This window comes from Eumetopias jubatus, unplaced genomic scaffold (genome assembly GCF_037043125.1).
Source record: "Eumetopias jubatus isolate StellerSeaLion01/CBP00866 unplaced genomic scaffold, mEumJub1_p1.0 scaffold_36, whole genome shotgun sequence".
NCBI classification, from domain to species: Eukaryota; Metazoa; Chordata; class Mammalia; order Carnivora; family Otariidae; genus Eumetopias; species Eumetopias jubatus.
This window is the reverse complement of record NW_028274842.1, coordinates 799,521-871,276: the sequence shown is the minus strand read 5'-3', so window position 1 is coordinate 871,276 and position 71,756 is coordinate 799,521. Positions and strand designations below refer to the sequence as shown.

At 46.1% G+C, this 71,756-nt stretch overlaps 1 protein-coding gene across 1 annotated transcript; it reads left to right on the top strand.

Annotated features, from left to right (window-relative positions):
* The first annotated feature begins 36,917 nt into the window (after window positions 1–36,917).
* Window positions 36,918–59,462, top strand: LOC148161935 (putative phospholipid-transporting ATPase IIB). The gene is made up of 3 exons (XM_088020504.1): window positions 36,918–37,048; window positions 55,821–55,933; window positions 59,094–59,462. The coding sequence occupies exons 1-3, from the start codon at window positions 36,925–36,927 to the stop codon at window positions 59,418–59,420; spliced, it is 564 nt and encodes a 187-aa protein (XP_087876630.1). The 5' UTR covers window positions 36,918–36,924; the 3' UTR covers window positions 59,421–59,462.
* Window positions 59,463–71,756: the final 12,294 nt, after the last annotated feature.

Genomic DNA, 71,756 nt, shown 5'->3' with positions numbered 1-71,756 from the left:
CAGAGCGGGGCAGCATGCGGTTCCAGGACAGGCTCAGGACGCAGGGCAGCTGTAGAGTGTGGGTCAGTTTGCCAGCCCCACAGGAGAAAGCATCTGTGAGTCCTGGTGGGCGGCAGCGCTGTTAATGGGCATGCTTCTCTCTCTCTCCTCTTCCCGCACATCTGTCTTGGAGGCTCCATGCATGCTCACCTCTCCTTCTGGAGCACATTTCCAGCCAGGCAGGGGCACCTCAGAAGCCCAGCTGGCTAGTGCTTTGCCTCTGTGCAGGTGCAGCCTCACCTCCTCCCACCCCCGTCCCAGTCACGGGCCAGGGACGTGGCTCGTGACGGGTTAGGAGCTGCTCCTTCAGCCAGGGGGTTACGAGAGGAGCCGCCTTGATTGCCTCGCCTAATAAAATAGCAACCAGGTAAGAAAGGTCAGGTGCACAGCTTTCGATTCCCACATCACAAGGGAGGAACCTACATCTGCAGCATTGGGTATATTTCCCTGACCAGGGCAGCTGGTGCGGGGACTGGTTTACTCACTTTCTGATTTTCACTCCACCACTCTGGCCATCATAGAATCTCCTTTGAGCTCAGCTGACCCAGCCCTGCCGCCCCCAAGGCCGTGCTTTATGACAAGACAGAGGCAGCTGTGCGGACCAGCCCCTGGCGGTCTGGTCCTGCCTCAGCATTTTGTGAAGGCGGTTTTAGCAGCAACGCTGGTTCCCTAGGCTGCCGACTTGTCCCCAGGTAGTGTCCTTGTGTTTTAGGCTGAGCGCAAGGGGTGGCTGAGATGACAATGCGAGCTTTCCCTGCAGAAAGCAGGCCCAGACTGGAGGCAAAGTCTTCCCACAGGCCTGCAGACACCCGCATGCCACACCAGACCTCTCTCCGTAGCAGGTGAGGGGACCTCTGTAGCCACGGGTGCTGGGTGCCACGTGCGGTCACGCCTTGGAGCCTGCGCTCCTCCGGAAGACTCAGACACAGTTGGCCACTGGGACTGCTTTCTGTGCAACTCTTTTCCTGACCCTGTTAGCCACCTGATATGGAGCCGGGAAGGCTCCTTGCCCCCACCTGCCATGCTCTGGCCGGAGATAATGAGGCCACCCTCGACTCTTTGGTGGTGGGGTGTGAGTGACGATCAGGAAGGCCGGGCACTCTGAGGCTTCCTAGGGCTTGGTCTGACGTCATTCCAAGCAGATGATAATTACAAGCCTCTTCTCTCTCTGTATCCCCCAACAAGACACCATGGAGTTATTTATAAATGCGGGCCCCTGGGTGCACTCCTCACGGGAAGGACTGCAGTGACAGCGACTGAGAGGGTGGTGAACAGCGCACACACGGTGCTAATGAAGGGGAAGTGCAGGGAGCACAGTGTGTGGGGAATTCGAGGCAGGCTGGTCCTGCTTAGGGGGAGGAGCCCAGGCCTGCTCCAGGCCCCGGCCCAGCTGCTGTGGTCTGCAGTTTGGCTCTCAGAGATCTGCTAACATATGATAATACACCAGCAGACGTGGATTGTCTTGTGTGTCAAGGGCGGAGGCACGAGATGAGCTGCTTTTTTCCTCCCAGGGCTGGCAGGAACTGGAAATAATTGAAAGTTGTTAGGGTCCAACATGCTGTCCCAAAAACACTATCATTAATTCCCTAATGACTAACTGTGTCTTTCAGGAGGCAATGAAGGCAGCTGAGGGGACGAGGGCCCCTGGAGAGGATGGGGAAGTGCGAGGCTGGCAGCCTGCAATCTCGGGGGTGGACTGAAGCTGCTCTGCCTGTACCCCCACCCCCCCACTCTGGCCTTGGTAGCGGAGACCCCAGGGTCCTTCCATCCTCTCTGCCCACAGAGTCAAGGTGAGGGAGATAGCCACAGCCGTGTAGTCCGGACGTGATAAATCCTTGCAACCCCGGTCTCCGGGTCCCCGTCCTGCGGGATGCTCTGCCACTGTTTCTTCTTGCTCACTTCCCAGCACCGTGCTCCCTCACCCTGACTGTGAGATCCAGTCAGGGCTTCTGCCTCCTCCGACTTCCTACCCCCAGAGCGGTCCTCCCAGAGCACACGGTTGAGCATGTCCCTCTGCTCCAAGTGACAGCTGCTGTCCACACTGCTGCGGTGGCCCTTGCCTCTGTGACCCCTTTCTTTGGAAGGACTCGTGACCCAGATGCTGTTTGTGTTCTTGCCTCCCCAGAGCTCCCGCCCTTCTGGGTGGGTCCCACCTACACCCTCTCACCCTGAAGTCTGGGGCCCTTTCTTTTTAAAAGGCTGTCTTTGAATACACAAGTGACATGTGAAGACAAATGAGACACAGCTCTTGCCGACCCCCCCATGCTTGTATGGACTGCTGCCTCGTGTCTGAGTGTCGCCCAGCCTCGCCCGTCTCTGAATGCCCAAAGGGGCCTTTGTGTACCGGGGCGAGGATCCTACAAAAAGAAGTGGTCATAATGGTGATCTTTCAGTGGGTGGGCTTCCAGTGGCCCACGAAGGAGTAGGGTTCACAAAGGAGAAGCCTGGGAAATGCCTCCTGCCCCAGGCTAGGGGCAAACGGTACCAATATGGGCGCCCAGCGTCACAGCTGCATCCCCAAGCCCATCCCCCAGTCCCTGCCCTGGCAGCCAGCTGACCCCTCCGGGTGCTAAGGAGGCCCAAGGAGGCCTAAGGAGGCCGAGCGAGGGCGAGTTCCTTCCCGTGGCTCCCCGAGGGGTGCGGGGTAGGGAGTCCGGGACCCCTGTAGGCCTGGCTGCCCCGCGGGTCACTCCTGCGCAGTCGGAGGTCGCCGCGGTGCCTGTGACCTGGCTCGTGCTGTGCGATGCTGCACTGGAAGAAATAATCTTTGCTAAAAACAGGCCCCAAATGCACAGATGAGACACAAGGGTTCAGCTGCACGGAAGTGACCGTAATACAAATAAAGCAGAACGAAGGCCAGGAGGTAGGCAAGAAAGGATAATAAAGTAAAAACAGGAGAGGCATTGTGTCCCCTGAGGAGAGCCTAGTAGCTCTTCAGGCGGTCTTGGTCACCTTCCTGGGTCACCTGCGGGCAGGTGTGTTGAGCCACGCACCTGCGAACGTCGAGGCAGAAGCGCAGCCGCGTCCGGGGCGTCGGGACCCGCAGACTGGCACATGGATTCCAAGGCCGGCAGGAAGGCCGGGCACCTGCTGAGGGGCGGGGACAGGTGCTGGGCAGGCTCGCCCGGGGCGGGGCGACTTGGCAAGGCCGGCGGCCCGAGAGGGGCGGGGTCTCAGGACCAGGCCCCGCAGGCCGGGAGACTGCCCGCTATGTAGACTGCTACAGGACCCCTGCCCAGCGCCTCCGAGACCTGCGGAGAGAGGAGGGGGAGGGCGCCGGCCGCGGAGGGCCCAGGTCCAGGTCCACTGGGCCGGTCCCACGGCCGAGAGCAACCAGGCCACTCCCCGGTTAGTGACCCGTCCCCGCCACAGGCCACGCCCACGGCAAGTTACCGCCCCTTACCTTCCCTCTCCCCTCCCCGCCCTCCCCATCCTCGCCTAGCCCTGGGAAGCGCCCGGCCAACGCCCCACCCCTTTCCCTCCAGGGACCCGCCCTTCCCACCCCCACCTTTGGCCCCGCCTCCGTCTTCACTGTCCCAGCCCAGGCCACGCCCCCGACGCTCCAGGGACCTGCCCTTCCCCCGCCATATCTCCTCCCCTTCCCAGGGCTTGCCTCCGCCACTCCCAGGAACCGCCCCAGGCCACGCCCCCAGTCAGTGACCCGCTCCCCCTTCCCCCGTCCCCTCCCCGTCCCCTCCCCGCCCCACTGTGGCCCTGCTTCGCCTCCACCTACGACGGAGCTCCCCCCCCAGGCCACGTCCCCGGCTACTAGCCCGCCTCTTACCCTGCCCCATTTGTGGCCTCGCCCCAGTTCTAGGACCCGCCCACTTGTGGTTCCCGCCCCTGCCCCCGCCCCAGCCAGTGACCCTTTCGCCCGAGACCCCGCCCCTTTCACTTATGGCCCCGCCCCACCCTGGGCGCTGCCTCAAGTCTGGCACCGCCCCTGCCCAGTGACAGGCTCGCGGCCCCGCCCACGACCAGTGACTCGGAAGCCCAAGACCCCGCCCTAATTTCCGTCACGCCCCCATCACCATTGGTCCTGCTTCACCACCTCCCTCCCACCCCCCGCGACGCTCATTGGTTTCTTTCCGTAGAGCTTCCCGGGTTCCGATTGGCCTCATCCGCCGCCGTTCCTCCTTTCGATTGGCCCGCCGCGCCCGCTTTCGCGAGGCCCAGTCCTTGGGCGGGGGGCGGGGCCAGCGGCGGCGGGCGGCGGGGGATTGGTCAGCGTCTCGGAGGGGGTGGGTCCGCGCCGCGCGCAGCGCCTCGGCTGGAGCGCGAGGAGCAGCTCCCGCCGCCTCAGTCGCCTCAGACTCGGTCGCCTCAGGCTCTGTCGCCGCCTCGATCGCCCCGTCGTCACCCGCTCCCTCACCATCCCGGCCCCACCCCGGGCTCCGGCCCGGGCCAGCCGGCGGGCACGCCCTCCTCCGCGGACAGGTGAGTGGTCGCGGGCGGGGCCGGGGGCGGGGGTCCTGGCCCGGGTCCAGGGGTCGAGCCGGGGTCGCGCGCAGGGACTGGGGTCGCAGCCCGGGGCCTGAGCGAGGCGCCGGCCGGGGGCCGGGGGAGCCCCGCCAACTTTGCCCGCGGGGCTCCGGGGGCTGCGCGGCGCACGTCTGGCGCCGGCCGGGCGGGAGGGCCCGAGGGCCCCGCCGGGGCCCCACCAAGTTGGTGGGCGGCCGCGGGGCGGGCGCGCGGGGCCGGGGCCGGGGGTCCGCGCGTGCGCCCCGCCGCCCCGGGGGCGCCCACGGCCTCGGCCGCGCTCCAACCGCGGGCCGCCCCGCGGCTCCCGAAGTCAGGGGCAGGGACGGCGCTGCTGGCCGCGGGGTCCGGGCGCTGGTGCTGGGCGGCTGACCCCTGGCCCGGACTCCGGGCAGCGTCTCCCGCGCGGCGGCGCGGGGTGGCCGTCAGGCTGGGCGCGGCGGCGAGGGGCGCGGGCGGCGGGACCTCCCGGGGCTCCCCGCGCGCGGGCGGCGGTGCGCGGCCGCGGGGGCGGCGGGGGCACGCGGCGGGGTCTGCGTGTCGCTGCTGCTGCTGCGGGGTCGGGAGCGTAGTGCCGGCTCCTCCCGAATTGGAAAGTCGGCCGAAAGTGCGCTGTCGGGCGGCCCGGGTTTGCGCGTCCTCCTCCTGCCTTTCTGGAGCGCAGCGCGGGCTTCGGAGCCTCCGCGGCTCCGCCGTGAGCTCAGCGCGGCCGGTCGCGGGCGGGGTTGGCGGCGTGCGGCGCTCCGGGAGGGGCCGTCGGGCGGCGCGGCTGGACCCTGGACGGCGACACACGCACCCTGCAGTGCCGGCCGCTCCCGTGGCGCGGGCCCTCGCCGCTCCCGCCGGACCTCGGCTGCGTCCGCGGGGAGTGGGGCCCCTGGTCCGCGCTTTGGCCTTGGCTTAGATGTTGGCCGCAGGTGTGCGTCCCCCCGACGGGAACCGATGCCCGGCCCCGCCGTGCGCAGGACGGCGCCTCGTCTTCAGGCGTCTCAGAGACACCGCTGCGGGGCGGAGAGACTGTGCGCAGCCCAGCGGCCCCCCGGAGGGGCGGCGGACGGGAAGGGGGAAGACCTCGCCCAGCCTCCCATCCCAGCAGCTGGAGAAGTTGCGGCTGGCGTTTTCAGACTCGGAGATCCCCCCGCGGTCCCGGGGTCTTCAGAGGCGCGTGCGCTCCCTGCCGCGCCGATGCTCCAGAGCACTGCTGTTGCGAGCACTGTTATTCTTCACTGGTACATAGATGCTGTTGTCTGTACAGTGCAAGTTCATTGCCGGTGTTTTGGAACTTACATGACTTCATTATATTCTTAGCTGATACTCAGTATTTTAAGGTTTTGAAAAAGCTTTGATGGTAAAAGGAGGAAAGTTGTGTCCCTCTCACTGGAAAGATTGGGCATCCGGTGTAGAATTCAGGGCTTTGTGACTGGTGTTGCTGTAGGTAGTGCTGATTAGTGGTGATACTGGACTTCAGAATATCACTTTTCCAGATACCCTTATTAATACTCAGCATTGGAGAAGATATACAACTTTGTGATTATATTTTTAAGGTAATTAGGTGAAAATTTCAACACATGGGTTCATTTGGCCGGACGTTTAAAAGGAAGTTATCTTTTTCCCTGTTGTTGCAGAGAGGCTGAGAGCAGGCTCTGTCGTGAGGTCCTTGAAACAATGTAGCCATTCAAGGCTGGATGTTGTGTTTCAGTTTGAACAGTTTCATTCCTGGAGGTGTAGCCATCTCCTGGGCTGGTTGCCATGTGTCAGTGGCAAAGTCATTCCTATTTTCACAGAAACCTCAGGGCTTTACTGTAACAGAGATCACTGAAGCAGATCTTGGTAGATGGGAATTGTACATCCCTTTGGTGAAGCCTGGTCCTTGTTGGCCAGAACAAAGAAAAATACCCTCTAATGTATTCGAATCAGTCCCAACTTAAACATTGCAATGAATACTGTAGATTTGGGGGCGGCCTGGCTATGTCTGAGCTCTCAGGCCTGGTAGCTGGGACTGCCGCAAGGTTGTGTGCCCGCTGTCCATGGTGCTGAACACAGGTCCTCTTTTTCAGTTTCTTTGTCTTAAATTTCCTTTCCAGTGTGAGAGGGTTTTTTGGAGTATGTTCACGTGAGGTGATGAGCACTAGGTGTTATACGCAACTGATGAATTGTTGAACACTGTATCTGAAACTAATGATGTACTATGTGTTGACTAATCGCATTCAAATTAAAAAAATAAAATCATTCTCAAAATTTACACATTTAAAGAAAAGTTGAACAGTTGAGCAGGGAAGTTCTATTGAGTCTGAATGGAAGCATTTCTTTTAAAAACTCAAGCCATGTTGTTGTCTCTTTTTTTCAAGTGGATAATTGTGTCGACTCAACATTTCCTTTCCTTCACTTAGTCTCAGCATGTGGGAATTTTCTTGCTGTAGTATGGACATCAAGTAACAAATCATTGAAATTAAATGGGATCCTGTTTCCTTAAACAACCACCCTCTTAAAAATGTGCTCTTTATTGTAATGTATACATATATTTGTACATAGAGGCAATTTGTTTTTCCCTAAACAAGGTCAGTTGTAGCACCCCTCACACTCATGTGGTGCTTTTCAGCCTTCGCAGAAAGGGACTTGAACCCTCTTCGTATGTGGTAGGGCTGTTGGGCAGTTGTCAGTTGTCAGGCATTTCTGCTGTGTTGGAGCAACATCTACTCTCTTTTCTATAATTTTGAGGAAATCTTTGTAAATCATTTTAGATAAATTCTTTATTCTCTTGAGGTTAATTTTTGTCAGTTCCTTTAGAATTGCCCCACAGTTTAGCAATAAGAAATAATGGGTACAGAGATTCTTCCACATGATTGTAAATTGTGCATCAAACTATGCAGTGAATTGTTAAGGTGTTTTTGCTATGAGCATCTGAACTAGTTCTTTGGCCCCATCAGCTGTGCACTTAACTCACATTACTCTGTGAAAGAGTAACCTGTTTTGTTGAGGGAAACCCAGGGCGGCTTCTTTCTGCCTCCTCTAAACTTCAGAAATACTCTCTGAGTGCCCACTCTTTGCCTGGCCCTGTGCTGTGATTTGAAAACCCACAGGGGAAGGAGACGTAGTATTTATCATGGAAGGGCTCTACTTTGGACTGACAAAAGGACATGTAAATTGATGGTTACAGGGGGCCACACTGAGTGCTGCAATTTGGATACACAGAAAGTTGGGTTGGTGTGTTGAAGTGGGGTAATTCATTTAGGCTGGGAATCAGGGAAGGCTTCAGAAGGGAGGTGGCCTTGGGCTGAGACCTGAAGGGTGAATTGTAATTGGGCATGGATGGGTCTAAAATTGATTACAAAAAGACCAGAAGGTTGATGTAACTGGAGAACAGAATGTGTGGTGGTGAAGGTTGGATGGCATTGTGAAAGTGTTGGAACTCAGAGGTGTGGGGGAGAGTTGACTGGAGGTGGCGTGGCAGGCAGAATAATGGTCTCCCAAAGCTCTCCACATTCTAATCACCAGAACCTATGGATATGTTATGTTACATGGCAAGGAGAATTTAAGGTAATAGATGGAATGAAAGTTGCTACTCAGCTGATTTTAAAACAAGGAGATGATTATTCGGGATTTCCCTGGGTGGGCCCAAACTAATCAGAGGGTCCTTAAATATGGAAGAGGGAGGCAGAAGAGCTAGTGTCAGAGTGATGTGAAATGAGGAAGAGGACCCGTCATTGCTGGCTTAGAAGATGGAAGGGGTTACAAGACAAGGAGTGTGGGCAAGCTGTAGAAGCAGGAAAACGTGGGAAAATGGATACTCACCCAGAGCCTCTTGAAGGGAACACAGCCCTGCCTACACCTTGATTCTAGCCCAGTAAGACCTTGTGTCTGACTTCTGACCTCCAGAACTGAAAGATAATTAATTTCTGTTATGTTAAGCCACTAAGTTTGTGGACGTTTGTTAGAGCAGCCATAGGAACCTGACACAAGTTGGAACTGTTCTAGAAAGTTTTAGCTGGCGGAGTTTAAAGAGGAAATTACATGATCAGATATAGGCAGTAGAACACAAAATGATGTAGCTGCTGTTGGGAAGAAGTTGCCCCAGGTGAGCTTGGTTCTGATGCTTACTTTCATCTCCTGGGCAGACTGGCATTTAATACTCTTTCCTGGCCTAACTCCCATCTGAAGTCTTTCTCCTAGCAGTCTGTCTAATCTCTACCCTTGCTTACTGCCGCTTCCTGCTGACCCACCTTTTCTCTGTGCTGGGCACTCAGGTCTACATGTACAAGTGGGATTGTAGGGGTCATAGGGTGGGCCAATTCCAGTCTCAGGCCTGTCGTCAGAGTATTTTCCAAAGGTTTATTTCTTCACAGCCTCTCTAATCCCTTGCATCTTCAGATGTTTTAATTGTTGTTAGTCAACTTGTGTGAAATATCTCACTGTTTAATTTACATTTTCTTGATTACTAGTAAGTGTGAGGATTTTTTATCCATTTAGGGGCCACTTAGGCTTCCTCTTCTATAAATTGTATTTGTGTATTGTTTGTCCATTTGTTACCTGGGTTGTCCTTTTTACTGCTTTTTAGAAGTCCTTTATATATTCTGGATTCTATTTATGCTTATTTTTTTATCCTTTTAAAAATGCTGTTTTGATGAACAGATGTTTAATTTTAATGTAGTCAGATTTATTAATCTTTTCCTTATGGTTTGTGGTTATTGAGTCTTATTTAAGAAATTCTTTGCTACCCCAAGGTCATAGGGTATTCTCATCTTTATAAAAAATTGAATGTTTGCTTTTTATATTCTACTTGGAACTTATTTTTGTGTGAGGTGTGAGGTAGAGATATAATTTTAGAACTTTTCCAAATGCATAACCAATTGTATCAGTACTATTTATTGAATAGCATCCTTACCCCAATGATCTGCAGTGCTTCCTTTGAAACGCAAAATTTTACAAACATGTGGATCTGTTTCTGATTTCTCCATGTAAATAATGATAATTTCATTTCTTCCTTCCTAGCCTTTAAGTCTTTTATTTATCTCTTGTCTTATTTCCATTGTTTGGACACTAGACAAAGTTGCGTAGAATGATAGGGCTATGCTAATACTGTTTTACACTTTAAAGGCAATACTTTTAGAGCCTTAAATATGAAGTTTGCTCCTGTTTTTTGGTAGATTCCTTTTATTAGGTTAAGGATGGTCTCCTCTGCTAATAGTTTGATAAAAGATTTTAAAAACACCATTAATAGATTTTGAAAGTTAACAAATGATTTTCTTTACCTACTTAGATGATTTTATGTTTTTTTCTTTTTTAAATTGTGACTGATGGGGCGTCTGGGTGGCTCAGTCAGTTAAACGTCTGCCTTTGGCTTAGGTCATGATCCCGGGGTCCTGGGATCACCCCGCATGGGGCTCCCTACTCAGCGGGGAGCCTGCTTCTCCCTCTCCCTCTGCCTGCTGCTCCCCCTGCTGGTGCTCTCTCTCTCTCTCTCTCTCTCTCTCTCTCTCTCTCTCTCTGTCAAATAAATAAATAAAATCTTTAAATAAAATAAAAGAAAAAGAAAAAAATAAATTGTGACTGAGATGAAATATTTTAATCTTTTACTTTTAAGCCATCATTGATTTCTTGGGATAAACATTACCTTGTCATGACAGACTATTTTAAAAAATTATTATTGGATCCAATATAGTAATATTTCATTTACAGTTTTGGCATATATTTTCGTAAGAAGTATTGACCAATATTAATCTTTTCTTGTGTTGCCCTTATTCAGATTTGGTATCATGGTGATGCTTCATCTTCCCTGTAATAGTTTCTGAAAGGGAAGGATTTTTGTTCCTTGGAAGTTTGGCAAAATTGATTCTTAAATATTCTGGATCTGGATCCTTTTAGAACATGGAGAGTCTTACACCAGCAGTTACCGCTTTAGAAGGGTTGCAGTACCGTTCTTCTCACATTTTGTTGGCCAGGAGGAGTCTTTTCGGCCATACTTAGTTTCAAATGGAGCAGGGAGGTTGAGTCTTCCATGTCCCAGAAGCTCAGGACAAATATTAGTAACATTTACCAAACTCTGGAGGTTAATTGATGTCAGTACTGCACAGTTAGCCAAAACTCAAACCGCGTTCCTCTCTAGGTCTTGTTTGAAGTTTTACAAGTGTGCAAGGTCTGCAGGTATGTTGGTCATCAGGGGACTGACTAGAATGTGAAACTACCAATATGTTGGTTTATATTTGTTGTGAACAAACCATCCTACTTACTCTCTCCAGAAGCCCGCCTTGGAAATTCTGTCTCTCTAGCTCTCCTTAGTCTAGCCTCCCTTTCTTATTCTTTCCAGGGATCTAAGTCTTAACTATCCTTCAGGGCTGGCACAGTTCCCACCTCCCTGCTTAGATTCTCTGTGTTAACTCTGACTCATGATGAACTCTCCCTTCACTTCTTACAGTACCATTCTGCTCCAGCTGTGGAGAGAGAGCAGGGTTCAGTTTTGTTTATGGGTAGTCAGTTGATGAGAAGAGCCTTCAGATGCAAGCACATGTTTCCCTCCTTTGCCTGGGCTCTGCCCTGGGAGACTAGATATAGTGGACAGACTGTATGACTGTATGACGATGGCCTCACCATGATCCCCATGATTCATGCCTTTGTATAATCTTTTCCTATTGAAGTAGGACTTGCTTCTAACCAATAGAATATGGAAAAGTAATGGAATGTCACTTCCTTGATTATTTTACATTATATAAAATTCCATTTTGCTAGAAACTCATTTAGAGATTCTGTTTGGTGGCAGCTATGCTGGGGAAGCCCACATGGCAAGAACTTCAGGTGGCCTCTAGAAGTTGAGGGTGGCCTTTAGGGATAGCCAGTAAGAAGCAGGGGAGCTCAGTCCTACAGCAAAGGAAACAACCTCTACCAATAACCCAAGTGAGCTTGGAAGGGAATTCTTCCCCCCACTTGAGCCTTCTAATGAGAACATAGCCTGGTCAACACCATGATTGCAGCCTTGTGAGACCCTGGGCGGGGAACCTAGGTGAACCTGCTCAGACTCTTAACTCACAGAAACTGCGAGGTAATAAATGTAAATTTTAAGTTGCTCAGTTTGTTATACTGCTGTAGAAAACTAATGTATCAGTTCTTTATTGACCTCCCCTTTACCCTTACTAGAAGTAGATTTGGATTGATGAAGGGTACTTGAATCTAGTTGAGATAAGCAATTTTTAAAAATTATTTTTTGAAACTTTTTTCTATTTTTGAAAGTGATACAAATGTTTTGTGTAGAAAAATTGAAGCAAGCAGGAAGTATAAAGGACAAAACAAACATTCGTAATCTTACTACACGACAATAGCCATTGTGTCTTTCTACCTTTATGTGTGGTATGATATGAATATCCTAAGTTGGGATTCATTCCATAGTGTTTTATGAACAGCTTTCTTTCTTTGTACTAGATAGTGAGAATTTCTTGTGTCATATCATAGTCTTATAAAACATGATTTTAAATGGCTGCATACTATTCCAGTGGATGTCCCAGTTGATTGAATATAGTTGGACATTTATGCTGCTTTAAAATATTTGTCATCATAAATAATGCTTTGATCAATAATCAATAACCTATACCAAAATCATTGTTTGTATCACTGATAATTTATGAAGGAGAAGTTTCTAAAGGCAGAATTATTAGGTCAGAACTTGTAGATGTTTTTAAACCTTTTGATACTTAACCATCCAGCTTCCAATGTTTCTTTTTTTTTTAAGATTTTATTTATTTATTCTATTTTAGAGAGAGAGCGCCAGCGGGGCGGAGAGAAGGGGGAGAGGGAGAGAATCTCAAGCAGACTCACGGAGCCCAATGCAGGACTCAGTCTGACAACCCTGAGATCACGACCTGAGCCAAAACCAAGAGTCGGACACTTAACTGACTGAGCCACCCAGGTGCCCCCCAGCTTCCAATGTTTCTAAGAAATGATATAAAGCTCAAACATCTGTTTGTGTAACTCACCAGGTTGGGATAGGACAGAACTATTGATTTTTGAGCATTTTAGGTTCCTGTTTTCTTAACCCTATTTGCAAAGTGCTTTTAAATTATTCATTAAAGTGCAGTATGGATTCTGTTTATAGACACATTCGTGTATGAGATTGCTCCCTTAGTGCCTGGGCAAAAAGCCTACGAATTTCTCTTATCACATCCCTACCTTTGTAGATCCGTTTCTACTCCTATCCATCCTTTCTTTGTTCTCAACCAGAGACACTGAGACACATTAGGTCTTGTAGCCTTGTGATTACTCAAATTAAATGGCTTTTCTGAGCTACCTCTTGCTCTTTTCTTCTTGCCATTTATGAACTAGTTGGCTTCATAAGTATGAGAGATCAGCAGAAAATTATTAATTTAAAAATATTGAAAATATTTTTCCTGATTCATAAATGAGTATTTATTTAGAAAATTTGCAAAATAAAGATTAGTATCAAAAGCAAAATAAAAGTATTTCATTCTGTCACTCACAGATGACCACTGTATAAACATAACGTGTTCATATTAGCTTATTCTTAGAATATATTGATTAAATTTCAGTGACTAATGTTTTGCCTGAGATTCATGCATTCATGTCTCCGAGTGAAATTGGCCCGTAATTTTCCTTTTCCGTAGCTGTTTTCTCTCCAATTTGAGATGACTACTTGGTTTATTAATTTGCAGCTTTTTCCCCCTACTAATATGTGTATTTAAGGTGATACATTTCCTTATAAAATAATGATTCAGTTGTATCATACGGACTTTGATTTGAGGTATTTTCCTTATTGTTTAGTATATACTATACACCAAATTGTGCCCCTCTCAAATACATATGTTGAGCCCTGGCCTCCAATATGATGGTATTGGAGATGGAGCTTTTGGGAGATAATTAAGTTTAGTTGAGGTCATGAGTGTGATGGGATTAGTACTTTATTAGAAGAGACCAGAGAACTTGCTCGTTTTCTCTTTCTTGCCATGTGAGGGTACAGCAGGAAGACAACTATCCACAAGCCAGGAAGAGGCCCCTGACCAGAGCTCTCCCATGCTGGCATTCTGTCTGATCTCAGACTTCCCAGCCCCCAGAACTGTGAGAAATAAATGTCCATTGTTTAAGCCCCTCAGTCTATAGTGTTTTGGTACAGCAGCCCAAGGAGACGAAGGCAGTTATATTTTCTAATTTCCAGTATGATTTTTTAAATTTATAGGTCGTTTAGAAGAATATTTAAAATTTTCCAAACATACGCGTATTTTCTTATTCTTTTCCAGCACAATTTCATTGCCCCCAAATCTTGCTCTTTATGATTTTAATTCTTTGAAATTTGCTGATGTGCCTCATGGCCCAGAATATGGACTATAAGTTTTCTCACACATTCCTGTGTGCTTGAAAAGAATTAGGTTCAATGTTCTCTACATTCCATTCAGCTAACTTATAACATACTATTCACATTTTCTGTTTCCTTAGTATTTTTTTTGTCTGGTGGTTATATCCATTACTAAGATAATTACCCAGTTTCATTATGATTATGGATTTGTCTTATTTCTCTTTGAAGTTCTGTCAATTTTTATCTATATACTTTGAGTCCCTGCTATTAGGGGCATGCAAATATAAAATTGTTAGGTCTTCCTGAAGAACTGAGACTTTAATTATTAACAGTGGTTTTCTTTATCTCTAGTAATGAATCTTTGCCTATGGTATCATATGCCAATACGAAAATGGCCATAACAGATTGCTTTAGGCTCATATTTGCATAATATCTTTGTTTTTTTATCATTTTACTTTCAAAACTGTTTTCTTAAGCTTTAAGTATGTATCTTGCAAAATAATCAAACAGTTAGATTGTTTTTCATCCAGTCTGATAATTTTTGTCTTTTAACTAGAACATTCAACTCATTTATGTTGAATATAATTAGTAATCTATTTAAGTCTATACTCTTATTATTTATTTCTCTTGTCCCACATGTTCTGTGTTTATTTTTCTATCTTATTTTAAAACAGTATTATGATTTTTAAAAACCATTCAACTTATACTCTCTTCACTTTTTTGGAGGTTATATTTTATTTTTGTTTCTTTTCGTGGTTACTATGTAAATTAAATAATGTGTTATTAACTTATCCAGATAATGCAGTTATACCTGCCTTCTGGACCGTGCAGAGATTATAGTGTCATAGAGCACTTGAACTCCATTCACCCTCTCCAGATTTATATGTGCTTATTATCATGTGTCTTAATTCTGTAAGCTCTTTTTAAACTCTATGAAATACTAATATTAACAGTGTTGTTATTTAATGTACCATCAGTGTTCATTTACATTTATTCACAACTTTGTCCATTTTTTGCTTTTCATTGTTCTCTGACATTTCTGACCTTCATTCTGGGGTTGCTTCCCTTCTGCCTGAAGAGTGAGCCTTCTTTAGAAATTTCTTTATTGCAGGTCAGCTGGTAGTAGATACGCTCCCTGTTTTTTTCTTTCTAAAACTATTTTGATTTCACTTTTATTTAAAAAATTTTTTTAATTTATTTTTTTGTGGGGGGGATATAATTTGCATGCTATAAAATTCACCCTTTTAAAGTTTCTGATTCGGGTGCCTGGGTGGCTCAGTTGGTTAAACAACTGCCTTCAGCTTGGGTCATGATCCCGGGTTCCTGGGATCAAGTCCCACATCTGGCTCCCCCTGCTCTGCGGGGAGCCTGCTTCTCCCTCTCCCTCTGCTGCTCCTCCTGCTTGTGTGCTCTCCCTCTCTCTCTCTGTCAAATAAATAAATAAAATCTTAAAAAAATATAAAGTTTCTGATTCATTGGATTTTGGTATATTTACAAGGTTGTGCAACCACTAGTGCTACATAATTCCAGAACATTTTCATCACCTTAAAAAGAAACCTCATACCTATTAACAGTAACTCCCCATTCTTCCCTGTCCCAGTCCCTGGCAACCATTAATCTACTTTCTGTCTCTAAGGATTTGCCTATTAGGAACATGTCATATAAATGGAATCATAAATATGTGGCCTTTCATGTCTGGTTTCTTTTACTTAGTATACTATTTTCAAGGTTCATCCATGTTCTATTGTGTATCAGTACTTCATTTTTATGGCTGAATGGTATCACATTGTATGGATATATCCCATTTTAGTTCTCCATTCATCAGTACCGTACAGGTAGACATTTGGGTTGTTTCTACTTTTTTGGCTGTTAGGAATAATGTGCTATGAAAAGTCACGTGTAAGTTTTTGTATACATACATATTTTCAGTTCCTTTGTGTATATACTTAGGAGTGGAATTGCTGGGTCATATAGTAATTGTATGTTTAACTTTTTGAGTAATTGCCAAGCTGTTTTCCAAAGATGTTGCACCTTTTTATATTCTCACCAGCAATGTATGAGGGTCCCAATTTCTTCACACCTTCACTAACACTTGTCATTTTCCAGTTTTTTGATTATAGCCATCCTAGTGGGCGTGAAGTGGTATCTCATTGTGGTATTGATTAGCATTTCCTTAATAACTGATGCTGTTGGTAACCTTTTTGTGTGCTTACTGGCTGTTTGCATGTCTTCTTTGGAGAAATGTCTGTTCAAATCTTTTGACCATTTTTTTATTGGATTGTTTGTCTTATTGTTGAATTGTAAGTTTTGAAATTGGGAAGTGTGAGTCCTCCAACTTTGTTCTTCTGTTGTTTTAGCTGTTCCTGGTTCCTTGCATTTCCATATGATTTTTAGGATTAGCTTGTCAATTTCTGCATGAAAGGCAGCTAGAATTTTTATAGGGATTGCATTGAATGTGTAGAAAAATTTGAGAGTATTGCCATCTTAACAATATAAGTCTTCCAGTCCATAAGTGCCACGGCCCGCGTGCAAGGTCGAACAGGGGTGAGGGTAAGAGAATGAAACATAAAAGTATGGGAACAGGAGGGTTGCCCACGGGGATGCCGCGAGCAGCAACTTTATTCTTACTTACACACTTTATATAAGTTCAGGTTACATAACAGTAGGACATAAACAAGTTCCACAGTTTTCTCCCTGCCCTCTCCTGGCTCCGTCCCAAGTTTTTGGTCCAAGGCCAGGTTCCTCAAGGACATAGTTTCTTCCCATGCCTTCAAAGGGCCTGGTGCGCTATTTTTCAGGGCTTATCAATAACACTGTGGTTTTCTTGGCCTATATACAACTCAAGCTAGCCAGTACAACATGTTTTTGTATGGGGGCAGTCAGGTGGCCATAGTTCAAAGGGATCAGGGAGCCTTTGCTCTACCCGATTAACCCCTTTGTTGCTCATGGCTCCCGACACATAAGTATGGAATTTATTAGCTATAATAGTTTTTTAGTGGATTCCTGAGGAGTTTCTATATATGAGATTATATAATATGCATATATAGATAATTTTACTTCTTCCTTTCTAATCTGGATGCCTTCTATTTCTGTTTCTTTTATAATTGCCTTGGTTATAGTACAGTGTTTCATTGTCCTGCGGAGGGTGAACATCTTAATCTTGTTCCTGATCTTAGGGGGAGAGCTTTCAGTATTTCACCATTCAGTATGTTGTCAGCTGTGGGCTTTTGAGATGTCCCTTGTTAGTTTGGGAGGTTTCCTTCTATTTTTATTCTGTTAAGTGTTTTTGTCATAAAAGAGTGGTATTGTTGTCAGATGCTTTTTCTGCATCTAAGATGATCATACTTTTTTTGTCCTTCATTTTCTTAATTTTGTGCATTATACCAATTGATATTTGTATGTTGAACCAACCTTGCATTTCCTGGATAAATTCCAGTTGGTCATGGTAGATAATCCTTTTTATATATTGCTGGATTCAGTTTGTTAGTATTTTGTTGAGGATTTTTACATTTAAAATTTTTAAAGAAGTTTTTATTTAAATTCTGGTTACCTTACATACAGTATAATATCAGTTTCAGGTGTACTGTGTGGCAATTCAATACTTCCATACCTCACCTGGTAGTCACCACCACAAGTGCACTCCTAATCTCCATCACCCACCCACCTCCCCTCTGGTCACTATCAGTTTGTTCTCTATAGTTAAGAGTCTTGTTTCTTGGTTTGCCTCTCTCTCTCTTTTTTTGTCCCTTTGCTTGTTTTGTTTCTTAAATTCCACATGAGTGAAGTCATATGGTATTTGTTTTTCTCTGACTTATTTTGCTTAGTATTATACTCTTTAGCTCCATCTGTGTCATTGCAAATGGCAAGATTTCATTCTTTTTTATGGCTGAGTAATATTGCATTGTATATATATCACATCTTCTTTATGCATCATCAGTCAGTGGCCACGTGAGCAGTTTCCATAATTTGTCTATTGTAGATAATGCTGCTGTAAACATTGGTGTGCATCTACCCCTTTGAATTAGTATTTTTTTTTTATTCTTTGGGTAAATACCTAGTAGTGCTATTGCTGGATCATAAGGTAGTTCTATTTTTAACTTTTTGAGGAACTTCCATCATACTGTGTTTTCCACAGTGGCTGCACATTTTCATTCTCATCAACAGTGTAACAGGGTTCCCCTTTCGCCACATCTTGCCAACACCTGTTTCTTGTGTTGTTGATTTTATGCATTCTGACAGGTGTGAGGTGATATCTCATTGTAGTTTTGATTTGCATTTCCCTTATGATGAGTGATGTTGATCATTTTTTGATGTGTCTGTTGGCCGTCTGTATGTCTTCTTTACCCAAAGCAGTTTACACATTTAATGCAATCCCTATAAAAATACCAACAGCATTTTTACAGAGCTAGAACAAACAATCCTAAAATTTGTATAGAACCCACAGAAGAACAGACACTTCTCCAAAGAAGACATGCGAATGGCTAACAGACACATGAAAAAATGTTCAACATCATTAGCTGTCAGGGAAATTCAAATCAAAACCACATTGAGATAGAACCTTATACCAGTTAAAATGGCAAAAATTAACAAGGCAGGAAACAACAAATGTTGGAGAGGTTGTGGAGAAAGGGGAACCCTCTTACACTGTTGGTGGGAATGCAAGTTTGTACAGCCACTTTGGAAAACAGTATGGAGGTTCCTCAAAAAGTTAAAAATAGAGCTACCCTATGACCCAGCAATTGTATTACTGGGTATTTACCCCAAAGATACAGAGGTAGTGAAAAGAAGGGACACCTGCACCCCAGTGTTCATAGCAGCAACGTCCACAATAGCCAAACTGTGGAAAGAGCCGAGATGCCCTTCAACAGATGAATGGATAAGGAAGATGTGGTCCATATATACAATGGAATATTACTCAGCCATCAGAAAGGATGAATACCCAACTTGTACATCCACATGGATGGGACTGGAGGAGATTATGCCAAGTGAAATAAGCAGAGAAAGTCAATTATCATATGGTTTCACTTATTTGTGGAACGTAAGGAACAGCATGGAGGACATTGGGAGAAGGAAGGGAAAAATGAAGGGGGGGAATCGGAGGGGGAGACGAACCATGAGAGACTATGGACTCTGAGGAACAAACTGAGGGTTTCAGAGGGGAGGGGGGTGGGGGGATAGGGTAGCCCGGGGATGGGTATTAATGAGGGCACGTATTGCAGTGAGCACTGGGTGTTATATGCAAATAATGAGTCATGGATCACTACATCAAGAAAAAAAAAATAAAGGCCTATGGTGAGTCATCACCACAGATGATTTTAATTCTTTATGGGAAAGCTTGTTAAGGAATTTTACTAGGTGAATTTTTGAAAATTTATTCTTATTATGAGTCTGATAAATACCAAATTAGTTTTTATCAACAAATAAAAAAATAAAATAAAATGTAAAACAAAACAAAACAAAAACCCCAACCACAGAAGACCTTGAATAGCCAAAGCAATCTTGAAAAAGCAAAGCAAAGCTGGAGGCATCACAATTTCATACTTCAACTTATATTACAAAGCTGTACTAATCAAAACAGTATGGGACTGACACAAAAATAGACATGTACATAGATCAGTGGAACAGAATAGAAAACCCAGAAACGAACCCACGATTATATGGTCAATTAATCTTTGACAAAGCAGGAAAGAATATCCAATGGGAAAAAGTTTCTTAAACAAGTGGTGTTGGGAAAACTGGACAACAACAGGCAAAAGAATGAAACTGGACCACTTTCTTGCACTAAACACAAAAATAAATTCAAGATGGGTTAAAGATCTAAACGTGAGACCTGAAACCATAAAAATCCTGGAAAAAAAGCACAAGCAGTAATGTCTCTTACATCAGCTGTAGCAACTTCTTTCTAGGTATGTCTCTTAAGGCAAGGGAAACAAAAGCAAAAATAAACTACTGGGACTACAACAAAATAAAAAGTTTCTGCACAGTGAAGGAATCAATAAAACTGAAAAGCAACCTGTGGAATGGGAGAAGATATTTGCAAATGATATATCTGATAAAGGGTTAGTATCCAAAATATGTGAAGAACTTATAAAACTCAACACCCCAAAATTAAATAATCTAAAAAATGGGCAGAAGACATGAATAGACATTTTTCCAAAGAAGGCATTTGTATTCTTAAGGCATATTGGTCTATGTTTTTTGTTTGTTTTTTTTTTTCTCTTGTGATTTCTGTGGTTTTGATATCAGGGTAATAATGACCTTATAGAATGCATTGAGAAATGTTCTTTTCTATTTTTTGGAAGAGTCTGTGAGGGATTGGTGTTAATTCTTCTTAAATGTTTGGTAGAATTCACTATTGGAACCATCTGGTCCTGCACTTTTCTTTATGGGAAGTTCCCAATTACTAACTCAACGTCTTTACTTGTTTAGGTCTATTCAGATTTTCTGTTTCTTGTTGAGTCAGTTTTGATAGTTTGTGTCTTTTCAGGAATTTGTCCACTTTACCTGGGTTATCTAATTTGATAGCAAATAATTATTCATAATATTTCTCTGTAATCCATTTTTATTTCTGTAAGGTTGGTAGTTTCATTTCTGATTTTTACTAATTTAAGTCTTCTCTTTCTTTTCCTTAATTCAGATAAAGATTTGTCAGTTTCATTGATCTTTTTGAAGAATCATCTTTTGGTTTCATTATTTTTTCTCCATTGCTTTGTATTTTCTATTTCATTTCTTTTTGTTCTAATCTTTGTTTTTTCCTTTCTTCTGTTTGCTTTGGGTTTAGTTTGCTCTAATTCCTTAAGGTGGAAGGTTAAGTTATTGATTTGAGATCTTCCTTTTTAACATAGGTGTTCATGGCTATACATTCCTAATCATTGCTTTTACTGCCTCTCATAAGTTTTGAATATGTTGTTTTAATTTTCAGTCAACTCAATGTATTTCCCATTTCCCTTGTGATTTCTTCTTTGATTCCTTGCTTATTTAGAAGTATGTTCTTTAATTTCCACAAATTCGTGAATTTCTTAAGTTTCTACTATTGGCTTCTAATTTCTTTTCCTTGCTGTCAGACAACATACTTATATAGATTTCAATTCTTTTAAATTTTGATGTGATTAAACATCTGATCTGTCCTAAATGATGTTCCATGTGTAGTTTAAAATAATGTATCTTCTGGTTTTTTAATGGAGTGCCTTATAGCTATCTGTTAGATCTAATTGTTTTATAGTGCTGTTAAAATCTTCTCTTTCCTTGCTAATCTTCTGTCTTGTTGTTCCATCCTGTATTGAACATGGGATATTGAAATCTCCAACCATTATTGTGAATTGTATAATTCTCCTTCAGTTTCTATTAATTTTTTGTTGCATACATTCTGGGGCTCAGTTTTTAGATACATATATGTATATATAATTGTTATACTTCTTGATAAATCAACCCTTTTGTCATTATAAAATGTCCTTTGTCTCTAGTCACAATTTTTGTCTTAAAGACCATTTTGTCTGATGTTAGTATAGTCACCCCATCTCTCTTTTGGTTATTGTTTAGATGGTATACATGTTTTCATCCTTTCACTTTTAACTTGTTTGTGTCTTTGAATTTAAGAGTGTCTCTTGTATACTGCCTATGTATAACTGGATCATGTTTTTGTTTTTGTTTTAAGCAGCATAATAGCCAAAGTATGGGAAACATCTCAAGTGACCATTGACTGATGAATAAATAAAGAAGATGTGATATATATATATATACAATGGAATATTACTCAGCCATAAAAAAGAATGACATTGGGGCACCTGGGTGGCTCAGTCGTTTAAGCTTCTGCCTTTGGCTCAGGTCATGGTCTCAGGGTCCTGGGATAGAGCCCCGCATTGGGCTCCCTGCTCAGTGGGGAGCCTGCTTCTCCCTCTGCCACTCCCCCTGCTTGTGCTCTCTCTCTGTCAAATAAATAAATAAAATCTAAAAAAAAAAGAAATTAAAAAAAAAAGAATGACATCTGGCATTTGCAACAATATGGATGGAGCTAGAGAGTATTATGCTAATGAAATAACTCAGTCAGGAAAGACAAATACTCTATGATTTCACTCATATGTGGAATTTAATAAACAAAACAAATGAGCAAACCAAGAAATGGACTCTTAACTATAGAGAATAAACTGATGGTGACCGGAGGGGAGAGGGGTGGGGGTATGGGAGAAATAGGTGATGGGGATTAAGGAGGGTACTTGTGATGAATTCCGGGTATTGTAAGGAAGTGTTGAATCACTACATTGTACACCTGAAACTAATATTATACTATATGTTGACTAACTGGAATTCAAATAAAAACTTAAAAAAACCCATCAACACAATTTCTGCCTTTAAGTTGGAATGTTTAATCCATTTACATTTAATGCAATTCTGATAGGATTTATTCCTGCCATTTTGCTATTTTTTTCTATATGTCATGTCTCTTTGTTTTCTGTCCTTCATTACTACTTTTTGTATTAAATAGATATTTTTTAGTGTGCAATTTTAATTTGTTATTTATTTTGCTATTTTTTGTTAGTTATTTTCTTTGGGGTTACATGGGGCTTCTTAGTATTAGCAACTTGTAACAGTTTAGTTTGGATTCATACTGATTTAATATCAGTGGTACATCAAAACTTTGCTTCTGTATATCTCCATTCCTCCCCCACTTTGTGCTATATTTGTGTTGTCATACAAAGTATATCTTTATACATTCTGTGCACATCAACACAGATTTATAATTATTGCCCTGTGTAGTTTTCTTTTGTTTAAGATAGGAGAAAACTTACAAATATTATATTTATGCTGTCTTTTCTACTTACTTCTGTATTTACCTTTACTGGTGTTCTTTATTTCTTCACCTGGATTTGAGGTACTGTCTAGGATCCTGTCATGTTAGCCTGGAGTCCATTTAGTATTTCCTGTAGGGCAGATTTTCTAGAAGCTTATTCTGTCAGTTTTTGTTGTCTGAAGATGTCTTAATTTCTCCTTTGCTCTTGAAGGGTAATTTTGCTGGATGTAGAATTCTTGTTTGACAGTCTTTGTCTTTTATAATTTTGAATATGTCATCCCACAACCTTCTAGTTACCACAGTTTCTGATGAGAAATCAGCTATTACTTTTATTGAGGATTTCTTTCAGATGATGAGCTGCTTTTCTTGCTGCTGTCAAGATTCTCTCTTTGTCTCTGTGTTTGAATAGCTTGATTATGATGTGTCTAGGTATGGTCATCTTGGAGTTTATTCTTAGAGTTCATTGAGTTTCTTGATGTGTAATTTTTTTTCCCCCCAAAATCTGGGAAGTTTTTTTTAGCTGTTATCTCTTCAAATATATCTCCTTCTCTCTCTTTTCTCCTTCTGAAATTTATACCCCTTTCTCTCTTTTTTCTCCTTCTGAAACTTTTGTTATACAAATTTAGTATGCTTGATGGTGTCCCACAGGTCTCTGAGGCTCTGTTCTTTTCTCCTTTTTGTAAGGAAGACTTTATTCACTTTATACAATGGGCTGTATTATAGGGGAGAGATATTGGGCTCAATACCTGCTCTGTTCATTTTTCTTCTTACTTTTTACTTTCTGTTCCTTAGACTGGAAAATTTCAGTTGACCTATCTTCAAGTTCTCCAGTTTGTTCTTGACTGCTCAAATATGCTGTTTAATATTTCCAGTGAATTTGTCATTTCAGTTACTATACTTTTTAGTTTGGAATTTTTATTTAGCTCCTTTTTATATCCTGTCTCTTTATTAGTAGTCTCTACTTGATGAGACACCATTGTCATACTTAATCTTTCAGATGTGGTTTCCTTTAATTCTTTGAACATATTTAAAATAGGTTATATATAGTCTTTCTCTTGTAAGTCCAATGTCAGTGCTTCCTTAGGGGCAGTTTCAATTGATTGCTTTTTCCCTGTTTATGGGCCATATTGCCTGTCTCTTTCTCTGTCTCTCTGTCTCTGTCTGTCTCTCTCTGTCTTGTGTGTCTCATAATGACTTGTCAAAAACTAAACATTTTAAATAATACATGTGGCAACTCTGAAAATTTGATTCTCCTTTCTCCCCTGGGATTTTTGGTGCCTCTGCTTGTTGTAGTAGTTTTTGTTGTTTTGTTTAGTGACTTTCCTGAACTAACTCTGCAAAGTCTGTATTCTGTGACATGTATTTCCACTCATTTGTGATCAGCTAAGGATTGGACAGAGATTTCCTTAAATGCCAGGAATCAGTAAGTCTCCTGGACTTTCCCAAGGAGCTCTGTGTGTATATTGGGGTATGCTTCAACATTTAATCAGGCACTTTACAGCTCTGCCTGAGTCTTTTACTTCCCACTTGTACAGAGCCTCAAAGTCAGCCCAGTGTGTGTGCTTATAGTTGTCTCAGGTCTTTCCTGGGCATTCATATAACCTTGAGTATGTGCACAGCTCTACGTATACATGTGACCTTCTAGATTTCCAGGAATATGTTGGAGTTCTTCAAATTCCCTATAGACATCTCATTTTCCACCTTTTTCTATTATGCTCTGGGTTTATGTATTATTTGCCGCACCTGTTGTCTACTGTCTCAGGTAGTTATAAAATGAAACAATTGATTCTAATTGTTTTAACATACACCTCTGAGGAAAATGCTTTTCACACTGGTCTTACTCTGATTCAGGTCAAATAAAGACGTCCTTGCAAGTGGAACTTAATAGCCATGTCAAGTAATGACAGTTCTCCAGGAATAAGGCTTTTGAAAGAGTTCTAATCCTGTTCCGGCCCTTTCTGTGACTGCCAGACTGCTGGTTTTCACTATCATTGCAAGCTGTTGGGTTTTAAGACAGCTATAGAACTGAGGTGGCATTGGGGGAAAATGAGAATAGGGAAAGTTAAAACACTATAAATGTGCTGTTCTTATGGAGATTCAACCGTTTTCCTTTAACAAATGCTCCCCAGATTGCTGTAAGCCTTTGGTTAAATTCCCAGATTTCTGACAAAGTTGAATCTGACAATTTTTGCTATTTTTTTTCATTGCTTTTATGGAAGAGGGGATTTTTGGAGGTCCTTACTTTGCTGTTGTCACTGACATCACCCTCTCACCTTTATTCTTGAAAGACTAATTCCTGTATATTGAATTTCCTGTTGGCGTTATTTTCTTTCAGCCTGTTGGAGTGTCTAGCTTTTGTTTTTTCTGTTCAGATGTCAGTAGTCATTATAACTGCTGTGCCTCTGGAGGTAATCTGTGCATTTCCTATTGCTTCTTTAGGATTTTCTTACAGACCTTAGGTTTCTGTAGTTTCACTGAGTTCCATATATTCCTGCCTATGGTATGTTGGCTTCTTGTATCTGTGGTATGAGGTCTTTCATAAGTCTAGAAAATTCACTGTCATTCTCTTCAGATAATTATTTCCGCTCATCTTCTCTATTCTTTCCTGCTAGGACTCTAATGAAATGTTTATTAGATTTTTCATGATGTATTCTCATGCCCTCTCTTTTGTGTTTCCCAGATTTTGATCTCTCCATGCTTTAGTTTGAGTATTTTCTTCTGACCTAGTTTCCAGTTCATCAGTTCTCCCTTCAGTAGCACCTACTCTGCTAAAAAACCCATTCGGGAATTTTTTACTTTTTAGTTCTAGATTTTCCTTAACAAATTTAAAACTGTGTTACTTTTTATAGCTTCTTAGCTCTCATTTATGTTTTTGGCCATAGTAAGTGTCATTTTTTTTGCTTATTTGTTGTTTTTTCCAATTTTTTAATTGTAGTAAAATATGCATAACAAAATTTAACATCTTAACCATTTTTGAATGTACAGTTTAGTGGCAATGGTATTACATATATTCATAATGTTCATCCATCACCACCATCTATCTCTTTTCTTCTTGTAAAACTCAAATTCTATTCCTATTAAAGACTAACTCCCCATTCTCTCCTCCCCCTTGGCACCCACCATTCTACTTTCTGTCCCTATGATTTTGACTGAGTACTTCATATAAGTGAAATCATATAATATTTGTCTTTTTGTGACTGGCTTATTTCATTTAGTATAATGTCATCAAGGTTCATACATGTCATAACATGTGTTAGAATTTCTTCCCTTTTTAATTCTGAATAATATTCCATTTATGTGTAGACCACAATTTTCTTATTCATTCATCTGTCAGTGGACACTTGGGTTGCTTCCATGCTTTAGCCATTTTGAAATAATGCTGTTATAAATATGGGTGTACAAATATCTCTTTGAGACCCTGTTTTTAAATCTTTTGAGTTATAACCAGAAGCAGAATTGCTGGATGATATGGTAATCCTATGTTTAATTTTTTGAGGAACCACCATGGTGTTGTCTACGGTAGTGGCACCATTTTACTTACCCATCAACAGTGCACAAAGGAACCAACTTTCTCTACACCCTTGGTCAGCACTTGCTAATTTCTGTTTCTTTGATACCAGCCATCCTAATGGGTATGAAGTGATATTCATTATCGTTTGGATTAGCATTTCCTTTATGATTAGTAATGTTGAGCATCTCTGTATGTACTTATTGTCCATTGATATATTTTCTTGAGAGAAACATCTATTAACGTCTTTTGCCCATTTTTAAAGGGGTTGTTTGTTTTTGTGTTATTGCAGGTGTAGTTTTTTTAATAGTCTATATTAGGTAATTCTAACTTCTCATGTCTTTGTGGATCTGTTTTTTCTTTTTTTATTTTTTCTGTGACTTCTTTTATTCCTTACTTGTGGTGTCTTACTTCTTTGCGTGTGCTAGACATTGTATTTGCAGAGTTATTTTGAGGGATAATTTGAGACCTAGGATGATTGTATCATTTTTGGGGAGCTTTTAACTTGTTACCTCTAGGGTTCTTCAGTCTTAAAGGAGCCATCTTAATTCTAAGGCCAACCTTAGATCAGTCTGTGGTTCTTGGGAGGGCTGGTTTGCTTTTCAGGACATCTTACCATTAGGGTTTAGATCTTTGTGGTTCTAACACAAGTTGAGGGCTGGTTTCTGAGAGTCCAATTCATGCTTTTACTCTGTGCCTCTAGCCCCCAATTTCTGGATTATTAAGGGTAATTTCAGCATCTCCCAAATGTTGGGACTTTGCACAGAAAATTTATTTCTCTTTAAAGTAGCAGCCCATTGTGGATGTTCCTCATCAGTGATCAGCTTTCCTCTGCATGATGATTCGGCTCTGGCTCCATATAGTTCTGGTTCTGCCATCCGCTAGGTTGGTAGCATCCTCTAGGGCCTGAACTTCCTTTGTCCAGCTGGCAGATGGGGAGTACAGCGTGGAGGAGACACACAGTTCTTACCCATGTTAGCCTGGACATGATATGTATCATAACTGTGTATATTCCACTGGTGAGATCTGGTCACATGGCCCCACCTAAATGCAAGTGTGAAATTGGCAAGTGTAGTCAATGGCTGGCAGCTGTTTGGTGGACAGTCATTTTTGTCTCAGTCTTCTCCTTGGCCACGAAAATACCCATGCACATCCTACTTTTGTAACCATGATACACTCTCCCAGGGAGACAGTCAAGTCCAGATGTGACTCATGAGGTTTGGTGACTGAACTAACACACATATTACCTGCTGCTAACCCTGTACAGTAGTGGAGCTGAGCTGGAACAAGTGCAATTAAAACAACCTTCCATTTTGACAGGGAGGGAATAGAAGATAAATTAGTCCTTAGTCCAGAGCAAGAGTGACACCCCGTGAGCAAGTATTATGAAAGTGTCTGTCATGGGACACCTGGGTGGCTTTAGTCAGTTAAGCATCTGCTTTTGGCTCAGGTTGTGATCTCAGGGTCCTAGGAGTGAGCCCTGCGTCGGGCTCCCTGCTCAGCGGGAGTCTGCTTCTCCCTCTCCCTCTGCTCCTCCCTGCAGCTTGTGCTCTCTCTCTCTCTCTTTCTCTCTCTCTCTCGCTATCTCAAATAAATAAAATCTTAAAAAGAAAGAAAGGAAGAAAGGAAGAAAGGAAAGAAAGAAAGAAAGGAAGAAAGAAAGTGCTTGTCAGTGACTGGTAATCAAAGGCCACCAGGAACTCACCTTGAGCCTATGATGGGGCAGGTTGGGACCACACACCACGGGGAACCATGGGGCTTTGAGGTTAGACAGTGCTAGAAAGAACCTGTTACGGACTTTGGGTTTTGATTGAGTGATTTGAGGGAAGGGCCAAGAAAGGTCAGTAAGTGGGAGCATTTTATGAGTATCTCAGTGACTCTTATCTAGGGAGGTTGGGCTAGAATGAGGATAATTGTGATTGGTAAGAAAGCAGCTGTCACTCACACTAGCCAAGAGAGGGCCATGCCTGGTGTTTTTCGGCTTGGACAACGTTCATGCTTCGTCTGTGTTCTAATGTGATGATGGCAAGGTCTTGTCATGATCCATCTTGGTCCCACTATGTTCTGTGTCAGATTCACTCACTTCCGCTCTGGGAGTGTGGCAGGAAGAACTTCTGGCTGTTGTGTCCTTGTATTTGTCCTCCACGGACACATCTGCTGGGGCCTTGGGGAGAATGTCTAACTTGGGGGTTGGGGGCTGCACAGTAATCATAGCTTGCTTTCTGCTTGTGGAAGTTTGGAGACCTGAGGTTTGACAGTCATTGACTTTATTTTAGGCTCAATTTTCTTTGGCAGTACAATTCCCCCCAAATTCTCTTCTGTGCTTCTGAGAGTTCCATGTGTTAATAACTAGATCCAGAGTTCTGTTCAAGTCTTGATCCTCCAGCCTATTTCATATGTTTGTTTTCTTGTACCTGTGTCTCTTTCTACTTAGGGTTGTCTTGAAGGCATGGCTGTGGGTGGGAAAGAAGCCCTGTAATCTGATCTGTGTATACAGCTGAGTCCTCTCTTAATTGAGGAGTCTTTGTGGGCCTTTGATTTTCAGGACATTTTCCACGTTTTATCTTACACTTGGGGTGCAGAAAGGGTGGCTTTTCCCACTAAGTGACCCCATGTTTTTGGACTGTCTCTAGATGCTTTCCTGTCTCTCTCAAGTTGGCCAGTTTTTGCCTATGGTCATCTCTTTCTCCAATGTGACATTATGACATTATGTTACCCGTAAAGTGGGTAACAGTCACTCCAACTGCTGGCACCCTCTTTTTTCTTCTCCCTGAGCTGCGATCTGCTTTCAGGTGATCATAGGAAATGCTCTGCAATCCATGAAACAGGGCTTCTTTGTTACCAGCTGCCTGACAATGGTTTTTATTATGGTATCACCCCTCTTAAGAGAACCCATTTTGGTCTTAATTCATTTCTGTTGAAATATGTATTTAATGATAGAGAATTTAAAAGAGGAAGATTTCTGATCTAAACTCTTAGTTTGGGAATTATTTGACCCCTTTTCTATTTCTCTGTTTCTTGACCGCTTGGAAATAAAGCTGTACACTTTTGGCAGCTTTCTAGGCCGACATCCTCACAAGGGCATAGTGTGGTGGTCCATCTTTCCCATGTTTAACTGTATTCACGTTGGAAAATCAAGACTTTTCTGATTTCTTACAAGATGGAAAAATAGGACATTTCAATTTTGGGGGGAATAAGGTGGTATATAAATAAGGTAAATAAAATTGATGAAGGAATGATTTTGAATCCAAGTTGCAATGATGTGGAAGACTCACAAGGGCACCGCTCTTTGCCATGTGGTAGCTGGCACCCTGGGGCCCTCCTCTTGCTCTGAGTCTGTTTTTGCTTTGAAAGAAGGGGGATGTGAGGACCTGGCCTATATTTATTTTTCTTGGGGCCACTGTGGAAGTGAAATGAGATGATTGACATGCAGGCACATTTAATAGTAAAACTCTCTGGGTGGATAAGGCATTATTATTTCATTCTGAAGTACTTTGATGGGATTAATAATTTATGTAGCACACTAAGTTCATCCTTTGAGGCCAAGTGCTCCTAATATAACGTACCTAAGCCAACCTTGAAAATTTACAGCATTGCAGAGAGAAGAGGGTCAGTGAGCATGTTGCTGTGTGATTTTTACTGAGTTGGGTTTTTCCAGAGAGTTCTGAGCTCTTCATAATTATCCTTAAGTGATTAAGAAACAGTCCAAAGGTGCCATACTTCATAGAGAGTGCAGTTTATAGTTATCTGTAGTATGACACAGGTAATAATCATCCATAATACAATTAACTCTGAACAGCATGGGAGTTAGGGGCGCTGACTGACCTCCCTAGCAGTTGAAAATCTCTGTATAACTTTTGACTCCCCCAAAACTTAACTCCTAATAGCTCACTGGTGGCTGGAAGCCTGACCAATAACATTGCAGTCGATTTTTTTAAAAAGATTTTATTTATTTATTTGTCAGAGAGAGAGCACACAAGCAGGGAGAGGGGCAGAGGCAGAAGGAGAAGCAGGCTCCCTGCTGAACAAGGAGCCCAATATGGGACTCGATCCCAGGACACTGGGATCATGACCTGAGCCAAAGGCAGATACTTAACTGACTGAGCCACCCAGGCACTCCCAACATAGCAGTTGATTAACACATATTTTGTGTGTTATATGTATTATATACTGCATTCTTACAGTAAGGTAATGTAGAGGAAAAAAATTATAAGATTAAGAAAATCATAAGGAAAAAGATCATAAAGAAGAGAAAATACATTTACAGTACTATATTGTATTTATAGAGAAAAATTATGTGTAAGTGGACCTGCGCAATTCAAATCCATGTTCAAGGAAAGGGTCAATAGTATTTAGTGTCCCAGACAGTTGTTTGAGTTTTCATGGAATTTTAAACATAGGATATTAAAAAAATAGGAGATTTTATAACAGAACTATGTTTCTTACCAATGTCTTTCATAACTCCTTTTGATTAAACTGTTGCTGCATTTTCTAGACTTTATTACCTCATTAATTACACAGATAATACTGAAGCAGATTGTTTTGCTAATTAAAAAATTGTTAATCTTGAGGTAGCCACACTTCTCTAGGTCCACTTAGGAATCTGAAAGTTTCGGTTTAATGGTCTTTTCAAATGCGGGTGTTAATCCATGTGGGTTAGCATGGAGGCTGATATTGAGAGAAGGTGTGTAAAGCTGCTTTTCATCTCAGGGCCTAGGAATGAGCGTCCATGTGAGCATCTGTGACCTTGTTTTGGCCACCTCCCTTCCCTACCTCCTGAAGCTCCCAAACCTGGGCTCCAGCCCCCATATGGCACTCCCCCTTTCCCCTGACACAGGTGGATCCCCAGGGGCCTCTTGCTCTTAGACACGTCCCACATGGCACCCATCATTTATTTCTCCTCCTCTGGACATGTATTTGTGGGCCAGCTTCTCCTAGGCCAACAGTGATGCCCTAGAGTTGGTAGAGTGTCCCTACTGCCTGGTGCTCTGTGCAGGGTCCCAAGAGATTCTCCCATGTTGACAACAGAGCATGGTTGAGGCGAGGCTCTATGCTTTACTGGATTTTGTGAGGCTAGCCTGGCTCTCAGGCCTCCCTTCCTTTAGGCTCAGAAGTAAGTGTGTGGGAGGAGTGGGATGTGGGGTCCGGTCAGTGGGCAGGCACTGTGGTGCCTCAGAATTCCCCCCACCTCCTCTCTGATGCTGGGGCTGAGGTGCTCGGTGGGGCCTGTCTGCCCAGTGTCAGATCGGATTCAGGTGGGCATACCCCCTCAGACAGGCCCCTGCTCTGCACTGTTCCTGCAGCACCCTCTAGACAGAACATCAGTTGGAATGTCCAGCTGTGAGGGAGTCACAGTCCCTGCTGAACAGAGGATTGAATTTTGCCCTGAAAGGGCAGGACTCTCTGATGAGTAGGCCTGGGGCTCTTGGTGATGAAGCCCCAGAATGGTCAGGCTCAGGGCCAGGTGTGGTAGATGCATTGCTTTGCCCCTGAAGGCCTGCCTGGGACTCCAGCTCAGGAATGTGTTATCCATGTAGCTCTGGAGCACTATGGGATGCCCCTGAGAGCTCTGTTCTGTGGGCCTTCGAGATGCTTGGAAGCCCTTTGAGGGGGTTGGTGAGGTCAAAACTGTTTTCATAAGGGTACTGAGCCATTATTTCCTTTCTCATTGTGTTGACATTTGAGCTGATGACACAAAGCAATAGAGGGTACAACTGCTGGCGCCTAAGCGCCATCGCGGCGGGGCTGCAAACTCTGCCAATAGTCCTAGTGTCCTTTACTGCCGCCACTAGCTCTAAAAAGCCAGCGTCATTTAACACTGTCCTGAGATCATGACCTGAGCTGAAACCAAGAGTTGGACACTTAACTGATGCTTAACTACCCCACCTAGGCGCCCCTGAAATGCAGCTGATATTTGTATGTTGACTGTGTGGCCTGCTGCTTTGCTGAATTCATTTGTTAGGTCAATCTTCTTGTGGAATCTTCAGTGTTTTTTACATACAAGATCATATCTGCAAACAAGTAATTTTACTTATTCCTTCCCAATAACGTGGCTTTTATTTCTTTTTCTTTCATAATTGCTGTAGCTAGAACTTCCAGTACTATGTTCTAAGCTGAATAGACATAGTCAAAGTGGGCATCCTGACCAAAAAAAAGGTTTCAGTCTTTCACCATCTGGTATGGTGCTCACTGTGGGCTTCTCATGTATGGCTTGTATTATGTTGATGTAGCTTCCCCCCCCCCGCTTTTGTTTTTAAGGTTTTATTTAAATTATTTGACAGAGCGAGCATAAGCAGGGGGAGGGGCAGTGGGAGAGGGAGCAGCAGGCTCCCCGCTGAGCAGGGAGCCCAATGTAGGACTCGATCCCAGGACCCTGGGATCATGACCTGAGCTGAAGGCAGGCGCTTAACCTACTGAGCCACCCAGGCATCCCTGCCTTCCACCTGTTCATCTGGTCTTTTTTAGCCTGGTTATAGCTTTCTTATGAATATTTTGACACAACCGCTACATGCTTAATTTGGGGTCTTATACACCTTTGCCATTCCTTTATTCTTAGACTACCAGAGACATTTCATTTTAAGGTGTATCAAATTGCATTTAATTAGTACTCTTATTTATGAACTACAGGAAGTGCTGGCCCTTTAATAGGAATATTTATCTCTTTCACGTATTGACACAAAATATTTGGCCTCACTCCTGCAGAAATATCTTTATGCTGTTGCTGTATGGTGTGTTTTACCTGTCAGTACACACACACACACACACACACACACACACACACACACACACACACACACACACACACCCTCTCTCGGCTCCAGCTGGCGCATAGTGTAGTTCATGTGGTCCCCCCACGTAAACACTGAAACAACTCTGAATGGTTGGGAAGGCTAAATTACCTGTTGCCATTCACCCTGATAATCTGAGCCTATGATTAATATTTGATTGTGGGGGATGTTGAGGAGCTGGGGCTGACATCACTCTGAACAGAAGGCGAAAAGGCGAGTCTCCCTGAAGACTGTCCTTACTGTGCCCCCGTCTCCCTAAGTGTGGCACGGAGCAAGGGTGTGTTCTCGGAGCCCTCCGGGGGGCCCCAGGTCCTGGCACACTCCCGGGCATCCCGCTGCCTCGTGTGCAGCTTCTGACTCTCCTTGTGGCTCTGGCATTTTTTGCTTCACTTGATCTGGAACCTCGATGCTCCGTTTATTTCTCCTATTTCATTTCCAATCTCTAATCTTCCCACACCCATTCAACAACTTAATAATGTGATGTAGAATTTGCATATGCCAATTTAAACTACTTTCATACCTTACCAGATTTTTTGTTTCTTAGGGCTGAAGGCTGTACGTTCTTTGTGTCTGTGTGTGTAGTTGATGCGGTTCAGGTGGACTCTCGGTGGATTTAGGTGTGTACCCACCTTTGTTCCACTTACGTGCCATCGGTACCTTCCAAGCTCAGGAGGTTTGCTGACGACCCGCCTTCCCCTAGTGGTGCGCAACATGCTGCCCGCCCGGGTCCGTTCCATTTTAGCTCAGGGCTCATCTTTTCTATAAAACCTTCTCCCGACTGTTGAGACAGTGATATTCTGCTCTAGTAACATAATTCAGTAACCTGCTTTTATGCATTAGTGCCGATACCGACAGTGACCTTCCCTGTAGATGGTATTTTAGAGGTACTATGACAGGCTCAGAAAGATCAAGTGTGTCATTTGTCCAAGATCATAGAACTGGTAAATTTGGAAATTAAAAAATCAGTACAAGTCGTACCTAGCCTTAACCCTGTAAAATTCAGTTGGCCATGCCTCTTCCTGATGGAGCATAGAAAGAGGGTTCGGAGAATTGGGGAGGTTGAGTGGGCCAGAGTTGATTATTGAGATAAGGGAAATGAAAGGGAAAAGGAACCTGGAGTCCTTCAGCAGTTCTGGCTCAGGTGACAGGTGGTCCCAAGGAGTGTTTCCTCCTCCTTGAGAAAGAGTAGATTTCTCTGTTTTGTTTTGTCTGGCACCGGAAGACGAGGAAGGGGGAATGTTACCCTCCCTTGTATATATTCATGTAGAGGGGATCTGTGATGAGTCTGAGGTAGGATCGTCTGCAGGCAACAGAATACACTGGTCTCAAGCCCAGGACAGAGGTCCAGATTCCTAGAAGAGACTTGAATGTTCCCCTCCACGTGCCCAGCGTTGGGAGAGTGCAGCCAGTGAGGATCTTGGTGCCATCCCTTGCCATCCACGGTGTGTCAGGAAGAGGTGGATGGGGCGCCTGGATGGCTTCCTCAGTGGGCATCCGACTCTTTGTCTCAGCTCGGGTCTTGATTTTGGGGTCATGGGTTTAGACCCCACATTGGGCTCCGCACCCCAAAAAAGAGGTTAAAGATGTCCCAAAATGAAAAATTTGCGGGGAGATTCAGATAAAACGGTATCTGTGCCATTTCCCACAGATGACAATTTACAGGAAAAAGCTTTGATTACTTTTGATAGAACTTCTCATTAAAATGACTTTTCTTTTGCTCAGATTAAGATCTACACATACGCCTCAGTCAGGCAGGAGTGTGTGAGCCCTTTTGGGCGGCTGCGTTCCCTGGGGAGCGCTGCAGGCGCAGGGCCTGGCTCAGCCGGGAGCCCGAGTGCCGCCCAGCGCCACTGCACCGTCGTATCACAGGACAGTCTGAATGCAGCAGGCAGCGGGTGGGCTGAGTGGGGTCCTGGCCCCACCGTGGCACTGAGGGAAATAGGCCTCCTGTTTCTCCAGGGCTCGGGTTCCCTCCTCCGACATTTCCCGGCGGTGAGGTGAGGCCAGGTGGGACTGTTTGGTCAGGAAGGAGCCCCCAGGAGGCGCCTGCTCCCCGGTCAGCCTTGTGCTCGGCTGCGGCGCCCCTTCTTGACACTCCTGACGCTGCGCAGAGTCCAGGGGCTCCGTTTCGGTGTGTGTGACAGCGAGGGCCACCGTGGCCTTCTTGTTCACGTGACTGTCTAAAATGGCAGACAGCTTTTCCACTTCATTTGAAATGGATCTCTTGATCACAAAATCACAGTTGGTCAGTTAGCAATAAAATGAGCTTAAGAGAACTGGTATCCATTACCTTTTGATCTATCTCTGTAATTCTCAAAATGGTAGGCTTAATGTTTTCTTGTTCATAGGTCATGTTACTGTAAAGTACTTTACTAGACGTGCGGAGGTCTAAATTTTAAAATTCTATAAATTAGCACATTACTAAGTATAGTGATGATAATTATACTTACTCTGTCAACTTAGTGTTTGAGGTTTGAGCTTCTAGAGATTTTTAACATTAAAAAGCAAACTATATGAACATTTGACCAAAATATACAATGTGTGTAAACTCAAGCTTCTGCTTCCTGTGTGGTATTTCAGTCTTAGTTGAAGATACATTTTCTATGATAGTTTTCACCTGTAAAGTGAACTTGTGTTTTATTTTTCCTTGAAGATTATCCGCATTCTCTGTTCACTGGCCTTGAGGGTGTGTGCCGTCAGCCAAAAATAGTCCACTGACGTTTATTTGTGACTCAGTATTTCGTGAAATAACAAATTCTTACAGCTATGTGACAATAGCAGTGGTTTTATTAAGCCCTAACCGTTCATGATTTGAAGAGAGCACCGCAGATGAACCCAGAAGGTGCTCCTTGGGTTTCCACTCCGCCCCAAGCCCAGCAGCACCCTGTGAACTCTTGAAAACTTCCTGCCTGCCTGTGGAAGTCTGTGTACTTGTCAATTAAAACTCTTCTTTCTGACCCTCAGAGTTCTTAGGATTTTTAAGATGTGAGCTTTATGGACAAATAGCTCATTATGATTATTTTAATTTTCTTTAACTTACCTACAAATTGGACTCTCTCCACTGACTCTGAGTCCTCCACGTTGCTTCTCAAGGGTGCGTTTCTTAGTAGGTAGATCTGTATGAATTGCCGTGTTGGTCATAATGAGTGACTGTCAACAGCTTCCCTGCATTGTGTAGGTATATCACATACCACATCTGCTCTTTTCTTGACAAAATCCAATCAGGCACAGATTTTTTTCTAGAATTGGAAGCATATCTGAATGGTCTTGAGTCTGAATGTGAACGAGAGCAAAGCTGGTTGTGTGTGAAGTTGGGAGCAGAGTGAGCACGTCCGTAAGCCCCGCAGGGAGCTGAGTGCCGCTGGGGTCACAGAGGAGCCCTTCATCCGTTGCCCTGACTGTGAAACCCACATTCTGCACCATGGTCTGGCCCCTGCCACGTCTGATCCCACCTCCTGCCACTCTCCCCCGCTGTGCTTCTGCTCAGGCCACACCACCGCCCCAGTCCTCAGGGAGGTCCCTGCTCGGGAGCCTGGTATTGTGAGGGGCCTAGTCTTCCCAGGATGTGTTCGGTCCGGCATTCATCGTCCCAGGAGAGCATCCTGTTTGTTCTTGTAAAATGAGCGGATCAAGGTCATGATGCATTTTGAATATCTGTTCCGAGTGGGATGCTGCCTAAACCCCTTACACACGCACCCTCTCCTTTGTGTCTGAGCGGGGGTACTTAACGCACATCCACCTTCTCCTCCCACATCTGCCTCCGCACGCCCCACTGGAGGACCAGGATGAGGAGCCTGTTTACTGTCGCCTACAAACATGATAAGGGGCCTCAAAAGGTTTGTTGGCTTAAGTGTCAACAAATTCATTTATTTTAAAGTCTGAAATACAGTATTACCTATTTAGTTCCCGTGAGGTTAAAGATAATACGCCTGTATGGAAAACGTGAGTTTGAACATATCGTGTAGGTTTGGACCCTGCTAACGATTGTAATGAACCGGTTTTGTTTGGCAGTTTGCGTGTGAACTTGGACATGGGCAAAGCCGCATATGGATGGAAGATCATGAAGGACGAGAGCATCCCCGGCACGGTTGTGCGGACCAGCACCATCCCAGAGGAGCTGGGGCGCCTGGTGTACTTGCTCACGGACAAAACAGGTACTGCTCCTGGTTCATGTTTGCCTTTGCGTGCTCGCCGGCGTCCAGGGCAGGGTGACGATGGTGTGCATGTGCCTGTGTGCGCTCACCGGCATCCAGTGCAGGGTGACCCTGGCGCGTCTGTGTGTGCATGCATGTGTGCGTGCGTGCATGTGTAGCGGCGTATTGAAGTCATTCAAATTTAGGATTTTCCAGACTCCGCTGAACACTGGCACACAACTAACCTTCACCTTTGAATAAACACAGTATCATTAGAATTAGCAAAATGTTAAATCCTTAGAGATTTAAATGACATGTTTATATATTTTTGATTCTCTGCTGCCATAGCGTTCTTTGTTTTATTAGTGCGGCTTCTGGAGAGGAAATACTGCTTGCCTGTTTATTACAGGATGATACTTGTGAGCTGTTGGAAGAATGTAACACGATGTGTGTGGGTTTGGTCTTTTGACAGTAATGTTCTCCTGAAGAGCCTTCCAAGTGACTATCCCACCCTCAGGTCCCTGCCCCAAATTTTATTTGCCCTTATTCCATCAAAGAATCCTTGTCAATCCTTAACATAATAAATAAAACATAAACTGAATCCAGTGAAAATCCTAGCAACAGGTGAAATCCCTTCCTGATTTCTTCATTCATAGTTTAAATTCCTGGTAACTCTTGGGGCACCTGGTGGCTCAGTCCCTTGCCCATTGACTCTTGATCTCAGCTCCGGTCATGGTCTTAGGGTCGTGAGATCAAGCCCCGTGTTGGGCTCTGTGCTCAGTGGGGGAATCTGCTTGAGATTCTCCCTCCCTCCGCCTCTCTCCTCAGTCACATATGCTCTCTCTTTAAAATAAATAAGTCTTAAAAAATATCTCATAGTAATTCTTAGTGAACTAGAACTAAGGATACTTGTATAATATGATAAAATGTGTCTCAAGTAAAATTCAACATTATTTTTAATAAAATACTAGAAAAAGCTTAGTCTGGAAAGAGAGAAATCTAACCGCCCTATTAACATGTTTCATTCTGGCCGTTGCAGTAAGACAAGAACTAGAAATAAGCTCTCTGCCTGAAAGATGGAGCAAATATTTGTAGATGAAATAATGAACCAAGGGAATCAACTGCTAAGAGTACGAACCAATGAAGTGTCAGGTCACAGGTCAGAATAATAAAGTAGCTCCCTGCGTGTCAAGTGGACGGAAGAGGGAAGGCCCCACTCGTGGTAGCGCAAGCACGTGTGAAACACGTGGGCATACCGACGTGAGGGGAGTGAAGGGCGTGTGTGAGGATGATCAGACCTTACAGAGAAACGTGAAGGAAGACGTAAACCAGTGAAGGGACAGACTGCAGTCTCCAGCGCAAGGTCCCCAGCGCGAAGATACGGGATTGCGTAGAGCCTGCCTTCACGATGAAGTGATAGGTTTACTGCAGTTCCAGTCAAAATCCAGTTGCCTGTGGCACGTGGTTTTGTTTTGTTTTTTAATTTAGAGTGGGTTTTTTTGTTTTTATTTAAGTAATCTCTATCCCCAGCGTGGGGCTCAAACCCACAACCCTGAGATCAGGCGTCACACACTCCACTGACTGAGCCAGCCGGGCACCCCAGCGGCATTTGGTTGTGGTCAGGGTTGGTCATTATGGCACGTCGGGGGCTGTCCCGTCAGGTGATGCTCGTAAGTCCGAAGAACTCCAAAGTAACGAGGAGCTCAGACTCAAGAAGGTAGGCTGCGAAAATGCCATCAGATTTCTCCCTTCCCATCCTCACTGAGCCGACAGGAAAAGATCCAGAGAATAAAGTGTGGGAGACACGCAGGCGTGCCTCCGCAGAGGTTGAGTTATTTCTGGGAGACAGGTGGGACTATTTTGATGGAGAAGCTGGAGTGAAGCAAACCCAAACTCAAAAAGATTCCTGAAGTGACCCCACAGAAGAGCGTCCTGGGGAATCTGTGAGTTTACAGCACACAGGTCTGTGGGGGGCGGCACGGGAGGCTGTCAGGCTGCCCACCGGCGGCAGGAAAAGCCCAGCTATGCTCAGCCCTGCACTCAGCAGCCTGGACCTTGTGCATAAATACAATCGGAAACCAGGAACAGCAGCATGCACTCGGAGTCCCGCACAAACAGGCACGCTGTGCCCCAAGTGCACAGATCTGTGCGTGTTCACAGAGAAGCCCAACGGAGCCCTGAGGCAAGGGTGCCGCATGACAGAAGGACTTAGTCACACCTGCAAATTCAGTGTCAGAATTAAACTACATTTCCACATACCAGCAACAGTGGGGGCACTTAATTCCAAAAAGGCCAATTAGAATAGCAGCAAAATGTATAAAGTAATTAGAAATAAATCCAAGCAGAACTTGTGTAAAGCCTGCATGGATATAAGTTTGAAGACCTGAGCAGGAGCTAAGCGAGAGGGTGGGCATCTCAGTGCCACACCCCGTGTGGAAAAGTCCGACCTGTCTGAGGCGCACACTGCCCCAGGACCTTGTCTGCACCATTGGTGGGAGCGTTACCTGGTGGCCACCGCTCTGTCCGAACGGACGAGCCCCGACAGCCTGCGCACCGCGGTGCCCCTCTGGCTCCTGCTCCCCAAGGAGACACGTGCGCACGCGCAGCAGGAGACAAGCCCAGGGATGTCCATGGCATCATCTTGGACAACAAAACCAGACTGAACATAACAAAAGCGGTTATCAGTACAATGCATAAATTGTGGAGTGTTTGCAGTTGAATGCTAACTAGCAATGACGGTGTCACGGTTTAATGTTGAACCCAGAAAGGTCTGGGGCCTTCCCCTCTCGGAATTCTGTGCTCCCCTCCTGCCCTGTGTGTGAGGTGCGCGGCGTGCTTATCCGGGGAGCAGGTGCGGGCTGGGCTGTCCTGTCTGCAGCCCACCTGCTCTCGTGGCCACTGAAATCTGCATGTAACACAGCTAAGTGTGGTGCCTGTGATTTCACGTCGGTTCGCAAACGAGAAGCATATGTCAGCACACAGTATGCTTGAGAGTGACTGGTTCTCTCTCCTCTTCCCGTGTCTCTGGATGTGTGATATCAGCAAGGGAAGAAGGATTTTGTGACATCATTTCTTCTTAAAATGCTAACTTTTTAGTATGCATTTTAAATGGTGATGGGGTCATCATTCTCCTTTGTTTCATCATAGCTCCTCCATTTGTCTTTGAATTCTGAGTTCCATCCAGGATAAGGAAGAGTGGTTTTGCCCAGAGTCATAAAGTAAAACCCCATTTTCCTCATGTCTCACTCTGCTGCTTTCACAAAGCAAAAATAAATAATCTGGGCTTCTGAGATTTAAAAAGAATTACAGAACATTATATAAAATATGTGAGTGAGAGAATTTTACACATTTCATTTTCCAAAAGGCCTTTTTGTTCCAGAAGTCACTGAAGGGACCCTCTGTCACCACTTCCTAGTGTTGGAGCCACATGGAGTTTTAAACATTTTTAGTGTTTTTAAAAATTTTTGGTCTTGAGCTTTTTCAGACCCTTTCTCCGTAATCGGAAGGTGAACGCCACCCACGGCACATCAGGCGAGCCACACGCTGTGCCAGCCCTGTGCCTGTCCTCGCCCTGGGGCCATGGGGCCGCGGGCACTTGCCCTTCACGGGTCCTCCTCCCTGAGGGCACTCAGGAGGGAGTGTTGCCTTGGCTGCTTCTAAAGGCCACACGGACCAAATCGCAGGAGAAGGACATCGAGGACGAGTTGTGTAATTGTCACCACACTGCCAGCACGTAGTAGGACTAGTCTAGAAACCAGCTTCTCACACAGATGGAGGCCGCCGGCACACGGGGGTTGGGCCCTCACCTCTGGGCAGCGGGCGGCCTCCGGGGACCCCCAAGCCTCCGAGCAGAGCCATGCGTTGTCTGCCGGGAGGGCTGCATGGCTCGAACTTGCGCTCACCTGCCCTGCCGGGGGGTCCGGCGCAGCTGTGTATCTGTTGTTACTGGGAAGCGTCGTCCGGCAGGGACTGAAGTAACTGTGCTCTGTGTTGTAGTAGTCTCGTCGTGTGACTGATTCAGGTCCTCTGCAGTTGGCCGGGGCCCAGTGGTCACTATGGTGGGCTCCACCATCGCAGAGGGTCTGACGGGGGTGGTGGTTTGGCAGAGGGTAGAGAACTTGGGGTGTAAGACCGTATGCAGACATCATCTGCTTAATCGAATGAGCTGCTGTGTGAGGAGCCTTTCGCTGCTGACCTGCCCATAAGGCGGTCCTCGGTGTGATCGTGATCGGGCTTGTGCCTCATCAATACGCTTTCTGACAAGAAGCGTCCATCACGCGGCCTCTCGTTTGCCCCAGCAGAACAGAGAACGAAGTGTCCCGCAATTGCATTACAGTTTCCTTCTTGTGGTCAAGAAAGCGGTGTGGTGTAATTAGGTTTGATTGGGGTGCACGTTTCCGGTAAGATCTGAAATGAATGATGTTGCCATAGTGACGCGTGTGGCCAGCAGTGCGTGAAACATGAAGCAGTTCATTCGACAAGAGCAGACATCTGTTAGCTGCCAGGGTGCAGAGCATGTTGACACTGCCCAGAAATGGTGGACGTGCCGTGATAACTGAGCAGACGGCGCTGGCATGCTAGGGCAGGTCGTCTGCACCGAGTCCGCTGGGGAGCCCCCATCTCTACGCCGGCTGCTCCTGAGAGCGGTGCTGCGGAGGGCTCGGAAATCCTAAAACTTCGCTCCGGCTGCAGCCTGTTAGAGCGAGCCGCGAATTCCTTTGTTGGGAATCTTTATGCTCCTGTATGACAGAGCATTCCCAAACCACGCCCTGAGACAGGTCATTTAGGATGCGCACCGTGTCGATAGCACCCGTTACCTGGCTTGGCCGTGCGGTTTGCACCCGGCTCGTGTCAGCTCCCAAGGCCGCATCCTCTGCAGCGGGAAGCGCCGTGTCCACAGTGGCAGGGGCAGCGGACCATGGCGTGCGTGCCTCGCCGGGGAGACCTGGAGCTGGGGGTTATGTCCCGTAAGCCAGGGGCCCTGTAAGCTGGGGCCAGGCACAGGCTCTCTGGCCTGCAGACGACAGCTGGGGCCTCTGGCGCCAACACACCTGCAGGGTCTGGCACTGTGCATGACCGGAGCGCGCACTTGTGTGTGTGCTGGGCTGTTCACCCCAGGTGAGGCACTTGATGCAGGCAGTGGTTGAACAGAGGCCTATTGTACTGGGAACCGCGGTCTTCTGAGAAAGCCTCATTTACAGCAAATACAGATTAACAAAGAATATGGCCACAGTCTGCAGGGTATTAGAAGTTGTGTTTCCATCCCTCATTGCTTCGTGGTAAAGTCTGAGTAGCTTTGTGTTGATCTCACGTGATCATTGCTCACGGCCTGGAGCCTGCGCTGGAAGTCCATGGGGTTGGGTGGGTGGCCTGTCCCCAGTGTGCCGCGGGCAGACTTCCCTTTGTTTCTGTGTGGTTGCCACGCCCTGGCTGTCCCACGCACGAGCTGCGGTGTGGCCGCGCCACCCGCCAAACACTGGGTCAGAACACTTTGCAGCTGCGTCTCCAGCAACGTGTCCTCTGCCTGCCTGTGAATCGTCTCCGTCGCTGCCCTGAGACGTGTTCCTGCAGGACTTTGTCCTTAGAAATTGAGTTCCCCTCTACCTGCTTTGCTGCTCGTCCTCCAGAGCCCTCTGCCTTATTAAGGAGCTACAGCATTTTCCTTCTTCAGGAATCACAAAACACGCCTTTTGTCCAAAGACATTTTCCGTCCCTGGCGCTCTCCTAACGGCCAGGTCGCGGGGAAGCCTTCTGGTGGCGTCTGCCCATCCCTATCATGAAGCTTCAGACTTGGGACATACTAACAGTTGAATTAAGATGACAAAAATTGTATGACCTATCAATTGATTGAAATCATGAAAATTGTTTAAGATTTGAAAAGCGGTTTTGCATTACTGACTCTTTTAGTAACTGGCTTAACCTTAGACGCCCCTGCTGTACAAGAGGGTGTAGAAAGTCTCAAACTCGCCCTGACTTTCCTGCTCAGCGTTTTACAGGGTCTGCTGTGAAATAGAAACATCATTGAAAGTTAAAAAGATCCTTCCAGGATTCACCTTAGTATGTTGGAAGATACGCGCCCCTACATAAAGGAGCGTCTGCATCCATAACCCAGTCTCTCACCCAGCGAGATGCAGATGCATTCATCCAAATGGCAAAATAACTGAGCCAAAAATTTCATCGTTTATTTGATGAAATGATAGTCATTTGTTTGAATATGTCTGTTATAACCTCCATAAAACGTGATTTATCAGCAACTAGGACGAGGGTACCAGATGCAGCATTTGACTCGGACGGCAGGCCACTGGGGCAGGTCGCGCCAGCGTTGGGCACAACCACCGTGTGCTGTCAGTGCGGTCCGAGCTCCCTCACAAGGCCACCTGGTGCACAGCAGCAGCCCCCTTGCTTCCCTGCCCTCGCTCAGCCCTCGGTGACCCCTGGTCGACCGTATGCCTCAGCCGGTCTGCCTGTGCTGGACTTCTCCCAGGAGTGGAAGCTCACACCGTGTGGCCTTCTGTGTCTGGCTTCATTTGCTCAGCAGACTCTTTCCAGGTTCACCCGCACTGTCGCGTGTCTCAGTACCTGACTGCTTTCTATTGCAGGCGATACTCCGTCATGTGGATAGACCACATTTCATTTCCATCTCAGTTGAGGGACATTAGTGTAGGTTTTCCTGTTTCTGTTTGGAAGAATGCTGCTATGAGCAAGGTTCTAGCCAGGGCAGGTAGGCAAGAAGAGAAAGGCATCCATGCTATAAAGGGGAGTGAAGCTAGTTGTGTGTGACATGGTCTTCAAACAGAAAATCATAAGGAGGGGTGCCTGGGTGACTCAGTCGTTAAATGTCTGCCTTTGGCTCAGGTCATGGTCCCGGGGTCCTGGGATCAAGCCCCTGCTCCCCAGGAAGCCTGCTTCTCCCTCTCCCACTCCCCCTGCTTGTGTTACCTCTCTCACTGTGTCTCTCTCTGTCAAATAAATAAAATCTTTAAAAAAAGAAAATCATAAGGAATCCCCTAAAATCTGTTAGAAGCAATAAATGAATTTAGTAAGGTTTGAGATACAAGATGAATATACAAAAATGAATTGTATTTCTATACGCTAGCAACGAACTATCCAAAAATAGAATTAAGAACACAATTCTGTTTATGATGGCATCAAAAAAATGAAATCAGTATTTTATAGTGTTAAGATGGCAATAGGATTCCCCAAATTGATTTACAGATTCTACACGATTCCTCTCAACATCCCAGCTGCCTTCTTTGGAGAAATTGACAAGCTGATCCTAGAATTCCTGTGGAAATGCAGGGAGGTTGGGCGCCCAGAGTGGTGTAAACAATCTTGGGACAAGAGCAAATGGAAGGACTCCACAGTTCCTCATCCCAGAGCCTGCCACCAGGCTGCAGGGATCAAGACAGGATGGTGCTGGTGTGAGGACAGACCTTGAGATCGAGGGGGTGGCATCCACAGTCCGGACATCAGTCCCTAGCTGGACACTCAGACGACTTCCAATAAGGCTGCCAGGACGGTGTGCCGGGAGGAACTAAAGCCTGACGCTGCCGGTCGACTGGATTCCAGCACGGGTGCCGCCATCCTCACTGGGGAGGACCAGCCCCTTCAACTGACAGGCAGGGAGAGCAGGACGTCCACATACAGAAGAATGAAGGGGGACCCCTACCTCACACCACACACAAAAACTAGCTCCAGATGGATCACAGACCTACATTGAAGACCTAAAATGATCATTTTTTTTAAACTGCTGAGTTTTCAGAAACTACTCTAAACTTGTCTTTTGTTTCATTCTCTTTGGCTCCATGAAGCACCAGAATAAAGAACTTCTAGGTATCTATCTTAATAGAAAGCTTTATAGGGCACCTGGGTGGCTCAGTTGGTTAAGCGACTGCCTTCAGCTCAGGTCATGATCCTGGAGTCCCGGGATCGAGTCCCACATCGGGCTCCCTGCTCAGCGGGGAGTCTGCTTCTCCCTCTGACCTTCCTTCCTCTCGTGCTCTCTCTCTACCATTCGCTCTCAATAAATAAATAAATAAATAAATAATCTTTATAAAAAAATAAAATAAAAATCTTTATAAACATAACCCAAAAAATAAAAAATAAATGTAAACAAAGCCCAAAAGAAGAAAGAAATAGTTTAAATCTGGATATGTTATCTTTTAATTATTTTAAACTAAATTTTTAAATGCAACAGTGTATTTACTATTTTAGCATGTGCTTGTATGTGTCTATGGGAACTCTGTGGCCTCCCATAATTTCAAGGGGTCTTTGTGCATTACTCTAGAGAGTTCTCCAAACGGCAGCAGGAAGCAAACGTAACTGCGTAGTTGGAGTTTTCATCTCAGAACTTAAAATGCTATCACCAGGCTGACTGAGGACAGTGAGCTAAAGCAGTGTATTAAGGTAGCAGTCACTCGGGGCACCTGGGTGGCTCAGTTGGTTAAGCGACTGCCTTCGGCTCAGGTCATGATCCTGGAGTCCTGGGATCGAGTCCCGCATCGGGCTCCCTGCTCAGCGAGGAGCCTGCTTCTCCCTCTAACCCTCCCCCCCTCATGTACTCTCTCTCTCTCATTCTTGCTCTCTCAAATAAATAAATCTTTAAAAATAAATAAATAAAAAATAAAATAAAATAGCAGTCACTCTACAGCTCCAGATTTGCTGTCTAGAAACAGTCTGTGATCGGAGCAGTAATCATGATGTGCCTTTGGTTTTGGAAAATACTTGCTGTCCACATGGAGTATTGCATTTGGGAATGCCAGAATGCTCGTCTTCAGTAGTCTCGGGAGCAAGATGCTCTGAGTAAACCATCTACCATGTGACTCAGAGAGATGCCACCCTCAAGCTGTGGTGGGTTAATGGGCATAGGACCTGATCGTTGGCACAGGAAGAGGCGGGCGGATGTGCCTCTGACAGAGGGGCTCTGCCTCTGCACAGAGTGTCTGCAGAGCCCAGAGGCCCATCAGCACCCAAGTCCAGACCATAGGGAACACACTGGAGCAAGTTCATTTACAAGGAAGAACGAGAGAGCAGAGAAGACTGTGGCCTTGGGCTCAGGAGGCTTCACCTGGACCCACACTCAAGCAAACAGTGTAGAAACACAACGGGAACCAGGCCTGGCCTTGGTATTTGATGCTGAGGAGCTCCTGCTGTTTGTTGCTGTGATAACATGGGGGTTACATTTATTGTAGCAGCCCCTTCTGTTGTTAATAGCTGACACGCTCAGGCAGGAAGTGGCAGGTCCCAGGAGCGTGGCCCTGAGGTGGTCCTTGCTGATGTGAGGCCTCCATTCGCCACTTTACATGATGCCATTCTGTCCGCTTTGGGGTACGTTGGACATTTCCCTTAAGAAACGCAGACGGGTTGGGACAGAAAACACATTGCCGGAAGTCAGTTCCTGGCACTTCTTGTTCTCACATTTGTAGTTGAAATTTCTTGCATGTTCTGCTTTATCCCCGCAGTCGGTACACCTGTGTACACGCATGTGCACATGCACACGTACGCACACACAGCACTGTGAGAGCGATGCTCCAGCACGCGCCCCGAGGGTGTCCCGGGTGCGTTTGCACACAGTCGGGCGTCTGGCCATAAGACATTCTAAGTCAGCGTTGTTCTCCTGAGGTCAGCTCCCATACTAGAGCAGCATCCGTGTGCCGGCGCCTGGTTGTCCTCGGGACCTCCCGGCGGGACCAGCTCCTCGTCAGCCCCTCCAGGGAAGCCGCATGAGCATGGAAGTCTGTAGACCTTCCTCTCCACAAACCCGCCCAGGTTCCCCTTGCTTCTCTCCGGCCCACCGAGGCAGAGGTGCAGAGGGGCTCACACCTGAGGGCAGGATGAGGTACGTGTCTGAAGAACCGTCAGCCACACCTCCCACACACAACCCCGTCGTGTCTCAGGTGCGCTTCCCGCCGCAGCGCGGCTTCCTGCTCGCACTCCGAGGCTGCCTCGTGGCGTTGACCGCCAGCCGTTAATAACTCCGTGCGTGGCTCCAAAAACCAGTTCAGGGGGACACGTGGTTTTTCTCTAAACATATTGTCATCTGCTTTTAAAAATATTCGCGTATTCCTAAATCCGTGTTAAGTACCACAAGTAACAATAGTCTGCAAAGTCAGGAAATTAAAAAAAGAAAAAAAAACAGTTTTTCCAACAGATCCAGTTTTCAGGACAGGAGGGTATTACGTAACAAAGCGTCTTCTGCTTTTTTGTTCAGTGCTTTCCAGCCTTGGGCTCTAGCTAGAAAACTTTTTCATCTGGTTGAGAAACAGTAATGTAATTGTTTCCGTTTCTGTCCTTTGGTGTCAGCATCCTGTATCTTTCTGCCAAACCTCCCCTTCCTCTTTATTTATTCATTTATAATTAAAATCAGTTAGCATATAACATATTAGTTTCAGAAGTACAGGTCAGTGATCTGTCAGTCTCATATTACACCCAGTGCACGTTACATCACGTGCCCTCCTTACTGCCCATCACCCAGTTACCCCATCCCCCACTTACCCGTCTCCCCTCCAGCAACCCTCAACTTGTTTCCTAGAGGTAAGAGGTTTGTCTTATGGTTTGTCTCCCTCTCTGGTTTCATCTTGTTTGATTTTTTTCCCTCTCTTCCCCTATGATTCTCTGCCTTGTTTCTTAAGTTCCTCGTTTCAGTGAGATCATATGATAACTGTCTTTCTCTGATTGACTTATTTCGCTCAGTATAATGCCCTCTAGTTCCAACCACATTGATGTAAATGTTCAGTATTCATCCTTTCTGATGGCTGAGTCATATTCCATTGTGTATATGGACCACGTCTTCTTTATCCATTCGTCTGTCGATGGACATTTGGGCTCTGTCTACAGTTTGGCTATTGTGGACATTGCTGCTATAAACATTGAGGGTCAGGTGCCCCTTCTTTTCACTACATCTGTATCTTTGGGGTAAATACCCCAAAGTATTTGGGGTATTTAGTAATTGGGTAAATACCCAATTGCTGGGTTGTAAGGTAGCTCTATTTTCAACATCTTGAACCTCCATACTGTTTTCCAGAGTGACTGCCCCAGCTTTGCATTCTCACCAACAGTGTAGGAGGGTTCCCCTTTCTCCACATCCTTGCCAACATTTGGGACGTTAAAATATGTGATATTACACTTAGCTTAATGAAGGACGAGATGTAGCTAAATCAGGTGCTTAGGCATATTTTGCCTTGATAAAACTAAAGTGTCATTCAATCATTATACTTAGTACTATATTTAATTCCATGAACCTTAGAATTACTTCCTAATCTTGCCGTTGGGAAGCAGAGGTTCATGACCTGACAGAGTCAGCACGTGCATGAAGAGCAGAGGCATCCCCAGTGTCAGGTGCCCGAGCTTACAGACGCCAGAGGCCATGCGTGCTGCCGTGCTCCACGTATCAATGTCTCCTCCGGCGTGAGGAGGAGGTCTCCTGCAGTACTGCTTTAGGAGAATCTTTGGTGCTGGAGAGGCCAGTGTGACCCCGGGTCCTGGAGAAGACGCAGGAGAACGCAGTCCGACCTGTGCCCTCTGCGCACGTCCTGTTCATTCCTGTGTCTTCGGTGAAGTGTCGTAGCAGGTTTCTTCCAGTGGCTGGTTGTCTGCTGCGTGCGGTACTGATGCAGCCAAGGGGTCTGGGTTTCTTTGTCATACTTTTTACTTCGATGCACTTTTGTATTCCTTACGTCGTGCGGACTGTGAACTCGTGGTAAGCGTGTGTTCGCCCCCGCCTTTGTTCACATGCTGTCTGGGTTTGTGAGTTGGGCATGCCCACACCCTCTCCCAGACAGGCTGGCTGTGACTTGGGACGGCTCGCTCACGCTGGGTCATGGGGACGTGCTTGTTGGACAGCAGTATCATGTCACCGCCTTGGCAATGGAGGCAATCGTGTGTTTCAATTCCGTTTTCCATGATGAGTGGAGAGTGTGGGAGGAGGACACGCTGATACCAAGCGTGAAATAAACATAGTTCTCATACACACGGTACAGTTGAGGTGATCATGGAAGTGCGTTTGAAAGGGAGCGAGGTCAAGCAGCCATCACTGAGCTTTGTCTCTTCGGTGTCTTGGCCCTGATCCAGTTGACAGCATACTCAATGGTGAAGGGAAAGAATCAACGTGAGGGGGACCGATTGCTGGAAGCGTGGTGTCTTAACACCGAGGCACAGGAGTGTGGGGTTTACGTTCCTCTTAATTCTCTGAAGCTGATCCTTCCTTTTCCCACACTCCAGATATTGCGTGGAACCACCATTGCCTTGTGTAGAGACCAGCTCTCTCCCCGGGCACTCTGGTCCAGGTGATAAGGGGCTGTGACTTGGGTATCAGGATTTAAAATCCCCCAGGTGGTGAGTGGGCAGCAGTGCTCAGGGTCTGCTGGGATGCACACAGTCAGACACAGAGCCACTGCCCAGCCTGAACGCAGCATCCCCACCCTGTTGATCTGAGGCCGTGGAGCAGGAGACCTAATCTCGTGGGCACCTTGGAGGTCCTACCCACTCTGCTGCCTTGATGTAAAATACATGCAATCTTCAAAGAAAAACTATTCATTTAAAACCAAAATGTTTTATTATAACAGTGTGTAGTCTCAAGACTTCTTAAGAACGTGAGCATTTGCAAGGTATATATGGATAGGGGCACCTGGGTGGCTCAGTTGGTTAAGCGACTGCCTTCGGCTCGGGTCATGATCCTGGAGTCCCGGGATCGAGTCCCGCATCGGGCTCCCTGCTCGGCGAGGGGACTGCTTCTCCCTCTGACCCTCCCCGCTCTCCTGTACTCTCTCTCTCTCTCATTCTCACTCTCTCAAAATAAATAAGTAAATCTTTTTTAAAAAAAAGGTATATATGGATAGTAGAATTTACATAAGGAGACCAGTATAAATGTAAATTTATCACTAGGTAAGTAAATGTGTAACTGTCAAATCTTAACATAATTTAGGGCAAGTGCCTCTGAACAGTTCTGTGATTCTGAGCTGATGCCAGTCGACGGCCTTGCTGAGCACCCAATGTGGGCGGAAGGCATCCTGGTCAGTATAACGTGTGGGTCACTGGCATGGCCCTATATGTAAATTCAAACTGTACTCTCCGAAATCTCATCTTTAAGAATCTACCCCACATAAATAATGGTTTTGTAGCTGCATTTTTTGGTGATAACAAAAAATTTTAAACCATCTGAGTATCCGTGTTTGGGAGGAAGATCCAGCAGAACCTTGTGTACCATACTGGGTTTATGGTATACCCCCTAAAAATAACGTGGAATACCCCTGTGTGTAGTCATGTGAAAAAATAGTTTATAAATGCATACTTGTCTCTACCAGTGGAAAAGTTGGAAGAGGTTATATACCTAAACTAGGTGATCCCAGGGTGTGAGAGGGTACAACAAGTATTTACAACTTTTAATATAAATGAAGGCCTCCAATTCCAGAACGATGGAGTGGATGTTCTTCTCCCTGTCTGTCCTGCTGAGCACACCACGCACCTGACGTGCTACGTGCAGCGCACACAAGAAGACCGTGAGCGGGGAGGGAGGAAGGCAGGCTCGCCCCATCAGGAGGACCAGCAGTCAGTTCCCTGGTGTTCCGCTTCGTGCCCAGACTGGGGCCTGGAGAAGCCAGCGATGCAGAAATGCCAGTGGGCACAGACAGGCTGAGAAGAGCTGCTCTCTGTGACCGAAGGAGCAGCCTGGCAAGACGGGAACACTCATGCTTCCATTCCAGCCGTTGGAGAAAGCACAGCACAGGTGGCCCCATGATGATGTGATGGACGGAGGAGTTACCACGGCGGTGGCCATCCCATGGCCACATGTAAGTGTGTCCAGTCAGCGCATGGTGCAGCAGCAGCTTGCACAGTGTTCCCTGTCCATTTGTGCTCAGCAAAGGCCCCACCCTCTGTCTCCGAAGACCAAGTGGGGACCCTAGACTTCCAACCTCTCCTGGCTGTCCAGATGACCCAGCTCCCAGGCCAGCATGGAGTCTAAGAAGGCCAAGGGTCGGACTTTCATGTCTGCTGGGCGGGCAGCCTGGACGGCCATTGTCACAAACAGAATCAGCGCGGTGAAGAACTGATGGGTCGTGCCAGACTAGGGGTGGGCGAGGGCGTGGATGTGGCCACGGATGCAGGTGAGGACCATGTTGGTGCAGATGGGACGCCTCTGCATCTTGATGGCCATGCTGGCCGTGCAGATCCACACATGACGGTGACGTGAAGCTGATATGCTGCGCGGTGCCGGGCACTGGTCTGATACTGCGCTACTCGACATAGGGACGGCCAGTGGGGTGCCAGGCAGGGGATGCGGGCAGCCCCCTGTGCCGCTGTGGAATCCAGAATTGCTGCAGGAGAAGTCAGAAGAGAGGCCAGCAGCCCTTACTCAGGAGGCTGGCGGACACGAGAAAGGCCTATGGTAGGCATGCCACCCAGGGGGAGGAATCACACATTTCCTTGTGAGGTAGCAGTTTTTTCTTTAAACTAGAGTAGTTTCTTATGAAATGCATATGTTTCTTATTTTTTCCTATCATTTCATTGAGATTCCTGGTAGTTGCTATTTTCTAAACTGGAGAGCTCTAATTCTGTAATCGTCTAGCATTTCAGGGGCCTGGCAGGTCCCAGCAGCCGTGAAGTGCGCTGCCCAGCTGACATTTCATGTAGACGGTGGACATTGCTGGTTGTGTTTGAGGGAGGGAGGAGAATGAAGGGTCCTTATTCTAGGAAGGTGGCACCAGTCAGGAGGTCAGAAGCCATTCCCGAGTCTCGCAAGTCGGGATGAGCGGTGAGGGCCCCAGAGTACATGTAGCCGCGGCAGAGCCCCCGCACCACACCTGTGCGGCTGGTGTGAGGAGGTCTGAGGGTTGGCAGAAAGGACGGAGCATGATGAGGGCGGCGTGTGGGGCAGCTCCGTCACCCGCCTCCGCCTGCGTGCCTGTGGACCCCCTCGCCAGCCTCAGCCGGTGTTTCACGGTGAGGGGGTGGGCGGCAGGGGGGCGGCAGTGCCCGCAGTCAGGCGCTCAGGGGGCGCTCCGGCAGGGGCGGGTGCTGCTGGTCAGGGGGCGTGCGGGCCAGGTGGCGGAAGGGGAGGCCAAGGCTGTGCGTCCACAGGGTAGAACAACCATCCTAGAGGAAGAGTGGGTGGAGCTGGGCACCATGAGATCTGGGAATGGTGACACCTTAGACCCTAGAATGTCTGCAAAGCCAGAGAATCCTAACAGTGTGGCCCCAGCACGACACACACACAGACCAGGGGAACAGAAAAAACCGCACCCGTAAATGGGCAACTAAGGCAGGACGAGGAGGGCAAGAGCGGACAGTGTCCTCGCACGTGGTGCCACAAGAGCTGGACAGCAGCGTGCGGAAGAAGGAAACCGGCCCTTTGTCCCGCACCACACAAGATGAACCCAGGACTGAAGACCAGAAACCAGAGGTTCCAGAGGAGAACACGGGCAGTAATCTCTTTGACGTCGGCCTTATCAACATTTATTTGGAACTGTCTCTCCAGGGAAGGGCAACAAAAGCTAAAATAAACAGACAGGATTCCATCAAATGGGATTTCATCAGACTACAAAGCCTCTTCAGAGCCAAGGAAACCCATCAACAAAATGAAAAAGGAACCTATTGAATGGGAGCAGATATTTTCAAGTCATCCATCCTGTAAGGGGTTAATATCCAAAAACATATGAAGAACTTAGACAACTTAGTATCAAACAATTAAAACGCCCCAGTTTAAAAATAGGCAGAGTATCTGAAAGGACATTTTTTCAAAGAATACCTGTAGACACATGAAAAGATGCACAACATCACTAATCGTGGGAGAAATACAAATCAAAACTACGATGATACATCTCCTTCACACAGGTCACAGTGGCTAAAATCAACAGGTGTCGGCAAGGATGCAGAGAAAGGGGAACCGCCGTGCACGGCTGGTGGGAACGCAAGCGGGCGCAGCCCCTCTGGAAAACGGTGTGGAGGTTCCTCAAGACATTAAAAGGAATCACCATGTGATCCAGCAATCGCACTTCTGGGTGTTTATCCAAACAAAATGAACACTAATTCACAAAGATACACACCACCCCTATGTTTGCAGCATTATTTACAACATCTGAGATCTGGAAACATCCCAAGCATCCATCCGTAGATGAATGGATACGGGAGAGGTGGTAGAGACCTATGTTACTCAGCCATAAAAATGAAATCTTGCCATTTTTGACAAAAAGAATGGACCTAGAGGGTATGATGCTCAGTGAAATGAGTCCGAGAAAGCCAAAGTTGCAGAATCCAAATAACCAAACACAAGAGAAACAGACTCAAAGACATGGAGACAAATGGGTGGTTGCCAGAGGGGAGGGGGCGGAGGAGGGGGGAGAGCCGCAAACCTCCGGTTATCAAATGAGTCCCGGGGATGTACAGTACCGCATGGGGAGTGTGGCTGGTGATACTGTACTAGGGCCGTGCGGTGACCGATGGCGACCGCACTCAGACGGGGAGCATTTTGTATAAAAATAGCGAACCGCTGCCGTGTACACCTGAAACAGATAGTGTATGTCAGCCTTCAGTTTTCACAAAAAAGAAACACGGAAGTGATCCACCCAGTTCCAGCAACAGCACTGTGAGACGGTGGGTCTTCGCACTGGGTGAACTGGGCGCATCCCCGTTCCATCCCCGCGGATCCCGCGGTGTGAGCCAGTGAGCAGGGCAGAGCACCCTTCGCTTAGGGTCTTTTGCCACTTGCGTTCAGTGGTTTACAAACCTAAAGAAATAGTAGTTTATTCTTGGTAGGAACTGTGCAGGCGTAGTATTCTTATTTTTGCCATACGTGTAAAATTGTTAGTAATAAAAAGGTTGAAAAGCATTATTTATTGTCATCGTATTTATAAACTGCCTCATACCACAGCCCACCATAGATTAGAAGCCTCACATTCAGTGTATGTCAGAGGAAAAAGTGTCTACAGGAAATTCTTTAATGATGTCAATCTGATAAGTAAGATATTTTTTTTTAAATAATAAATTTTCAGGGAACTGCTCATTTGGGCACACGTAACAGAGGTGAGCTTGGTGCTTATTCTAACAGGAATTAATGTACAATTTCATTAGCTTTTGATGATAGGTAACTATCGTCTTCATCTCAAATCTTTGATGTAAATAATTTCTAGAACTTCCTTATTTCATTTGGAAGCTGAATTGTTTTTAATTACATTCTTTAAACTATTTTAATTAATTCTGCTTTACTTAATGAGGATGACATAACCAGGAAACCCTTTTAAACTGTACTTCTCACATAATTTTGATTTCAGGAAACTTAGGTGCCATTTAATTGAGGTACTAAACGGGCTAAATAGAATTTTGAAAAAGCAAAATTTCTAAAACTGATCAGCATCCCTGAGAAGAGCTGCTCTTTGAAATTTATGAGACCCTAATGTATGTATTCTATCCATTCTTGTAAGAAGGTTATTCAAAACAGTCTCTGAAACAGTGTTATGAAATACGGATTTTCCTTTATGTTAACGTAGCCTTCCTGTCCTGTAGTGGGAGTTCTGAGCTATTTTGTTTTGAACACCAATGTGTATGGAGTCATGGATAGATGTGAAAACACTTTTTATTATATCTTCCACATCACATGTGCCAAAGAAAACAGAAGTTAGTTAATATTTTATGGGTGCCTTGTAACCGTGTGGAAAGCCCAGCTTCTAACTGACTGGGGATAGGATTGTTCATACCCACATTGATAATTACATCAGTCAGTGGGTGATCCTTCTGTGAGCTGTGAGGTAAGTGCAGAAAAGCCCGGGGGCCTACATGACCGCACTTTTCGTTACCGTACCTGACGCCCATGCTCACAGGTGTTCACACTTCCCCAGGTTGCTTTACTTCTAGAAAACCCAGTAAGCAAAAATCCTATGTGCGTATTGTGTGTGCATTTTTATATTAAGTGATACACATACACAATGTTTAGGGTTTTCAGAGTCATGAAGATGTGTAACATTGTGAATTTATGTGTCACTTTTAATGAAAATTCACCGTTTTTGAAATAATGTTAACGTCTTGCTGCCTTTCGTGATGTTACTTCACTGTATTTGGCAGACCCAAGACATCTCATAAAATTGACCTGTGCGTGCTCCTCTCTTAACTGACTTCCTTACACACCAGGGGTGAAGCACTTCCTCATGCTCAAGCACACGTGAGTGCCTGGCCTACATGGACTGGCTGTCCCCAGGAGTGAGCCCTGGCCATCTGGAGGGACGTGAGCACCTCCAGGCAGCTCACCGGGCAGAAGCCCAGCTAAAGAGAACGTGCCTCCCTGCTTACTGACCTTTCTGTTGCTCCACATGATGCAAGTGGTGCTAAGGGTTAAATGCATCTGTTTCTGTTCAATTAAAAATACTTAATTTTTCAAAATTGGGTGTTTTTTTTAAAAAACTGGTAGGCACGCTTATTTGGGACTAGTTGATGTCTTTCTCAGGCAGTGTTCTAGAGTATAATTACAAAGGTAGTGACTCTGTTTTCCAGTTTCACGCCTGTCTCTTTCAGAACAGGCAGAAGTTATATTTGTACCAAACAATGCATCTGAACTGAAAGACAGAGGCCACACTTTCTTCAGGTAGTTAGAGCCCTTCACGTTATCGCGCTCTTCCGGAGGGATCTGGGAGGGACACTTGTCCTCAGTGGGGAAGGACATTCCTAGCTGCTGGAATTACAGAGCAGAGCATTCTCACTGCCGAGGGGCGCCCCGCTATGAGAGCTCGGCCCGTGGAGGTCCACGTACGGGATGGGGAGTCCTGGTCCCGTTGATGAGCTTTCCTCTGTGACCTGGTCTTTGTTGCAGGAACCCTCACCCAGAACGAGATGGTGTTTAAGAGGCTGCACCTGGGGACTGTGTCTTATGGAGCAGACACGATGGAGGAGATCCAGAGCCACCTCAGGAATCCATACTCACAGGTAAGCTCATTGGCATCCGCACGGGAGCTGCCTGCAAAAGTGCCTGGCTCTGTCGAACCAGCCTGAACCCACTGTATCCGCTGATCTGGAAATCGGCAAACATCTTTGAATGTCCTAAAACACTCAGTTCTAATTTATAAATCAAGAGGCAGTTTTTGAACCAATTTTATTTTATTTTTTTTATTTTTTATAAAGATTTTATTTATTTATTTATTTATTTATTTATTTATTTATTTGATAGAGATAGAGGGAGAGCACAAGCAGGGGGAGGGAGAAGCAGGCTCCCCGCCGAGGAAGGAGCCCGATGTAGGGCTCGCTCCCAGGACCCTGGGATCATGACCTGAGCCAAAGGCAGCCACTTAACCGACTGAGCCACTGAACAATTTTGAATAAGCATTTCTATATTGTAAAATAATAGAAAGGATATAATGACCTTAAACCATTTATTCATATTAAATAATTTTCTTAGTGAAATATTCCAAAAGATTACTCAGGATAGGTAGTATTTTTAAGACTATTAAGTAGAATACTGCATCACAGGTGTTTCTTACCAGTTCCTCTGGGTTTCTTCATAATTAGTAAGACTTTCTCATATTTTCTTGCCTTTTCCATAAACAGAAGTAGACACACGGGATCGTGAGCCCCGTGTCCCTGTCATTCGGCCTCAGCAGCTGTCCATGCACCGCAGACCTGGTTCCCTCCGTAGCCCTCTCCTCCTTCACCATATCACTGTGAAGTGAAACTCAAATGTCATGTTATTTCATCTGCAAATACATCGTCTGTGTCTGGATCAGATAAGGACTCCTTGGGTGGAGGCAGGGGGCGTATATCCTAAGTCTTGGCCTTTCCCTGGAGCTTCAGGAGCTCTCTGAAGTTGCAGGGACAGGAAATACACAGCCTAGTAGCCACAGTGTTTGCCAGAGACTTGGTAGGCCGTGCGCTCTGCAAGTGCGTCTGTGGCCCGGGAAGGTCCTGACACGCCAGATCCTGACATGGGGCCCACAGGGCCACGTGTTCCCACAGATGACAGGGTGTGGGGCAGGCAGACACAGGCCACTCTGCAAAGGTCAGTTTAGGCCGCAGAGGTCCCCTAGCCTGTTCTCAGGTAGCGTTCGTGTTGCACTCATTTGAATTCACTGATTCTGGGTAACCAAACCTTGCAAGCCCAGGGTGTCTAAGATGCTGCACACACAAGGCTGTGGTTTGAACCCAGTGCCAGCCATCACTTCCCTAGGCTGCTTTTCTGCCTCTCTGCTGGCCTATTGTGAGGTTCGGGCACCCCCGTTGTAACAGGCCAGCATATATCAGGTGCAAACGTGCCATCACCCGCCCCCCAGGGAAGCGGGGCCTCGCATGTACACAGACCACTGCCGCCTCGAGGCTCCCACGGGCCGTCTGGCAGCGGCGCCCCCAGAGGCTGTAGGCCCTGTGTATTGATGGTCATACTTCTGACTTGACTTCCACAGACGGGGCTGAGCCACACACGCCCTGAACAGTTTCTGCTCTGACCGAATTCAGGTGTACTGTCTGCCTTACATTCAGTTTGTGAAAACCTCTTTCTTCTGTAATGTTTACCAGAACGGCGTATACTTTACTTTTCAAGACGCTGTCAAAAGAAAAGTATCTAATGCATATGTGTTTATTGGATGTAATGATCACTTACACAAGCACACATATACTTAAAACCAAGCCCTTTCTTCAGTTGGATGTCACTCAGTGCAATACAGAGCATTTTGTAACCTAGAACATTTATTAACAGAAGGAAAATCTAAAAAGGAGAAGGAATAGGTCTTCCCTTCTCCTGGTAATCTAGGTCTAGGTCGAAACAGTACCAGGTAAAATCTGTTTTTAAAAAATAAATTTACATTATGCATGAATATGATTTTAATAGCTCCAAATAAGCTGTTTTCTAGAAAATTTAGAAACAGAAAGGATGAGTCAGTGTATAAAAATAGCAGATATTTAATACTTATTTCCACGGAGGAGGTCTTTTAAAAATCTTTTTTCGAAGCTGTCTGTTGGTTGGCTGGTTAGATAGTACTCTTTTGTAAAATTGATTTTATTACTGAGATTCTGTCTTTTTATTAAGATGATAATAGTCTACCAGGTCCACTGCAATGTAACATGAATCTTTCATAATCTGATTATATTTCCCCTCTGGAAGCATTTGGTGATGGAGGGCATAATCTTTAATGGCATTTGTGTGAAATGAAATTCTACAGCCATCGATAAACAGAGTCCTAAGGGGAGTCAGCCGTGTTGCGTGCCGCTCTCCCTTTGCCGTGCAAGCAGCAGGCGGGTGGGAGGCGAGCGCAGGGGAGAGGCAGTGCCAGCTGCTGAGCTGCACGAGCAAACCCTTCATTAGACAGCACTGTGACTTCACGGGCAGAGAAGTCACGGCTCGGTGGCTCTGCATGCCCCGTCCAAAAGCGAGAGCCTGGCTTTCTCAGGAGGGCCGTCACAAGTGGCCATGAAGGTAACCGAGGAGCCTCTGTGGTCCTGCTCCACCTCCCCCTGGAGCGGGGGGGAATGGCCACTCCACTGACGGAGGCGAGCGCCCTCGAATGCAGCCTGGTGCAGGGGGAGCCAAATGGAGGGAGCGGGGAGTCACGTCTGGAGCGCAAGAGTCTGAAATAGGAGGTGAGGATCAGTTTTCGTCAGATGCCGGGGTTACTGTCATGCACAAAACTAGCTCTTAATACAGAGGCTGTGACAGGCTGGATTCCTTTATTGTATTAAAGGAAGATTCGTAAGTATTTTTTCCTGCTTTTAGCTTTAGTCCACTTCAGGTACAGCACTTTTTAACGAAACATGAAAGCAGTTAGGAGCATATGGCTCTGGTTTGCTCTTTAACTCACCCCATCTTTACAAGGAGAACAAACATGACTTATTACGGACTTAGCAAGCCAATGCTATGGATCAAGTGAATGTAGAAAAGGAAAACCCTCCGACTCTAAGTACTGCAACAGTTTGGTAGCCGTGCCGACCAGGAGACGCGAGTGCTTACGGCGCTAGCACGGACACGTCACGTGAGCGAGCCCGTTCCCTAAGAGCTGCTTGTCTCATCCCTCACTGATGCACTCATAAAAATCACACGTGCTGGTAACTCCAGTATCAACTACGTTGTCTCTTTAATTTTGTGACGTTCGTATTTTATCAGATGCAGTCTCAAGCTAGCGGGAATGCTACCAGTTCAACACCACCAAGAAAGGCCCAGTCCTCAGCTCCCAAAGTGAGAAAAAGTGTTAGCAGTCGAGTCCACGAAGCTGTGAAGGCCATTGCGCTGTGCCACAACGTGACCCCCGTGTATGAGCCTCGAGCCGGCGTGATCGCGGAGGCCGAGTACGCAGAGGCGGACCAGGACTTCAGCGACGGGAACCGCACCTACCAGGCCGCCAGCCCTGACAAGGTCAGTTGGGGCCTCTTAGAGGATCTCAGATACAAACCTGCCTCAGAGGCACAAGAATTCGTTCTTCCAGGGGCATGAATGCAAGGGGAGCTTTATTATCGTGTCTAATGGTGCCTTAGCTCCAGGCCTGAAGGCCACATGGCTCTCTGGGATTCGTGCATTTGGTCCTGGTGTGTCCACTTACCCCAGAAAGCCTAAGAGTTGAGTTACTGGAAAACACATGAGAAAAATCAGAGTTTTACTGATTTGTAAACTGATTTGTGACCGAGTCAGATCTTAATAAAGCTGCTGGCGCCTAGACTGTTCCTCCCTCATCATCCCATCTTCTTACTTCCACATGAATTGTCAGGCTTACGTGTTAAATTTCCAGGTTTGTTCGTTTGTTTGGGCAGAATTTAGCTATAGCATATCTATTTCAAAAGAGAATTGGGCTATAAATCATTTCAAAAATCTTCAGAAGACAGAAACAGTAAAATCTTCAATGTGGCAAATTAGTCATTTCTGACCTTACATCATTTTTTTACTTTTTTTTTTTAAAGATTTTATTTATTTGTTTTTGTCAGAGAGAGACAGAGCACAAGCAGGGGGAGCAGCAGAGAGGAGAAGCAGACTCCCTGCTGAGCGGAGAGCTCGATCCCAGGACCCTGGGATCATGATCTGAGCCAAAGTCAGACACTTAACCGACTGAGCCACCCAGACGCCCCCATTTTTTTTATTTTTAGATTGATAAAAGTCATTGTTAAATTAATTTGCCCAATTCCTGTTCAGCCAGTATATTTTAAATAACGTTTTCTTATGCCCTCCCTTTTAGTCAAGGTTCTTGAGATGATTCTGTAATCAAACCAACCATGGAAGCAATATAAGCAAACAACCTTCTTTTTTTTTTTTTTAAATACTGTAGGAAATTGGATCGTGTAATAACTCCCAAAAAGTACCATCCATCACAGTTTAAAAAAGAAAAATCTGATCTAATGTTTTTTTTTTTTTAAAGATTTTATTTATTTATTTGAGAGAATGAGAGAGAGAGAGAGCATATGAGAGGAGGGAGGGTCAGAGGGAGAAGCAGACTCCCTGCTGAGCAGGGAGCCCGATGCGGGACTCGATCCCGGGACTCCAGGATCATGACCTGAGCCGAAGGCAGTCACTTAACCAACTGAGCCACCCAGGCGCCCCTGATCTAATGTTTTAAAGAGAGGAGCCCAGTGATTCTCGTAAACGAGTATTTCAGAAGAGCGAGGTCCTTCTGTAATGACATCACAGCAAGGAACTTGCGCGCCGCTTTCCCCTGAGATATCTGTGTTGGGGAGGCTGAAGGGCTGGGGCCTTAGGCTGCCGCTGGGAACCACAGCATGAAACCAAGAGCGCCAAGGTGCTGGGGTGTAACGTGTACTGCAGAGTTTGCAGCGCTGACAAGAGCGTCCCTGTTGTGCTGAATAAAATTAATTAAGAGGTCAGAAGATAAATCTGTGAGTTTCCCGTGTTAGGAAAGGCGTTCTGTGAGTCATAGCTAGAGCCGGCTTGGGACCTGGGCCAGAGAGGACTGTGTAGTTGTGTGTTGTGGGTGCCGGCTTGCAGGGGCTCGTGTCCTGCTTCCCTGCAGCTGGGAGCAGCCAGTCCTGCCTGTTTATTCCTCGAAAGCTGCTTGCGACCATCCTGATGGGTTTCGTTCCCAGAGGCGCCCTCAGTCCATGTCTGCCGTCTCCTGGGAGCCACAGGGGACACACCGGCACCCTTCATCCTGTCTGCGTGGCACGGGGACTGACAATTTTGTTTTCTTCAGTCTTTTTTGTGTATCTGCCTTTTTCTGTACCTGTGCATGGTTCCAGAAGTGCTGATTGCTGGGCCTGGTGTGGAGCCAGTGCTTCTCCATTCTAGGGACGCACTAAGTGGCCCCCATAGCTGAGAACCACTGAGTCTCGTGAGTCTTCCTGGGCGCTCCCTATGGTGTGCGGGAAGCACCTCGGCGGAGCAGGTGGGGAGTGCCGGTGTGCGTGGTCCCTCCACAGTGCCCCCCACAGGCCGCACGGTGGAGACAGACACTTGGGACCCCTTTACCTTGTTCTGACTTCATAATGACGAAGAACAGTAGCAAGAAACCCGAAGTGCACCAGCAAACGCTTGGTGTTTTACTAAGCTTTATGCACCGCTGTATGATTTGAAAACCAAATTTATTTTTGAAGAGGTAGTTACATAGGCACTGCCTTATTTATTTAGTCAGGAAATTATCCCACGGTAACCAAAACAAGCTACTTTAGAAATTATGACATGTCATTACTCAGGGGAAAAACAGCCAAAAAGATGAAAGTTCAGTTTTTCTTTAAACGTGGAAAGCTGAGACCGGTTTCACTAGCTCCAGCCTCCCCTCAGTGCTCGCTCACATGGAGACACCTCCCTGTCTCCCCCCCCCCAGCCCCCGCAGCTGCCTGCCACACCCCTGCGGCCCTGGGCCCCCTCCACTGCGGAGGGTCAGCTCAGGGGTGATTTAGCTGGAGCAGACCTGCTGATGCACCCCCAGTGTCCCAGGCACACTGCGGGTCACACAGCTTGCGTGGGGCTCAGAGTGCCTCCCAGACATGAAGCGTTCAGGGAGCTGTGCTCAAATCATTCCCATGCACCCCAACTTCTCCCCATGCCTCTGCCTGCACCCCACCCAGGATGCTCTTGTTGGTTCACAACCAGCTGACAGTGGGCTCGTCAGGGCTGGGGTAAAGGGAACTTCCACTCTTAAACACTGTTGTATTCCTATTAGACATTTTTACAGTAACTTTATTATTCCTATAATTAGTTTTTAAATTAAACTGAAAAGAATGAAAGAGGCTGAAGACAAAGAAGGATCTCAAAGCCTGTTTGATCCTGAACCATCACCTTCATAGCAGCTTGTGTGGGTCGACCTGGCACGTTTTGGGTGTGGTGTGGTGCCACAGGTGTTTGAGGGGAGGGGTAGTGCTCTTTCTCAACCTCCTCAGACTCTTGTCTTCTTTTGTGCCCTGTGAGGGTCTCACCCGGACCGCCCCCCACACGGTGTGCAGGTCTCAGCCACCGCCCCCCCCTCCCCGCAGGTGAGCTGGTCTCACCCGGACCACCCCCCACACGGGTGTCCGGGTCTCAGCCACCGCCCTCCGCCACCCCACCCCCCCACCCCCCGGCGCGTGTGTGCAGGTCTCAGCGGGACCCTTGAGGCCCAGGCTGCAGGGAGGTGCTGGGATTGCCCTGCCTAGGGTAGAAAGGAGGGAGCTGTCCGTGGTATTTATCTAGAAACCAGTTTCCTGGGAGTATCAGGCCTTGATGTTCAAGCAGGAGCCAGAGCCCTGGAGTCCATAGCCAGGCCGAGTCTCAAGTCTCGCAGTAAAAGGTCTTTCCCCGTTCTGCTGCCTGATGACCTTGTGATGGCGAACCCCCATCACTGTGGAGTGCCAGCGTCACCCAGCTCTTCTCAGGATCACCGGCACGGCCTGTGAACACGGGGACTGGCCGCGGTGTGGCAGGTGGTTGAGGAACTGCGCAGCGCAGCCGGCTCATCACGGGGAGGCGGGCTTGGGGCACGTGGGGAGGCCCAGTTCCGCCATCTCTCCCGCTCTCCTCCTCGGTGTGCTTGGTCTGGAGTCTGCTGGTCAGGGGATGGGACTTCATTAGCACCACTGGTACACTCTGTAGATTGTGTTGACCACTAAATATGGAGACATCTGTTGTGGCCAAACTGCATGCGGCTTTGGGAATCGTGTATATAGCACATATGTTTATTTGGTAATAGGAAATCTAGGAGAAACTGCTAAGAGGAAGAGCTAAGATTCAGATGATGTATAAATTGCCATCTTAGCATTCCATTATATGCTTTGAAACAGATGTGGGCCCCTGGTCACGGCCCTTTAAAGGAAAGGGGCCATGTTCCTTTTCATACAAAGAAAGGATTGAACACATTTTTTTCTGTATTATATAACAGTCTAGAAATTCTCAAAAATTGCATGTGATTATATATTGAAAAAGGACTATTTCCCAGTCTAAAAGCATAGGAAACTGAGACCACAGATGTTTCTCAAGAAAAATCTTATTAGAAGTTGTAAAAATACTATATTCCATGTTTACCTTGTTACCTGCCAAAAGTAAATATAAATTTTATTGAAAATACATGGAATTTTTCATCTTTAGGTTTTTATATAATTGATAACACTTTTTAAATCTTAGGTATGCACAATAGAGAGGGGTCTCATCAATTCCAAGATTACCGGAATCAAATAGAAACTGCCAATCTTATAATTGAATTTGTTCCTTGTTTAAAAATTCTTTCTACTTTGGAGATTGGACAATGATTAAAAGTAGCAGCCCTTTTAAATAACCTTAAAAAAAATCCCTAACACATAGTCTAAATCTGAAAATGAAGAAAATAGAGTTCATCATAATTTTTAAAGAGCTCTATTGATGCAACGTTTGCAAATCCCTAAGGCCCAAGGAAAATAATCTAAATGGTTCATTATTTAGCTTATTGAACTTTGCTGCAGTTAGGTTGACGGATGATGGCAATGCTTCCCCATCACCAAAGCACCGTTTTAAAAGCATTTTTTATTGAATAAAGTGCTTAGAATATTGCACCCTGGAGCTTTATTCAGGGAAATGGCTCAGTTGATGTTTTCTGTTTGACCTCAGCTTTGACCTATCACAACATGGATGGTTAATAAGCAACATTATCATTTCAGAGATGTCACTGGTTTTGTCCATTCTGCATCAACACTCTGCTCTTACAATCCCTACGTGTTTATGGCTCTTGTGTTCTCTTCGTCTTTAGAAAGAATGTAATTTAAGTAGAATGTTCTTGTTTCTGAGTCCCTGGTATCACAGTTGCAATTCTTCACAACATAAGTGGCCTTCATTTTCATTTTCCTGAAAACAGAAAGGATCTCTTACCTTACCTACAGATGTGCACAAAGGAATGTTTTATACAAATAATGAAATTCTGGGGGAGTTAATGTTAAATCCTTAAAGGCTCTGTGAGGTACAGTCATGAAATACTTGCTGGGACGTGTCATCGGGGAACAGCGGTGATACTTTAAGGTGTAGCAAGCGGTGGTAATAGTCGAGTGTCAGTAACTCATCTTGTATTCACCACGTGGAGCCCACTGATGCCCTGTCCCTGTTTCTTATGATAAGTGATCAATATTTCATTTTCTCTGAGAGAGTAGAAAGTTTCACTTGCCTGTCGCTTTATCTCTAGAGCCTGAGCATAGCAAACTGCAGCTTAGTAAACATTAGATGTTCCCTGGAAATTCCTAGACAGAATTAAGACCCATCCTCCTTCAGTTGTGGTGTGTCCCGTGCGAGACCCCGAATGTTGTGAGCCGTCAGAGCGGATATGCGCTCCGTGGGCAGAGCCTTGGTGCTCACAGTCCCTAGCTCCAGGGATCAGGGCACACGGTGACACAAACCCTAAAGGCCTCTGGCCTCTTTGGGCCCAAAAAGACTGATTGGCCATGATTTTTAATGACCGCTTCCTTCTGAAAACTAGCTGTTTACTGGTAATATTCTTCTCCGCACTGTGGCAAGAACATTCTGTGTTTACATGTTATTTTCAGGTATAGATATCAGCTCCTCACTTGGACATTTATTTGCAAGAATCAGCTAAAATTTATGCCAAACCGCAAGTGGATTATTTAAGTATGGAAGTCTATACCGTCCTTAATGGCCTTGCTTTGGGGTTTCCCAAAGCAAGCTGTCGTGCGTGGGGTGTGTCCCGTTGTATACTCGCTGTATTGTGCACACTCAGTGGCGTGGGGCTAACTGTGGTGTTGCATTAGTGCATGTGGGGGCGGGCCCCCGGCTGACGGATGCCCCCTCCCAGGAGCAGCGGACAGTGTGTGCACAGCCGACCGTGACTGCTGATCGGAAAGTTTTCCAGGTGATCAGACTGCATTTCATGTTCATAATCTGCCAAGTTATAACAATGATGGTAATACCACACTCAAGAATGAAGACAAGTCTGTGATCAGGTTATGATCTATCAAATGCCTGGTGAGACAGGCATCCCTGGCTTATACCTGGCAGGTATGTGTATGTCATTGCTAATATGATCAAAGAAAGTTCTCCCAAGCTTTTCAGTAATGGCACAGAAGCTTCTGAATAATGGAATTGTAGAGAAAGACTAACGTTAAGATCTTGCCTCATATTTTCTCTCCTACGGAAGGACCCTTGGGAACACCTTCCTATACTGGTTACTTAGCGTGGAAAAGTGTGATGTGTACATAAGTTGCCTGTGACAAAGATTGTGTGTTACTAAGTGGCCTGTGGATGAGATTTAGCCCAGGCTCCCTCTTACATATATTTTTCATATTCACATTTTAACTAATTTTACCTCTGTGTTATTGTCAGTAGTTACATTGTTAGAAATTTCTAAAAGCTCAGTAGTCATGGAAATAGTCATTTTGAAATGTATTAAGCCTTTAAGTTTAGAGTTATCTTTACATTTCAGAGAATGATCTCTCAGCATTACATGCTGTTAGAACGTCAGGCAGCAGCTTCCGGAGGAACATGGCAGCACACAAGGAGGATTTGATAAACCACTTTCCCCACGTTTTATTCCAGTACTGACAAAACTGCCAAAACAGATCAAATCAAGCAGTAGCACTGGAAACTTCCTTACTAAAGAACCCATACCTGAGCACCAGGACAATTTTGTGTTCTGTGGGCCACGGATACAGGGCGAGGGGTGCTAGATGGCCCACCATCACAGAGAGCATCCCCCGGGAGCAAGAAAAGACGTGCACCCCACCTCTGCCCTCTGCCTGAGTTAGAGGGCCTCACTGATGGAGAAGGCAGGTGGCTGTGTGTTCCCTGCTCCTGAGATAATTCTGAGCCAAAGACCTGACCGTTTCTACCCAGCCCTCAGCAGCTTTGTATGTATGTCCTGTTAGTACAGAGAAGACAACCAAAGAGAAGCCCTGGTCAGGAGAGGCCAGAGATCCAAAGCGACGTCCGTGCAAACACTGAACAACTCCCGCTCGCGCTCCAGCTCCCAGGGCACGGCCAGCAGCATGGTGGGGGGCACGGCAGACGGACCTGCGTTCCCCTTGGAGGACGTACCCGGGAGCACCTTGCAGACCAGACGAGAATGCTCCCCAATAAGAAGAACAGTAAGTGAAGTCGCATCAACTAAAACATTCAGAAGGATAAAACAAAACCAGAGGAAAGTAGGAGAAAGAAAAGGTAAGGAGAACAAAAAGTCATGATTGAGAAGCCAATAAATTCAGAAATTGTTGGCAAAAATCAAAACAAAACTAATACAAACCAGTGAGTGCAAACTAAGTGCAAAATTAACCCAACACAAAACTTTTCTGGAACAAGGAAGGATATTCCAAAGGTTTCGAAATCATTTCATGAAGCCAACTTAATTCTAAATTCTAAAATCTGATCAAGATAACATAAATATACACACAGTAAGAAAGAGATTTACAGATGAATCTTATGACCATAGAGACAGAAATCCTGTAGTACCCACAAACCTACAGTATGTTGAAAGACCATGACCCAGGAGCATTTTTCCTAGGAATATGAGAATGATACAGGACATACATTAGCATGGCTCTGTCGGAGTCAGAAATCACTTGATAATCTCACTTCCATTAGTGAGTGCCTTAAAAAAGGCATTTAAGTTAAAATTCAGTACCCATTCCTGGATCAAAACAAACAAACTAGGCCCCTCTCCACATCTAGTAATAGTCAATGCAAAATAGAGAGGTCCTTTCCTAGCATGATTCATGATACCAGTCTTAAATCAATACTCACCATCACACCAGATAAACTCTACAACCGTCCCAAGTGAAGAATAAAACAAGGATGTCTGCTAACTGCAGTACCATTTCATACTGTCCCGGATGTTCTATCCAGACAGTGTGTCAGAAAAAAATCATTATCGTTATTACAAGGAAATAAAATTACCGCTTAGACATGACATGACTGTATATCTAGGCAACCGAAGAATCATCATTCAGGAGACCCCAATAAAAATACACAAACTCATAGTTTCTTATATATCAACAACCACCTGCTGCATTGAAGATGATGGCCCATTCACAAAGCTACAACAATAAAAATATTTAATCATGAACTTAAGTAGAAATACGTCCTATAGGGAAAAAAAACCAGCTAATTTTAAAGCTGTGCTTCAAAGCACTGTTATTAATGCTTTACCTACATCAGTCTTCTAACAGATTCTGAAAGAGGTGTCCTCATTGATTGTTCAGGTAATTGTCAGCCCTGGCTCCCGTTCAGAAACACCTGAGGAGTTTTAAACCCTCCAATGTCTAGATTTCTTCCAAACCTACTGAAACTAAATCTGCAGAATGAAACATTCTTCAGCAGTTCCTTATATTATTCCTGATTGATGTGTTTTAAAAACAGTTAATTTCAGTAAATGTGAGGGTTGCGGTGTACGTTGCTTAATTAGTTAAGTAGGTACACATGTTCATATTAGACTGTTCCGCAAATCTACGTTTTACCAGCATGGAAGAACCTCCTGTGAAAAGCACTGTGCCGGGAGTCTGTAGTCTTGAGTCCTAGAAACCCCTCACCCCTGTTAGGCCTCCGTTACCCATCAAAGGAGAGCAGGGCTGTCTATTTATGCCTGTACCGGTGATACCCCACCTCTCCCTCCCCCCAGCTCCCTCACAGTTACTGGAATACCCAAAGCAGTCTCGGGCCTTATATCTAATTGAATGTGATTGCAATTGCATACCTTCCCACATCCAGGCCCAAGTGGCTTCAGGTGAATTCAACCAAACATTTAAGGGGAAATAATACCAATTCTATAGAAACTCTTCCCAAATACAGTAGGGAAGAAACACTTGTCTGTGCTAAACTGACACCAGTATCAGACAAAGGCATCACGGGAGAGCTACAAACCAAATCACTATGAGCATAGGTGCAGAAATCCCACAGAGTGGGGGCAGGTAAAGCCCAACAGGAGGTGAAAAAGATAACACATCCCGATTAAGTGACGCTTACCCCAGGAATGGAAGGTTGGTTTGACAGTTGTAAATCGATCGATGTAATTTCCTGCAGACTATAGGGGGAAATCCCTATGATCATTGCAGGAGCTTCATGGGGAAAAACACTTGGCAAAAATCCAGCGTCTGTTTCTGATAAAATCTCTCAGTAAACTAGGAGTAAAAGAGTTTGTGCAGCCTAGTAAGGACATCTTTGAAAAATCCTGCTGTTAACATGATACTTCATAGGAAACAATGAGTAAGTTCCTTCTAATGTTTGGAGCAGGCAGAGGAGGTGTCCTCTCTTTCCACGCAGAACTAGCCAGGGCACTAACACAAGAAAAGAGAAATAAAAGGCATACAAGCTGGAGAAGAAGAAATAAAACTGTCTTTTTTGGTGGAGGATATGAGTATCTTCATAGAAAATCCCAAAGGCTCTACTAAAAAAAAAAAATAGTAATGTTTAAGAAGTGAATTTACCAAGATAGCACATCATAACGCCCATATACAAAAATTACTTGTATTTTTATATACTAGCAGTGAGCAATTACAAATTGAGATTTTTTTAATGTACCATTTAAAATGCACCAAAAGCACATGAAATACTTAAGGATGGATCTAACCAAACATGCATAGATCTGTGTACTGTCAGCACCGAGACAGTGGAGAGTTGAAGAGGGCCTGTGTGTGAGGGCGCATCGTGCTCACGGACCGGAAGACCTGTTGCCGAGGTGCCGACTGATTTCCTGCCAAGGAGGTGCAGTGCAGAGGGGGTGATGCTTGAAGAAGTGGTGCCCAGAACAACGGGACTGTCATACGCAAAGCCTCAACTAGTATCTCTCCCCATGTACAAAAATTAAGTCAAGGGGCACCTGGCTGGCGCAGTCAGTTGAGCGTCTGCCTTCGGCTCAGGTCATCATCCTGGGGTCCTGGGATCGAACCCCGAGTCAGGCTCCCTGCTCAGAGGGGAGCCTGCTTCTCCCTCTCCTCCCGCTCGTGCTCACTCTCTCTGTCACTCTCTCTCAAATAAAATCTTTAAAAGAATTAACTCAAATTGGTCACAGACATATGAAAAACCTAAAAGTATAAAATTTCTCGAAAAAAAGTCTATAGGCTTGAGTCAGACAGTGATTTCACGGGACACAAACAGCACAGTTTGTAAAAGAAGTTGATGAATTGGACTTGATGGTAAACATCACATTGTTCAGAGACACCATTAAGACAAGGACAAGCCACAGATCTGCAGAATATGTTTGTGAAATACATACCTGATCAATGAGTGGAAACCAAGATACATGAAGACTTCTCAGAACCCGCTAATGAGAGAACTCCCCCCACACAATTCAAGCGTTGGCAAGAGATCGAACGGCACCGCCAAAAAGAGATATTGACCATATAAAACCATAGGAATAGTGAGGCTTCGTGCATCTGTCAAGTGACTGGCGTTTTGTGGGCAAGAATTGGCTGAAAGGTAGACTGGCAACTTGAGGGGAAGAGAGACATTGCTTAGACCCCAGGCCAGTGACACTGGGCACCCGGGGGCATGCCGCTCACGAGCAGGTGCTCAGGACTGTCCCGTTTACGCTTAGGCGTGTGTCATAGGCGCCCGTCAGCCCTCCATTCCAGATAAGAGGTTGTTAGTTCTCTCTTATTGAAGGAATGTTTGTGCTGGCCCCGACCAGTGAGCTGGGGGAGAGTGAGCCCGGTAGAGCTCGGGGGCCTCAGGCATGGAGGTCCTCAAACCACTGCGGGTTTGGGTGTGGAAGGTGACACGCAAGCAGACCCGTCGACGTGTGTGTGTTGTAGTGAGTGCCACAGCGGAGGGAACAGGTGGATGAAGGGGAGAGTGGGAGGGGGCCAGGACAGGAGCCCCCCCAGGCTGGACTAGGGATGCTGGACTCATATCTGACCCAGCCGCTCAGCTCAGGAGCAAGACAGCCCCCACGTGTTACTGTTCCTGCAAACCAACCACCCAGCATGGATCCTGGGGGGTGGCCGGTGGGGAGGAGTAGAAAAGAGCCACTTGAGAGCACTCCTGGTGCGTGGGTCTGGAGTCGGGGGCTCACCCAGCCTGCGGAGCGTGTGCACCCTGGGAGGCCGCCACGGATGCCCCACCCCAGGCAGTACAGTCAGCCACGGAGACCACCCTTCGCTCAGCAGCCTGCGGGGGGCGTGTCCACCCCTGCGGGGCTGTCCCATCGTCTGGTGCTGAGTGGGGACCTGAGAACATGTGAACACTCAGGCCCCTACGTCCTCACTGCCGTGGGAAGACCTGCCTGCCTTCAGTTCTGCCACATCTAACGCACAGTCTCCACTTGTGGCCCTGGTCACCCCGATTCAGACACGCAGATCCTTTCTAGGACCAGAGATGTTGCCTTTCTGGATGGCTTTCCTTAATTTTAAAAAGCAGTGAAAAATCCTGGCATCTCCATGCGGCTTTTCAGTTCTCTGCCCAACCTGGGAGTTCCCTCTCCTGACCCGGTCGGGTGGTCCTGGGGAGGCTCAGCTGGCGGGGGGGTGGGGGGGGCGCGTCGCTGGTGCTCGGTACACACGTATTCTGCTTGTGGTCAGACACGCGCTGCAGTTTGGGGTCCGCGAGACCTTCTGCCGGCCTGGGTTCCCCAGCAGGACTGCGCAGCCGTCAGACTCACTTCCTGGCGGTGACCAGAAGAGGACGAGTGGGAGCAGTGTAAGGGGTGCCCAGGCCGGGGGTCCCTCCCCGGGGCTCCTGTGGACAGCGCTCACTCATCAAAGCAACGATGCGTGACACCATGCACGGAGCGCTGCCCACCCAGGAAGCCCACCTGAGCCTTGGCGTCCAGGGTTTTCACTGGGGGTCATTCGTGTAGGTGCGGGTGACCCCCACATGGCTGACCTTCGTTTCCAGCCCCTGCAGGTCAAGGGGACACCACGAGACTGGCGCCCCTCCATAAAGCACAAGGATGGTGCCGACCACGTGTAGCTGGCCCCCCGTTCCCAGGGCTCGTTCCCGCGGCGTGGAGGTCACCCCCAGAAACACAGGCCCAGCAGGCCATAGAGTCAGGCAGTCACCCCTACGCAGGGGAGCGTTCTGACCTTGCATTCGCTCCCCGGCAGAGGTCAGGGGTCACAGCGTGCTCTCCTGACTCTGTGACCCCATCTGAGGCAGCTTTGGGCCTTCACTGTTTTCCGGCAAAACATTTCTAGACAGCAGTTTCTCACAGTATTTGACAAACATAAACATTCAAGTTGTTACTAGTTGTCTAATTTATCTAATGGAAAAAGGAGAACAGAGATCTTACTGAAACAGTTAATTAAAATAGATAAAAGTAAAAGTTTGCTCATTTCCTTTATTTCCCAGAAATAGGGGAGAGGCATCAATTACACATTGAGAGTGGGGCTTCACATTTATAAAGGTAAGGTGCTGGGTGTTCCTAGAACAGCGGGCTCCCGAAATGCAGCAGAG

What these genes read in the sequence shown, in the direction of transcription:
- LOC148161935 (XM_088020504.1), top strand. Translation starts at nt 36,925, where the DNA reads ATGGGCAAAGCCGCATATGGATGGAAGATCATGAAGGACGAGAGCATC. An exon ending in CTTGCTCACGGACAAAACAG is followed by an intron (nt 37,049 to 55,820) that starts GTACTGCTCCTG and finishes TCTTTGTTGCAG; the next exon opens with GAACCCTCACCCAGAACGAG. An exon ending in TCAGGAATCCATACTCACAG is followed by an intron (nt 55,934 to 59,093) that starts GTAAGCTCATTG and finishes GTATTTTATCAG; the next exon opens with ATGCAGTCTCAAGCTAGCGG.